Consider the following 72,089-nt stretch of genomic DNA (forward strand, 5'->3'; position numbering starts at 1 on the left):
GATGCAGCCCTGACCCACTGCTGTGGTGTTCCAAGATCCTGGGTGGTGAACTCTAGAGGCAGCCTCAGGCATTGTTCAGATGAATCCATCTACACGCCACATTATTGCAAACCTGTTTCATGCCCGCTGGTTTTCTCACCAGCATCACGAAGAATCTGGCGTGGGGGGCAGCAGACTCCCCGATTCGCCATGGCAGACACCAACAGAAGATACCACAGGAAATTCATGCTGCCATGACTTTTGCTCTCCTGCGAAATTCTCCTCCGCGAACCGCCATTCAATCCATCGACAGAGCCAAGGGAGAATTCTGCCCAATGACCAGGATTTTACGACCTCGCTCGGGCGGGGCTCATAAAATCCTGTCCGAGGGCAATGGAGAATTCCGCTCTGCAAGCCTTGCCCGCCCCGATTCCTGTAAAATTCCGGCCAATGTGTCTAATGGTAAGACAAGAACGGGATTTCCAGATTATTGGAAGATTGGTATATGATGCCGTTTGCAAAGTGCCAACAAGGGGAGAAAACATCTTGAATTTGATTATGAGTAGAGTGGGGACAATCAAATCCCCTAAACAAATAGAAGGGTCATTCAGACTCAAAACGTTAACCCTGTTTCTTTCCACAGATGCTGCTAGACCTGCTGGGGGCGATTCTCCCAAAAAAGTTCTAAGTGGTGAATTTGTAGGAAAACTATTGTTTTTTCTGTGGGAGTTCAGACTCGTATCTCCCACACTCTGCAATGCAGAGGTCACAATCGTGAACATAATTAAAAGCTCGGGGGGACGCCAGAGTCTGATATTTCTGATATTCACGCCAGAGTCTGATATTTCCGGGCCTCTGCACATGCGCAGTGGCCCCGAACTGTCAGCCTGCACTTTGCTGGCCAGCTCAATTGCTGGCCTGCCCGGGACCCTCACAGGGCTGCGCCCCCCAGACCCCCCACGTGCCACTTTAGGCTCCCAGGAGCATTCCAAGGCCAGACCCAACCTCCCCCTCTCCCGGAGCACCCAATCTCCAGCTTCCCCAACAAAAGTGGGCATGGGCACTTTACTCCTTGGGCAGTGCCAAGAGGCACAGACTAGCACTGCCAGGATTTTCCTCCCTGGGGCACCATTCCCCTGCTGCCCGACTGCCTGGGGTGTCCTGATTGCCCTCCCTTCACTCCAGTGGAGTTTCCCACTAGTTCCCCAAAAGTGGGGAGTTACTCTAAACCCCGCTGGAGTGATATTGTACTGGTGGGGTGGGAGATGCTATGGGACCCGGAGACTTCAATCCCGGGCCCGATAATGACATTTAAATGACATTAAAATAAGATTAAAATAATTTACCTGCTGATCCTGCTGGTTTCCAACATGGTCCTGACCACGCCAGATATACACCGCTGGGAGATGCACGCGCATCAGGAATGCATGCGCAAATCCCGCAAATCGGCCCACACGGGATTCTCCCGGCCCCGCTTAGTTTATCCGGCATTTTTGTTTTTATCCCTAATCAATGATGGAAGTTTAAGTACCAGTGATTATAACGTGATCATATTTAGCATTGCAAGAATTGAAGGATTGAAACAAAATTGTCAAATTTTAAGAGGATCAACTTTATGTGCATGAACTTTCTAGTCAGGGTGGTCCGCTCAGATTTGAGTATGACTAAGGGAGTGAAAGGGCTATTGAGTTACTTCAAGGAGGTGATTCTGAAAGCAATGGAGTGTAGCCATGTTAAGGTAGCAAGCTTAAAAGCATTCCTGTCTGGCTGCAATATGGCAAGCGTGTTGTGTTAAGGAGGCACAACTGACTTTGGACCCAAAGGTTTTCCCGAATGGGATTTACTTGCCAGGACCCGTTGCAGATTAATTTATTGAGGTTGATTTTCATGGTTCATCAATGGGTCCCATCATTGTGCATCATACAATCAGCAGGAACTTGATTATTTTCATCGAGAGGTTCCTATGCAGGAATGCCAACATTTGCAGGATGAATTTATTAATGTTGGGTCAAGGTTGCTGGAAGCGCTGCACCTCAATCTTTTCATTTACCACGGTAGCACAGTGGTTAGCACTGCTGCCTCATAGCGCCAGGGACCCGGGTTCAATTCCAGCCTTGGATCACTGTCTGTGCAGAGTCTGCATGTTCTCCCCGTGTCTGTGTGGCTTTCCTCCGGGTGCTCTGGCTTTCTCCCACACTCCGAAAGACGTGCTGGTTAGGTGCATTAGCCATGCTAACTTCTCCCTCAGTGTACCCGAACAGACGCCGGAGTGTGGCAACTAGAAGATTTTCACAGTAACTTCATTGCAGTGTTAATGTAAGCCTACTTGTGACACGAATAAATAATACCTTATAGACTTCCTATTTTATTTCTATCTTTTTTTTGCTCCTCTTTAATCCTTGCCCCCCCCTGCCCCCCCTCCCCCCGTCCACCGCTGTCCACCGCTGTCTCCAGACTTCCTCTTTCTCTTTTTCTTCACTTTTCTGTCATGTTACCTTTCATCTGTCATCTTTCTTTCTTCTATTTTTTGTTCCTTGTTCTCTCTGAGCTTCCTCGCTTTCTTTCTTTCTGTTCATTTGTCAAAGATATTCTCATTTAAACAGCGAGTGCTGATGGCCTGATCAGAGCAACTAGCTTGGATGAAATCCCAAGCCTGACAGCGTAAGTGCAGGAGCTGAATGAGTGCATACAGTTGGAATGATGAGATCAGCTTGGCTAATGACTACGATCAACTCCACCGATATTCAGCTTAGTAAATCTTCCTTGCCAGGTGTCAGGAACAGTCACTGTTTAGATGGTATTCAGAAAAGATCACCAGAAATAGACACAAAGATAAATGTCAGGTTATTAGTAATCAGTCTAATTTTAAAAATTGGCACTAGTGACAAAGTGGCTTTTCCTTCATTAGCTGAGGAGTGCTAAGGCCAGCAGTAGTATATCACTTAGCATCACGACTAGAAACAGTCAATTCAATATACAGCAAAAGAAAGAACTTGCATTAATTAGAACATCTTTCACAACATCCAAAGCTCTTTGCAGCCAATTAACTATTTTTGAGATGTAGTCATTTTGCAATGCAAGAAGTGTCGCAGCCAATTTGAGCACTGCAAGCTCCCACAAACAGCAATAAGATAATGATCAGAAAATGCATTTTGTGAGTTGAGGACTGGCACCAGAGAGATCTCTGCTGCTTATGTTTTTGGTAATGTAGTACAATGTTGCATTCACAGGGGAGGCGATGACCAAGTGGTATTTTCACTAGACTATTAATCCAGAAACTCCGTTAATGTTCTGGAGACCAGGATTCAAATCCCACCATGACAGATGATGGAATTTGAATTCAATTTTTAAAAATATGGAATTAAGAATCTATTGATGACCATGAAAACCCATCGGGTTCACTAATGTCCTTCAGGGAAGGAAATTTGCCGTCCTTACCTGGTCTGGCCTACATGTGATTCCAGAGCCAAAGCAATGTGGTTGATTCTCAGCTGCCCTCTGAAGAAGGGCAACTAGGGATGGGCAATAAATGCTGTGGAGATGCTGGCGTTGGACTCGGGTAAACACAGGTGACTGAAGAAGGAGCTTAAGGCTCCGAAAGCTTCTGGCTTTTGCTACCAAATAAACCTGTTGGACTTTAACCTGGTGTTGTTAAACTTCTTACAATAAATGCTGGCCAGCCAACAACGCCCATGTCCCAGAAATGAATTTAAAAAACACCTGAGGGGCAGACTGTGCCTCGGTTTAATATCACCTTAAACACAGCCACTTCAACAGTGTAGCTTTCCTGAGAGTGTCCACAGGTATCATACATCCTCAGGCTTCTGCTAGAGGATTTGAGCTCACAACCGACTAACTCAAAAGACTAGAATCTAGCCACAAACTAGAAGCTGTCACTTCTGTAAGCAGTCTATCTGATCTCTCAACTCCCAGGGTAATAACAATTAGCTTTATTGTGTCTCCCCTATTAGCACGGCTGAAACTTGTCGAGTTGCTTTTATACACAGTCGTTAGCAGTGCTGCCTCACAGCACCAGGGAGCCGAATCGATTCCTGGCTTGGATCACTGTCTGTGCGGAGTTTGCATGTTCTCCCCGTGTCTGCATGGGTTTCCTTCAGGTGCTCCAGTTTCCTCCCACTTTCTGAAGGACATGCATTGGCCATGCTAAATTCTCCCTCAGTGTGCCCGAACAGGCGCAGGAGTGTGGCGACTAGGGGATTTTCACAGTAACGTCACTGCAGTGTTAACGTAAGCCTACTTGTGACAGTAATAAATAAACTAAACTAAACTATATCGGCCTTGTTTTAATCTGGATTCTGAGCATTGTCACCAAGTATTTATACTCATGAATCCTTATGCTGATGTCTACATCATACACCCCGTTTTTATGTGGGCCTAAGATCAGGATATGGCAGCTTGATTTTGTAGAATAAGCATCTGCAACCCAGATTAAAGCAGTGCTAAAATAAAAGCAGATTTGATTAAATCTGACACCTTCTTGCTCTGCATGGACTCTGTTCCTTTAATAAAGCACCACTCAAGTCAGCAACCAGAGCTTTCACTTGTGCTGCTTTTGCAGATTCATTAAAGAAAACTTCAGTTCACTCGAAGCCTTCCTGGAGTCATGCTGGCATTTAAAAACCCAATTAGATGAATTATTTGTTCATGCACTGCAAGTTAAAGCAGCATGAAGAAAAGGGCTTTATCGAGAGAAAAAGGGCCAGTTTGCAGAAGTGATCAAACTCTAAAGAGCCACATATGTCAGTTCCTCCCAGCAATTTAAGGCAGTGTTGTCCAATACATTGACCGCTAGCCCCATATGGCTAATTGGGCATCCAGATATGGCTAATTGCATTTCTGATTGGTAAATAAAAAAATGAGTAATAAACACTGTCACTGGGCATGTGGTCTTAATAATCATTCACATCTTGTATGGATCTGAACTTCACCATTTTGTTCTTTTGTTGGTAAATGGTAATATGAGTATGCGAATGTTTTTTTGTGAATTCTTTACTTAGTTACTGAAGGCTGGTAGGTGTTTGTTAAGTAAGCAAGTGCACACTTTTTACATACATTTAACTGTTTAGTGTGTACGTGGAAGGTGTTTTCAACTAAAGTTAGTGCGTGTGGCTAAAGTGGCCACACCTATGTCTAGACAATGATTTCTTGTGGACAATGTAGTTTAAGAACGTTACATAGAACTATCAGGTATTGCTGCTGAGGTAATATTTTTTTAATTTTAAGTAGCACTTCATACACTGCATGGTGCAGAACTGACCAAGAAGGTTCCAGTTTGATTCCTGGTCTAGGTTGAGTTACCTGCTGAAGGCAGCATCTTTCGGAAGGGAAGAAGGACAGAGTATAGTCGCTTTTGTGACGTAGACAGTCAAACTGCACACAGCAAGGTTCCACAAACAGAAATGAAATAAATGGCCAGATCATTTATCACCTCTTGACACTTTGGCTAAGATCAGGCATAAGATGGGGTGCAATGCCTTATCTTGTCAACTTGGATCTTGTTTGTCTCTCTTGTGAGGATCATGAATTGGATTCAATTGGATTTTGAATTTGGTTTTTGGAGCAAGCAAGGAATGGATTCGGGTTTGCCCGGTCCATACTGACCATTGGCTTTGTAACTTTAAGGATGGAGTAAAAAAATTATTTTAAAAATGGCCAGATCGTTTGTTTTAGGTGGTGGTCAAGGGATAAATGTTGGTCAAGACCTTGGGGAAAATGCACTTTACCTTTCCCAAAATGTTCTCCTAAGGTTAACATCTTAACTTCAAATTTTCCTCTGAAAGGTGACACCTCCAAATGCAAGAGCACTGTAGTGACAGTCTGGAATATGCACTTAAATCTTTGGAGTAGGGACTGGAATCCATGAACTGCACGGTAGCACAGTGGTTAGCACTGCTGCTTCACAGCTCCAGGGACCTGGGTTCGATTCCCGGCTTGGGTCACTGTCTGTGTGGAGTTTGCACATTCTCCTCGTGTCTGCGTGGGTTTCCTCCGGGTGCTCCGGTTTCCTCCCGCAGTCCAAAGATGTGCGGGTTAGGTTGATTGGCCATGCTAAAAATTGCCCCTTAGTGTCCTGAGATGTGTAGGTTAGAGGGATTAGTGGGTAAAATATGTAGGGATATGGGGGTAGGGCCTGGGTGGGATTGTGGTCGGTGCAGACGTGATGGGCCGAATGGCCTCTTTCTGTAATGTAGGGATTCTATCAACTTCTGAGAGCAAGATGAGAGTGCTACCACTGAGTCAAGACTGACATCTTGAAAGTTAAGAATACAGCTGGAAAGATGCAGTCAGTCAGGAAACGGGTGTTTTACTTGGGAATTTCCCCCTGCTGTGACGTTGTGAAGTTCCATTTCAATGACTTCATGAAACAGGAGTGCCGGTGCCACCCACCTTTAGAGGAAGCACTTCCCTTTTCCAATGAAACCTGCTTAGGCAATGTCAAAGATCCAAAAAACAATCAGGTTTCTAGGAACAACCCAAAGGGAGAAACGGGTATCAAACCCAGCTACATTGTAAAACATGTAGAAATTTGCTGGGATGATTTTTTTCTGGTTCCAATGTGTTAGTAGCATCAGAAACATAAGGGGAGATTCCCAGAAGATTTTTGTTGTTTGTTATTTCTAATGAAGTTGCAATGGCAATCTTAAAAATAAATTCCTAAATGAGAATGCTGCACGGTAGCACAGTGGTTAGCACTGCTGCTTCACAGCTCCAGGGTCCCGGGTTCGATTCCCGGCTCGGGTCACTGTCTGTGTGGAGTTTGCACATTCTTCTCGTGTCTGCGTGGGTTTCCTCCGGGTGCTCCGATTTCCTCCCACAGTCCAAAGATGTGTGGGTTAGGTTGATTGGCCAGGTTAAAAATTGCCCCTTAGAGTCCTGGGATGCGTAGGTTAGAGGGATTAGCGGGTAAATATGTGGGGTGGGATTGTGGTCGGTGCAGACTCGATGGGCCGAATGGCCTCCTTCTGCACTGTAGGGTTTCTATGATTCTTCTATGAATTCTGGGATTGGATGCATCCCACGTATGCAGTTGCCTTTCGCTACCTAAGCATAACGCAAACATCAGTGAAGTAGTCACTGTTGTAATCATAAAATCCCTACAGTGCAGAAGGAGGCCATTTGGCCCATCAAGCCTGCACCAACAACAATCCCACCCAGGCCCTATCCCTGTAAACCTCTGTATTTACCCCGCTAATTGCCCCTGACACTAAGGGGCAATATACCATAGCCAATCAACCTAACCTGCACATCTTTGGACTGTGGGAGGAAACCAGAGCACCTGGAGGAAACGCATGCAGTCAAGGGGAGAACATGCAGACTTCACACAGACAGTGACCCAAACTGGGAATTGAACCCCAGGTTCCTGCTGCTGTAAGGCAGCAGGGCTCAACACTGTGCCACCGTGCCGCCCGGTATTGTTATAATCAAATGCAGTAATTAAGTTACACACAGCAACATCTCACAAACAGCAATGAGGTGATGACCATATAATCTGTTCTGGTGAATGTTGATTGAATGATTAAATATTGGCTAGGTCACCCGACAGCTCCGCTGCTATTCTTCAAAATAGTGCCTTTTGTGCATCTAGATGAAGCTTTGGTTTTAATGTCTCATCAGAAAACATGATGGAAGAATTTGGAGAAAACATCTGAAGCATAATTAAAAAGATCGATTTTGAGGAGGTTTTTAAAAGTGGGAGAGGTAGATACGAGACATGGTGTGACTTAGGGAGTTCCAGGATGTTCCATAATGGGCTGTATTTTCATCACAGGTAAAAGTTAACCAAAATATAGCCAGAGATAAAGATGTTTGAATGTTCCTTTACTCACTATGTATGGCAACATTTTATATTGCCCTGACGCTTTTGTAGGATTGCAGTAGACGCTGTGATACTACCTCTCCTGGAGTTTCATTCTCCCAGAGTTAAAGCTAAATCTCTCAGATAGTCCTATGATTAGGATGTCCTGTCAAATGCGTGCTCTGACAAAACCACGTGATATGTCAAGCGGTTTCTAGAGCTCAAAGGACTGTGGGTATTGCAGCCGCCATTATTAATTGACTGCCAGGCAGTGATGACAGGAGAATGAAGCCAGGGAGTTTGGAGGCAATGATGCCTCCAAAAATGCAATCCAACTAGTGTTGATAATCCGAAGAAGAAGACCTGTATAATATGTTGTGATCTGGGTTTGCTGGATCCCGGTTGTGTTAGTAGTTTCCAGAGGTTCTTACCTAGGTCACAACCTCCTTCTGTGGCAATCATGGCAACATCAGTCAGATGTAGCAGAGCCTGAAATGAAGATTTCCTCAGCCTTGGTGATATCTTGCATAAGATTCCAGCTAATCGGTCCAGAGAAATGAGTTGTGCGAGATACCTGAAAGGGAATAACAGAATCCGGACCAGCAAAAAGCATTTTCATTTAATATATATTGTCACCATGACTTCAGTCCTCCCTTAACTCACTCTTTATGGCGGCACAGTGGTTAGCAATGCTGGCTCACAGTGCCAGGGACCCGGATTCAGTTTCAATCTTGGGTCACTGTCTGTGTGGAGTTTGCAAGTTCTTCCCGTGTCTGCGTGGATTGTCTCTGAGTACTCCAGTTTCCTCCCACAGCCCAATGATATGCTGGTTAGTTTGATTGGCTATTCTAAATTGCGCCTTAGTGTCCCAAGATGTGTAGTTTAGGGGGATTAGTGGGGTAAATACATGGGCTTACGGGGATAGGGTCTTGGCAAGGTGCTCTGTCGGAGAGTCAGTGGAGATTCAATGGGCTGAATGGCCTGTTTCTGCACTGTAGGGATTCTATGATCCACTGACCAGTGCCTGTTGCCATATCAGTGAATATAAAAAAAATTATTGTGTTTATACAACACTTTTCACAACCTCAGTGCATTCAAAAACATATTATAACCAATGTATACTCAATGAACAGTACACACAGCAAGGTCCCAACAAACAGCAATTAAATATAGTCAGTTTTAAGTGTTTTTGAAGAAAATATATTGAGGAACTTCCATACTCTTCTTCAAACAGTTCTATGGGATGTTTTATGTTCACCTGAGAGGGTAGACAGGGGGCTTTAAAAAATTATTTCATGGAATGTGCGCATCACTGGCCAGGACAGCATTTATCACCCTTGGAGAGAACATGCAAACTCAACACAGACAGTCACCCAAGGCTGGAGTCAAACCCGGGTCCCTGGTGTTGTGAGGCAAAACTGCTAACCACTGTGCCATCTCCTGAAGGTATTTGTCGCCCATCCCTAATTGGCTTTAAAGTGAGTGGTTTGCTTGGCCAGTTCAGAGAACAATTAAGAGTCAACCACATTGTTGTGGATCTGGTGTCACGTGTAGGTCAGACCACGTAAGGCTGGCAGATTTCCCTTAGAAACCAGATGGATTTTACGATAATTAAAGTTTCACGGTCACCATTCCTCAATTCCAGATTTTATTAATTGAATTGAAGTTCCACAAGCTGGTGGGATTTGAACCCATGTTCCAGGTGCCCAGGACATTAGCCTGAGCCTGTGGAATACTAGTCTGTGTCACGGCATGGTGGCACAATGGTTAGCACTGCTGCCTCACAGTGCCAGGGACCTGAGTTCAATTCTTGGCTTGAGTCACTATCTGTGCAGAGTTTGCACATTCTCCCTGTATCTGCATGGGTTTCCTCTGGGTGCTCCGGTTTCCTCCCAGTCAGAAAGACATGCTGGTTAGGTGCATTGGCCACGTTAAATTTTCCCTCAGTGTACCTGAACAGGTGCTGGAGTATGGCGACTAGGGGATTTTCACAGTAACTTCATTGCAGTGTTAATGTAAGCCTACTTGTGACACTGATAAATAAGCTTTAAACTTAAGCTTTAAACATCTCCCCCTTTAATGTCTCACCTGAAAGCTAGCACTTCCTCAGTACTGCATCAAAGCATCAGCCTGGATCATGTAACAACCATTTTGGAGTGGGTCACTTTATTTAAAAGTATGTAACTGACTTTAAAGCACCTTGATCCTGTAGCTGCGAAAGATGCTATATAAATACAAGGCTTTGGGCTGGATTTTCCAGCCACACTTGCCCCAAGACTGGAAAATTCCACATGAGGTCAACGGACCTTTGAATGATCCTGTCCCACCTGCTATGATTCCTGTGGTGGGCAGGACACGAAAATTCTGCCCTTTATCTTTTGAAACAACAGACCTATTAAGCACAATTTCAAAGAAGATCTTCATTGACTGTAAAATGTTTTGGGACATCCTGAGGTTGTGAAAGGTGCAATATAAATGCAAGTTCTCTCTTTCAGTGTTTACCATCAAAGTTCACACCAAGCCACTTGAATGGGGCATTGGGCGGCTGTTGGTACTCACGGAAGTTTATCCCAGCATGAGTCAGTGTCTTCAGGAGATGGCACAGTGGTTAGCACTGCTGCCTCACAGCACCAGGCACCTGGCTTCAATTCCAGCCTTGGGTGACTGCCTGTGTTGAGTTTGCACGTTCTCCCCCTGTCTGCATGAGTTTCCTCCGGATGCTCTGGTTTCTTCCCACAGTCCAAAAATATGCAAGTTAGGTGGATTGGCCATGCTAAATTGCCTCTTAATGTCTTAAGATGTGTACGTTAGGGAGATTAGTGGGGTAAATACAGGGGGTTACAGGGATAAGGCCTGGGTAAGATGCTCTGTTGGAGAGTCGGCGCAGACTCGATGGGCCGAATGGCCTCCTTCTGCACTGTAGGGATTCTATGATTCTATTTTTTTTCAAATTAGAGCCCGGGACAGAAATCATGGGTCTGAAATTTCCTCAGTGCTGATCCCACCATGCTATTCAGGCTTTGCCAAAGAAGCCATGATGTGGAGTTGCTGGCGTTGGACTGGGGTAGGCAAAGTAAGTAGTCTCACAACACCAGGTTAAAGTCCAACAGGTTTATTTGGTAGCATGAGCTTTCGGAGCACTGCCCCTTCACCAGGTGAGTGCAGGATTTGTTTCACAAACAGGGCATAAATAGACACAAATTCAATTACAAGATAATGGTGGGAATGCGATTCTTAACAGGTAATCAAGTCTTTACAGGTGCAGACAATGCGAGTGGAGAGAGGGTTAAGCACAGGTTAAAGAGATGTGAATTGTCTCCAGCCAGGACAGTTAGTGAGATTTTGCAAGCCCGGGCAAGTCGTGGGGGTTACAGATAGTGTGACGTGAACCCAAGATCCCGGTTGAGGCCGTCCTCATGTGTGCGGAACGTGGCTATCAGTTTCTGCTCAGCGATTCTGCGTTGTCGCTTAAGATTTGGCAAAATCGCAGGCCATTCATTCGGTATAACAGAGGCTTGAGAGACCAGAAACAAATACAGAAAATGTAAAGATCCTAATCAGGAAGACATTTTTCTTGTTAACTAGCACACAATGTAGATAAATGTCATGTGATATTCAGGAAACAAGACTGATGGGATGTGTCACTCTGCTTCAGTTTTCCACTCTATCTGACGAAGGAGCTGTGCTCCGAAAGCTTATGGTATTTGCTACCAAATAAACCTGTTGGACTTTAACCTGGTGTTGTGAGACTTCTTACTCAGTTTTCTCTGACAGGGGTTGGGAAAGTTGCGCTCAACATTATAGTCTCCTGTTTTCGCTGTTATAGTGAGTTAGTGCAGTCAGACCTGACTCTGCCTTCACCTGACATCCACATACAACACCATTGAGAAGTCCTGCAACGTCCCCACAGTGTAATAGCCTACCAACAGTGATTATCTGGGCTCAGATATGACTGAAGACGAGTTGTGCAAGAAGGGCTGGCAAGGCCCATGAATCGTATCTCAGCATGGATCGGTGTCCTGAGGAAAGATAATTGGTGGGTGAGGGGGGGAAAGTCTTTTAAACCTGTATGATAGAAGGTAGGAGAGGCAAGAATGTGGATCGCTTGTTACATATTAAGTGGCCAGAGATAACAGTGCAGGGAAGAGGTCAGGGGGTTTAAAACCACCAGTTCAGTGTTCACAAACAATTTAAAAAGCCACGAGCAGAGCAGTAATCAGAAGGCATTGCTGCAATTTTTCAAGGTGTAAATTGGGCATAATGCTGATAAGTTCAGTAATGGAACGGCCGAAGCCTAATCTGCACCTGTGTCCAGTACGCTGCTAAATTTGTCATTAATTTTTTAGGAATCCCCACAGCTACCTAGAAAAGACATAAGGGACATTGTATGTGTTAATCAGAAAATTTAACACTGTTCAGAGTATTTTACACCTTCATCGTGGAGCAGATTTACATCAATTTGTGATTACCCCTTGGGACAATCCCGTCTAATTCCATGGATCTGAAATTCCGCAGGCTTTCCCCCTTAATTTCAGCCGGGGCTCTGTGGAATGACCAGGCTGACATTCTCTGGGAGCTTCCTGGTTTCTGTGTAAGTCCACAGTAAGAAGTCTCACAACACCAGGTTAAAGTCCAACAGGTTTATTTGGTAGCAAATACCATAAGCTTTCGGAGCGCTGCTCCTTCGTCAGATGGAGTAGAAATGTGCTCTCAAACAGTGCACAGAGACACAAAATCAAGTTACAGAATACTGATTAGAATGCGAATCCCTACAGCCAGCCAGGTCTTAAAGGTACAGACTGTAAAGGTTTGTCTGTATCCAATAACCGCTTGAAAGTTCCTAAAGTGTCCGACTCCACTATCAAAGCAGGCAGTCTATTCCACACCCCAACCACTCTCTGAGTAAAGAACCTTCCTCGGACATCCCTCCTATATCTCCCACCATGAACCTTATAGTTATGCCCCCTAGTAACAGCTACGTCCACCCAAGGAAATAGTCTCTGAACGATCATTCTATTTATCCCCCTCATCATCTTATAAACCTCTATTAAGTACAGGATGATAAAAGGTATGGATAAGGTAGACGTGGAGCGGGTGCTTCCTCTTGTGGGGCATTCTAGGACAAGAGACCATAGTCTTAGGATAAGGGGTAGCAAATTTAAAACAGAGTTGAGGAGAAACTACTTCTCCCAAAGGGTTGTGAATCTGTGGAATTCGCTATCCCAAAGTGTGGTGGATGCTGGGACAGTGAGTAAATTTAAGGAGGAGTTAGACAGATTCTTAATTGGTAATGGGTTGAAGGGTTATGGGAAGAAGGCAGGAAAATGAGGATGAGAAGCATATAAGCCACGATCAAATTGAGCAGATTCGATGGGCCAAATGGCCTAATTCTGCTCCTATATCTTATCCTATATCTATATCTTATGAACTTATGAACTAGTGTTGCCAACCCTGGTTGAGCATTTTCCAGGCGGTTTCTTCACTTGACTTTCCACCGTTAACTACCCCACCCCCAAACTCCTGGTATTGGTCACATGACATATCCATTCTATCAATGTAATACCTTAACATGGTAGTTGAAAAGTTACCATAGACAATTCTTGACTATCAGTTAAACAGCCTTCTTTCGTAGCTCCAAACTTTTAAAATGTCACTTTAATTTTTGTCCCTAGCCACTCACAGAGTTGTTCAGGAGGTTAATCTTTAACTTCTGGAGACTCCCGGACAACACTGGAGTGTGATAACCCGACATGGACCCTGAAGAGCATTTGAAAAGCCAGGTATGTGCCTCGGCAATCAATTCAACTCGTCAACGGCCATCTGAACAGCCAATTTCCCCCACTGGCCCCATAATCTCCAGGAGGCATTGTCAAGGGATATGATTCTAACATCCTCTTGGAACAAAACCTGTGGGGAATTCAGGGCAGGGATATTCTTCATTGCTGTATTCACATTTAGTGTTGAAAAGGGAACAGTCATTTTCATTGTATTTGTAAGGAAAAAGCAGAGCTATAGCTACAGGGAGCCTCATGTCATGGTAGAACCAACAAAACTGAACAAACCACATTTGAAGATGAGTCTTCCTTTTACATACTCTTTTTTGACATGCTAATATGATTCTGTATTGTGTTTTGGATCAGAGCGGACATAGATAACTAAAATGAGGTTTATTTTGTGCTTTGGGATTTATTTCATTTTAAAAGAGACACAGATAAAACACCTTTACAAGTATGTAAGTGATTTTATTTTATAGTATTCATTCTCAGCGTTGCTGGTAAGGTCAGAATTTATTGCCCATCTGTAGTTTTCTGTGGCGAGTCTTCTTCAAATACTGGTTTCCTACATCTGAGTGATTTGGTTAGCCGCTGCAGAGGGCAGTTAAGAGTCAACCATGTTAGTATAGGACTTGAGTTCAGAATAAAACCAGGAATCATTCCACAGGTGTTAGTTGTCCAGTAACCTATTATTCTTCTCCATGCCTATCTCTGAAGTCATGATGTGGAGATGCCGGCGTTAGACTGGGGTAAACACTAAGAGTTTTAACAACACCAGGTTAAAGTCCAACAGGCTTATTTGGTAGCAAATGCCATTAGCTTTCGGAGCGCTGCTCCTTCGTCAGATGGAGTGGATATCTGCTCTCAAACAGGGCATACAGAGACCAAAATCAAGTTACAGAATACTGATTAGAATGCAAATCTCTACAGCCAACCAGACCGAAAGCTAATGGCATTTGCTACCAAATAAACCTGTTGGACTTTAACCTGGTGTTGTTAAAACTCTTACTGTAACTCTGAAGTGCCTTGGGACATTCTTGACATTAAAAGTGCCGTACAAATGTAAGTTGATGTTCTTTGTGGTTGTCATTGCTTGTTGATGTTAGCTTTGATAATGCATGTCAACACTCTGACTGAAGAGGAGGCATTTTAGCTGAGCTCAACTCTGTCCTTAGCCAATGTTCAAATCCAGTGCAAGCATCATTAGTTGACGATCAAGTGCAAAACATTTTGACTGATGTTCTGCTCCTTAACCCAGGCTAAATGAAGCACCATCTCTGTCATCTCAACTATTCACTCAGCAAGGACCAAGGAATGACAAGGACACAGCCTTACTCACTGCCTTTGCTCGATGTGGTAATGGCCCAAACAGTAGAAGTGAGACCTCAAGGGCTTTTATCCATACCCTATGACACAGTCAGAACTATGTGATTTGGTTAACACAGTGACTCACTACTTGGCTGCTGTTATCCTGTCTGCATATTGTGGAATGGAAAATATGCAAAAATGTGGTCATAAATTTCTTGTTTGGTAAGCTAGGAGTTTTATAGGTAGTATTTGGGAGATTTGTATCATTTGTACATGCTGTCCATTCCCTGCATTTAAATCCCTTCTTTTAAAATCTCATGCTGACTGTCTTTCCACACACGAACAACTATGGAAAAAAGAAAATAAAGACTCGCACATCAAGTACTTTTCACATCCACTGAACATATCAGTATGATTCACAACCAATAAATTACTTAAGTCATTGGAGTCATTGTTCTTTTGTAGGCAAACAATGCAAGATTCCACAAACAAATGAGTGCCTAGTTAGTCTGTTTTGGTTGATGGATAAATGTAGGATATTTTACAACCATCTGAACATTCTATCAGGGCCTCAGTTGACATCCGATCTGAGAGGCAACACCTCCACCAGTGCAGCACCCACTCAGTAATGAATCATAGAAACCCTACAGTGCAGAAGGAGGCCATTCGGCCCATCGAGTCTGCACCGACCACAATCCCACCCAGGCCCTACCCCCACATATTTTACCCGCTAATCCCTCTAACCTACGCATCCCAGGGCTCTAAGGGGCAATTTTTTTTTTTAACCTGGCCAATCAACCTAACCCGCACAATTTTGGACTGTGGGAGGAAACCGGAGCACCCAGAGGAAACCCACCCAGACACGAGGAGAATGTGCAAACTCCACACAGACAGTGACCCGAGCCGGGAATCGAACCCGGGACCCTGGAGCTGTGAAGCAGCAGTGCTAACCACTGTGCTACCGTGCTGAACATAATTGTCAGCCCAAATTATGTGTTGAAGTCCTAGAATGGGGCTTGAAACCATGACTTCAGGCTCTGATCTGCATCACAATAACTAAAGCCCGCCCAGCCATCACAACTGATCTCAATCTTGTCTTCACTCGCCTTCTGCACATCCACTATTCCTAGGAGGTATAAAGCTTGACTGTTTTTTATTCCTTCAGGTGCGTTAATTGCAGCTCTGACAAACTAATCCAGCTGAGATCATCTACCACAGGGAAATCTCAACACAGCTGGGATAAGGTCCTAGAAATCATAGAATCATAGAAACCCTACAGTGCAGAAGGAGGCCATTCGGCCCATCGAGTCTGCACCGACCACAATCCCACCCAGGCCCTATCCCCACATATTTACCCGCTAATCCCTCTAACCTACGCATCCCAGGACTCTAAGGGGCAATTTTTAACCTGGCCAATGAACCTAACCCGCACATCTTTGGACTGTGGGAGGAAACCGGAGCACCCGGAGGAAACCCACGCAGACACGATGAGAACGCGCAAACTCCACACAGACAGTGACCCGAGCCGGGAATCGAACCCGGGACCCTGGAGCTGTGAAGCAGCAGTCCTCAAACCTTCCCAGTCTTTAAGAATATAGAAACGTAGGAGTCAATCCTTAAGCCAGTTCTGAAATCCAGTCTGATCAGGGATGATCTGTACTTCAATCCCGTTTTTGGAACGGCACGGTGGCACACCGGTTAGCACTGCTGCCTCACAGTGCCAGGGAGCCGGGTTCGATTCCCGACCTGGGTCACTGTCTGTGTGGAGTTTGCACATTCTCCCCGTGTCTGTGTGGGTTTCCTCCGGGTGCTCCGGTTTCATCTCACAGTCCAAAGATGTATGGGTTAGGTGGATTGGCCATGCTAAATTGCCCTTTAATGTCAGGGGGACTAACTAGGGTAAATGCATGGGGTTATGGGGATAGGGCCTGGGTGGGATTGTGGTCGGTGCAGACTCGATGGGCTGAATGGCCTCCTTCTGCACCGTAGGATTCTATGGATCCACATTGGTTCTATCCTTTAGCTTACCGAATAAAATTCTGCCAATTTCAGTCCTGGAAATATTAATTGCCCCCCAGCATCCACAGCCTTTTGGAAGTGCAGGTTCCAGGTTGCCACGACCCCTTCTGTGAAAAGTAAACACTTCCTGATTTCAATCCAGAGTGGCCCAGATCTAATTTTAAATCTGTGCTCCTTTATTCTGGATTTAATAACTCAGTGACATTTCCAGCACATTTCCCACCACTCATCCAATGAGTGATGGAAAGCTGAAGGTGGGCAGGCGTATAGAAAACAGCTGCTTGGACAATGTAGCAGACACCTGGTGCTAATAAAACAGTGCCATCAGGAGGCTTGGGCAGAAATGGGGCATTGTCCAACAGGGCATGGCTGCCCAAGAGTGCCAGTCTGATAGGATCATACAATCTAATGGGACTGGAGGAGAGCATTTTTGACCCAAAGGGAAGACCTCACTAACCAACCTCATTCTCCTGCTTTGTTTGCCCATGTTTTCAAGTTACCATTGTAACTGCTTCCACCATCCTCAGTGCATTCGAGATCATAACAATTGCTATGTGCTCAGGCTCTGAGTTGTGGCCCCTTCATTTCAATGGGTAAAAATGGGGCCCACTGAACACTATATATGAAGCAGCTGGTTGAGATTCTCTATATATAGTGGGAAACTTCCCCTCCAGTTTGCAATTTGCTCAGACAGCAAATGACGTTGCCTCTTATCGCAAGACTCACAGTCATCATTTCCTGAGGTTGTTCTGTCTGCTGGCGACTCCGCTTACCGGCATCTCTGTAACCCATTGTTACACAATCCAGGGAGGACGTACTTCAGGGGAGTTAAGCATCAAAACCACCTCCCCGAGCAAGTGCTTTAGAAAACTGGGGTTGCCGATGGCCGAAAGCTCTGTGTCTATTTAAAATGTCCTCCCCAGTGAACGAGGTGAGAGAAAGTTGTCACTCATTGTCCTCTGAAGCAGAGCAAAACAAAGTCATTGGGACCCCGCACACTGATCCATTCTCTATGGAAGCAATCCTAACCTGGCAGTAAGAAGTGCAACTGTAACACCACCAGCCAGCCTCCCTCTCCACGCCGCCCCCCCCCCCCCCCCCCCACCCATCTCTCTCGACTGAAATCAGCTACCTCAAGCACAGAATGGGGATCAAAAGTTGGACTTCTCTGTTTTGTTAGTGTCATATCAGATAGGCTATCTGCCAAGTAAGACATTGACAGAGCTTTTGCTTTAATCTTGCCAATTGGTTCTAAGGCCATTTGGTTCCTTGCTTTCCAGAGCCACCGCGCCCCCACCCAACCCCCACATACCAATTGCTAATGTCACCCTTATAAAGAGTATATCAGCAGGCTGATGGACTGAGTCACAGCTTTGCCTGAGCCAATCCTTGTTTGACATTCACACCAAACATTCCATCAGGATTGTGATGGGGTCAGGAGCAGAGTGATGCTGAGATCACATCCACACACATACCCTCACTCCAGCCCTGGAGTAATTCAACACACTGGCCTGAATCAAATCTGAAATAAAACAGAACATGCTGGAAAAACTCAATCAATAAGTCTGGCAACATCTGTGGAGAGAGAAACAGAGATAATGTTTCAAGTACCTGTGACTAAGGGTGATGTGGACTCAAAACGTTAACTCTTTATCTCTCTCCACAGGTGCTGCCAAACTTGTTGAGTTTTTCCGGCATTTTCTGTTTTAAATTCAGATATGCAGCATCTGCAGTATTTTGCTTTTATTTTACTGGATTATATTAGGGCTGCCAACTTTAATTAAATGTATTTCTGGAGGTTTCATCACATGACTTGTCCAGCCATTAGTCGGCCAACACATCCATCCTTGTGAGGCACTGCCTTCCTATGCCAATTTAGAAAGCAAAAAGACTCATTATTTATTTGGATGATGCTTGACCGCCAACCAAACAGCTTTTATTTTCCAATTGGAATATTTTTGTATCTAGTAAAGAAAAATATTCAAAAGAAAATTACAAAATAAAACAATCTCTTTTTAATGTCCTAATGATTTTTCTCCAGGGTTGCACACAGCAGTGTCCCGGAGATTGATTTACATTTCTTTGAGACTTCGGGTGAACCCTGGAGGGTTGCCAACCCTGGATCAAATATTTCCTAGTTTATGCAGATCTGCTATTTATTCACTTCACTAAACCAGTGGGGATGACTATTGTATATTTCTAATGAAACACAGCCTCCCATCCATTGACTCCATCTATACTTCCCACTGCCTCGGAAAAGCAGCCGTGATCAAGGACCCCACGAACCCTGGACATACTTCCTTCCACCATCTTCTGCTGGGAAAAAGGTACAAAAGTCTGAGATCACGTGCCAACCTACTCCAAAACAGCTTCTTCCCTGCGGCCATCAGACTTTTGAATGGACCTACCTTATATTACGTTGATCTTTCTCTGCACCCTAGCTATGACTGTAACACTACACTCTGCACCCTCTCCTTTCCTTCTCCCCTATGTACTCTATGAATGGTGTGATTTGACTGTACAGCATGAAAGAAACAATACTTTTCACTGTATACCAATGCATGTGACAATAATAAATCAAATCACATCAAAAAGGATGTAGTCCCGAAGACAAGATGCAGTGGAATTTCTGCGCAGGAATGTCGATCTGAATCTATGGGACACAAATACTTTGGTTTTAGAAACAGTGACACATTCCAATGAAATTTATATTATCAACAGGAAAGAGGTCTGTCGAACAATGCTAACATTGCTTTGAACCACTTGGGGGGTTTTCTCCTTAACAACAGCATGCCTTCAATAATAAACAGAAGACACGCTTACTTGTGCTGTAGCTGACAATTCACAACTTTTAGTCATTAGAATCTTTCTAGTAACTTGGCTACCACACAAAGGAGACAAATTAGGCTGGTGGAAATTAAGGGTTTTTATATAAAAAACCCCATCCTTTCCAAACACTAATTTAAAAGCTTTGAAAGTAAAACTGCTCCCAAAATTATTGGATTGAATACACATTAGTATAAATAGTCTTCCCCAAATCTCTGTTGGCTCTTCTGCTGTCCCTAAAGCATTAGCAGATATGTCAGGCCGGTAATATGATACAAGCTGGCTGGTTAAATGCAGAGTGCTGTACATGTGCTGGGAGCTTAAATAAAAGGACTTGTGTCATTGGCATACAAAATCCAAATACAGCCAGAGGGTTCAATGGACCAGGCCAGTGGGAATGATGGAGCCAGGCCACAGGAGTAGGTCAGATTGAGAACGCGGGGGCATACCAGTTCAAACAGGATTGGAGCAGCTAGTGTGAGCAGGATAGTGGCAGGCAAGACTGAGCAGGATTGGGCAAGCTGAGGTGAGCTGAAAGGGTATATGCCAGCGTGCTTGGGATAGGAACAGATCAGAGCATGCAGAATAGGGGCAGTCCAGGGTAAGTAGGAGGTGAGGCGGCAAGAGTGAGTAGGATAGGGCAAGCTAGGATGAGCAGGATGCTCTATAAATGCAAGTTCTTTATTCTGGTATTTATTTGTGTTTGTCACATGTCTGCATAATTGTAGTATCTAGTCTTCAAAAGTCATTACCTTTGATATGTCCAGAGGGTTTCAAAGACACTACAATCATTCACTTGCTTTTTACCTTGTCACCATAATACACAGAATTATTTGATGAAAGATGCTGTGAGTTTTCACTATGTGGAATTTTGGCATCCATTCACATTATACAAATTTCTTACTCAAGCTGCATTTTCTAATTCAAGACAGTGATCACTGAACCATTAATATGCAAAATAAGCATTAAACATTCAGTCCCCACTGCTATTATATCATCCTAATTTATTCAAAGTTTCCTGTTTTTTTTTAACAGGCTTCAACTTCCTAACCGGGAAACACCTCTCACACAGAAAGTCTGAAACTTTCCTCTCCAGATCCCCCACCCTGTGTTTTAAAAAAGTTCCCTTCCGTTTCTCAAGTAACAGTTGACTGCAAAGGGAAGAAAGACGGAATTCTAATCTAAATAAGTGAAAAGTGGGGGGGGTGGGGGGGGGGGAAAGATCCCAGGTGGGATGTCCACAGTTCCTCCATTTGTGAATTTGCTGAATGTGCAAATTAGCTAATAAAACAGGAATTTCCTCAGTTTGTTCCCTGGCCATTGTTCAGTTAGTCCATCTCAGCTGGGCCAATGATAGGGACTGTGTTCTCAATGTGGAGGAAGCAATGGTTAACCGGGGGAACCCCCCCTTATGATCAGTGCTCAGTGACCCATGTTGAAAAGTGCATGGCTAAATAGTGACATTCATCCATGCAGCACAAACTTGAGCAAAACGCACTCCAAGATTTGAGGGCGGCATGGTAACACAGTGGTTAGCATTGCTGCCTCACAGTGCCAGGGACATGGGTTCGATTCCCAGCTGAGTTCACTGTCTGTGCAAAATCTGCACATTCTCCCTGTGTCTGCATTTCCTCCTTCAGTCTGAAAGACGTCCTGGTTAGGTGCATTAGCCATGCTAGATTTTCCCTCGGTGTACCCGACCAGGCGCCGGAGTGTGGCGACTAGGGAATTTTCACAGTAACTTCATTGCAGTGCTAATGTAACCCTACTTGTGACACTAATAAATAAACTTAAAACCCCAGTGTAATGTTGAAGAAGAGAAAAGGAGTTCTTAGATTGTTCTAGCCAAAATTGTTCCGTCAACCAATAATACTAAAGAACATTTTAATTTGTCACCCCTTATTGTGTACAAGTTGGCTGCTGCATTTTCTACGCCACAACAGTGACTATACCTCAAAAGTACTTTATTGGCTCTAGTTCATTTTATGGCTTCCTGAGGTCCAGGTAAGGTAATATAGAAATGCAAGTCATTTTTTTCTCTTGGACTGAATGGTATAGATTCCAGGAGGCTGAGTGACCAATGTGTATAAGCCTTTCATATCTACATAATTAACTGCTGATGGCCACTGTGTCAGTTAATTCCAAGAATGAACAACAGCTGTTCCTATGCATGTCCAATTCCCTTCTGCTATTACATTTTCTACAGGATATGCAAGGGATTCTGACACTGGTTAATAAAGAAAGATGAAGCATGGTGGCAAAAATAAAGGATCTTTCTCATTGGTGGATGTTCAATCTGAGTGTATACTACTACAGGTTATTCCATTGGAAAATATTTGCTTACTATTTTTATATACAGAAAACTGGTTCAACCAGTCAACAGACTTGCATTATTCTAAAAGAGGAAGGCTTGTGTTTATATAGTGCCTTCCGTGACCTCTTGGCACCCCAAAGTGCTTTACATCCAATGAAATGCCTCACAACCACTTTGCCTTTCAATAAGATCAATAAAATCTTTGACCTCAACTCTATAAAATCCTGTGTGATTCCCAATGCCCTTAATTCCCTTAGGTCCAAAAGTCTATCGACCTCAAATTTGAATACACTTAATTGAGCATTCACAGTCCTCTGGGATACGTAGAGAACTCTAAAGATTCCCAATCCTCTGAGAGAAGAAATTTCTCCTTGTCTCAGTCCTAAATGGCCAAGCCCATATCCTGAATTCTTTTTCTAGCCAGAGGAGACAACCTCTCAGCATCTACCCCGTCAAGCTCTCTCGGAATATTATCTGTTGCAATGTGATCACCTCGCGTTAGTCTAAACTCAAGAGAAGGTCAATTTCTATTCAACCCCTCCTCACAGAGAAATCCTCTCATCCCAGAAATCAATCTTAATTGTACCCTTTCTATGGCAAGTTTATCACTGGGTGCAAATATTAAAACTGTACACAGCATTCCAGGCGTGTTCTCACCAAGGCCCAGTAAAATTGCAGCCAGACTTTATCACTCTTGGCACTCCAACCTCCTTGCATAAAGACCTCCTTGCATAATGCTATTTTCCTTCCTAATTGTTATGTATCTGAATGTAGCTTTCCATAGTTCATGTGCACATAATTCATATCCCACATCCCTTTGAACAACAACATTTAATAGTTCCTACCACATTTCCCCACACTATTCTCCATCTGCTACCTATTTGCCAATCACCTAACCTATATCAGCCAGAACACCAGGAGAACCCCTTTACTTTCCTGTTACATCCATCTAAGAGGGAAGGCAGTTTAGCATTTATTCTTGAAGACTGAACCTTCAATAGTCCAGAACTGCCTCAGTACTGCACAGGAAATGTATCACGATGGTATGCTCAAGTCTCTGCAGTGAGGCTTGAATCCACACAATTTTGGCTCAAAGGCAATAGGACTACCAAATGATGTGCTGGACATCTGCATTGTGATCAAGGAAGAAGATAAGACCAGCAGCAAATCAGAATATGCAGCAGCTCAGCTCTCCTTTTCCATCAATTGTACAAAGCGCACTAAGTTTAAGTATTGCTGAAAAAAGAGACATACTGTCAAAGCTTTTCATCTTGCACTCATCAGGACAGATTTGCAAGAATACCAATTGTAAAGGGAACAACAATTTATACTGCATGAGAGTGCTGATTGGTTGGAAAGTGGACTCTGATTGGTAGAGCATTGCCACAGGAAATGCACCAGGGAACAATTAACTGCCAAGATTTTGTTTGAATTTAAACTAGGCAAGTTGACTCTGATTGGTCAAGGCATTGTCATGAGGAATGAAACAGGGTATGGCTGCCTCCCAAGCTTCTATCCTAATATTGTGCCTCGTTCAACTAAACAGAAGCTTAGGGTACAGCCATTCCATACCAAGTGCACTAATCCATCACGTTGTTTTCCAATCCCACAATGCCTCAAATTTAAAATTGGTATCCATGTATTTAAATCACACATGGCTGGACCCATTCCTTTCTATTTGACTCTCTGCCACCCTGCAAGAATATTGTATTCCTCCAACTCTGATCACTTGTCTATTCCCAGCTCTCTCACCATTTGAAGCCATGTCTTCAGCTATCTAAGCTCGATATACTTTGCTGATACTTTTGGCTCAACGTTGATTTATATGTTCTCTACATGAAATGCTCTACATAGGTGTAAGTTATTGTGGGTGATGCTCGTCCTCCGTGTGAATGTCGGTAGGTGTCAAGATTCAGAAGTCACAGTTCTCGCCAGTGAGTTCACAACTTAGGGTTTTCCCTGCCCCTTGCCAGTGACATCATCAGGTTCACGCCCATAACAGGCGTGAATCTGATTTACATGAATTTGAATGTATTTAAATGTTATTAATCCACCCCTCGTCAGATATTGACCCCCGCACCATATTTTGACACCGCACCCTTGTGACATCACATCGGCGCACAAATTCGAACCTGTCATGGGGGCCTCCCAGGGGTGCAAAGTTAAGTATAGCCCCTGGGGGAAAGGGTCATGGCCAGAGAATGACTTGGCAATGCAACCTGGCAGTGCCAACCTGTGCCAAGAGACGGGCTCCAGTGAGAGCCTCATGGTGGGTGGGGGGGGGGGGGGGGGGAGGTGGAATTGATTTAGATGTGGTGGTAGCTGGGAGCAGATGGAGAAGCTGGGGATACCGGTGAGATCATGGGGGTGGGGGCAGGGGGGTGGTGGAGGTGGGTGCCAGCTCAAACTTTGGGGTAAGTGGGAGGGGAGAAGGGGCCGATGGCCGAGAAAGGCGGCTGATGCTTGGGACAAGACGCCAATGCTCAGGGTGGGAAGGGGACTGATGGTCAGTTGGTTTACTCAGGTTATGATTGGGGTGCACTTTAAAGATGGTGCCCTAATCTTTGTTCAGCCGGATTGCCAGCATGTTGAGGCCCCGCTCCCCTCTATGACATGTTTTAGGCAGTATGTCGTAAGATCTGGAGAGAAAACTGGCATGCTCCTCTAGAGAGAAACACACTGGTTTTCTCTTTGGAAACATCACTGTCATTTTTTGGTAAGATTTAGCCCAGTGGTTTCTTTAGTTTTACGTTGTTGATCACAGCAGACAATAATAAGTGGAATTTTCATAGAAATCATAGAAACCCTACAATGCAGAAACAGGCCATTCGACCCATCAAGTCTGCACCGACAACAATCCCATCCAGGCCCTACTCCTATATCCCTACACGTTTACCCACTAATCCCTCTAACCTACGCATCTCAGGACAGTAAGGGGTAATTTTAGCATGGACAATCAACCTAACCCGCACATCTTTGGACTGTGGGAGGAAACTGGAGCACCCGGAGGAGACCCACGCAGACACGAGGAGAATGTGCAAACTCCACACAGACAGTGACCCAAGCCGGGAATCGAACCCAGGCCCCTGGAGCTGTGAAGCAGCAGTGCTAACCACTGTGCTACCGTGCCACCTTTTGTGCAAAGGTAAGTGTACACTGCTGCATCTTGGGAGGCTGCCTTTGAAAGAAGAAGACAAGAGAAAAGGTAAAATAAAAGACAGTTTCCTAGGATTGCAATTGGATTATAGTCATTAAGGTACAAGTTTATTAATGTTCTGAAAATAACATACTTTTTGACTGCTTCTGGGACTTCACATATAAAATTCCAATACTCAAGCAAATGCATCAAAGGGATGATGAGGAGAATTTATTGAGCTGTTATGGTCTGAAATGAACTATCCGAAAGGGTGATGGCCAGATATTCTATTGTAACTTTCAAAAGGAATATAAACATGAAAAAGGAGAATTTGGCTGGGCCTATAATCTGGAAACCCTTTGCCCAACAGCAATGATGGTACACCCACCCTACCACCCCCACCGCCCCACCCCCCCCACAACAACAGCAATGGGTTGAGATGAAATGCTAATACCAGCTTCCCTTGGGTACTTTGGGATGGCAATGAATACCTGGTTTACCAGCACTGCCCGGAGAGGTATGATGGGCTGAATGTCCCCCTTCCTTTCTGTAAAATTCAATAATTACAATCATAGAATTGCTACTGTGCAGAAGGAGACCATTCAGCTCATTGAGCCTGCACTGACAATAATCCCACCCAGGCCCTATCCCTGTAACCCCACATATTTACCCTGCTAATCTCCTGACACTAAGGGGTAATTTAGCATGGCCAATCCACCTAACCGCATATTTTTAGAGTGTGGGACAGAACCAGAGCACCCGGAGGAAACCCACACAGACACAGGGAAAACATGCAAACTTATCACAGAAAGCGACCCAAGGCTGGAATTGAACCCGGGTCCCTGGCACTGTGAGGCAGCAGTGCTAACCACTGTGCCACCAAACATATCTTTCCCTGTAGAAATTTCTGTGAAAATTCACAAGTACCCCAGTGACATTATTGGGGGGGGGGGGGGGCGGAAAGTGAGTAGATGAAAAACCTGAGCTGCAAACGTGCAAAAGCAACTCGCTGAGTTTGAGAAGACTGTACATGGGGAAAGCTGTCTCAGTTCTGTTACCTCAGCATTTTGTAATCTGACGTAAGATGTGGAGAGTCTGAAAATTCATCACATTTCCTCAGTGTGCGAACAAGTGGAGAGAGAAAACCTCCTGCTGATGTCAGAGGAGACACACACGAGAATCCGTGCCTCTTTAATCTTGGATTCTAGCCAAATTCTGACAAGCCATTGGTTGCATTAGTCTAATAAAGGCTGGGAGCGGGGGGGGGGGGGGGGGGACAGACAGGCTGCAGAGACTTTAATCTGACCTTTAGTGCCAACAGCCTGTTCTCATAATGGGGGTGGAGGGGGAGAGAGAGAGAAATAAAGGGGCTTTGCACAACCAGGGGAGACACATCTTGCTTCACAACTTTAAAGAGCAATCTGCAGCAGATCTTTTTGAATTTTAATTTGACAATTCATTTCACTTTATAATTTGGTTACCTGAAAAACCTTGACGGGGTATTGCATAATGATAAATGCAACATTAAAAGAAATGTATGACTTGGTTAGAGAGAGAGAGAGAAGGGGGGAGGTTTTCTGGAAACAGGAAGCAGTGGGCTGGAGCCTGTCAGAGCGTGCGTCAGCTTCACGGCGAGGCTTCTTTTTTTCCGCTGGGCGGGCGGAGAGAGAAAGGAGAGCGAGCCCGGGGAGGGAGGAGGGGAACTGAGTCACCTCACTGGGAGCCAGTCAGTGGCGAAGCTCAGGCTGCAGCTCCGTCCTTCTCCTCCCCTCCTCCTCCTTCTCCAGTCCGCTCGGAGCCAGAGGAGCAGCAGCAGCTCCAGCTTTGCCGCTCCCTGTCACTTGCTCCTGGGCACCAACTCCGCTAACCTTCCCCCTCCTCGTCCCTCTCCCTTTCGTAGAGCCACCAGCAACTGGAGCCGCCCGCTCCTCAGCAGCCCCCAGTGTCTTCCCCCCTCCCCAATTCTTGTGAAGATTCAGGGACCACTAACTCCCCAACAGCTCACTCCTCCAGTCACCCTTAACATGAGAACATAAAACCTACTATTTTTTTTTGTTTTTTTAAAAAAAAAAAGAGATTCGACTCTCAAATCTATTTTTATTTTAAATTATTTTTTCCGTCCTCAAATTTTCTTTCAAATTAATGGTGGTTATCAAACCTTGGGAATTCTCAAGAGGTAAGTTTTTTTTTCCCTCTCTCCTTATGTTATAAGATTTCATAGAATTTCTGGTATGCAGTCTGCCTGCCGGAGTTAGATAGTCAACTTGGATGGTATGTATGTAGCACTACTTGTCAGATAGGGTGTTACAGTGTCGCTTTAATGTGAAGTAGCTGTGGAATGAATGTATATTTATATCTTTAGTTTGGTAAATGGCTGTATATCTGCATGAAATATATATTTATTTGTGTCTGGACAGGGCTGAATGCAATTTTGTTCTTGTTCCAAAAAAGTGCTTATTCAGTAGGTTCAGACTGTTCCTGCGAGTTGCTAGACAGAAAAAATATGTTGCCTTAGTAACCTGGAGTAGTAGGATGTCTGAGTTTATGCTGAGTAGAATTACTGCATCGTGTAGTAGAGTCAAATACACATATTCCCATACTCAGAGCAGATTCATTTTACACACACTGAGCGAGATTTACGTTTTACACAGACAGTGAACAGATTTAATTATCCTTTTTATTGGAAAGATTTGTTACTTTAACTGAATACTTTGTGTCTCATACAGTATACATTTTCCAAAATCTGTGCTGCTTGATTTTAAAAAAGATAATTTTAACTTGCTGTATCTTTTTGGAGGAACAAACTGAAAGGAGGGGGTTAGGTCATACACTCAATATTGGTGCCAAAGTTGTAATTCTCAGGAGTCCTGCATGTAGTTCTTGTTAAATTCCAAATATGCCATAATGAGTCGTCTTGGCTCTTAAGATAATTTCCAGCAAACATTGGTGACCTTCTGGCCTTCAATAAAGTACTCCTGTACTCATCACTTTTTTTAAAGTAATATCTTTACAGACATGTTTCTGATTGTAAGTTTTTCTGTGTTTTATCCGCCTGTGTAATGTAGAGGTATTTGAAAGGTTGACTTCAAAGGAGCTTAATTAAGCCGCCTCAGTCAACAGTGATGGGAGATAATGATCAGTCTTGAAGAGGCTAAGATCCATGCTGTGTCTGCTCTTATAACTGAATCAGTTCCACTGTGCAAATTAACAAATCACTGTGAATTTTTTCCCTCTTGTGTTCTCTGTAGCAGGTTGGCTGGTCTGTTCTTTAGGAATGCTATGCACATTTTTTTAAAACATGGATTTGCCAACTCCTTTTAATCCACATCCTTTTCCCATTCTGTCTCAATTCCATTTTACTATCTACATTTCTTCTGTTGTGTTAAATTTACCTTTTTGTGGAAGAAGATTTAATTGTGAAGCATAATTTTCAACAAGAATCTGCTTCAATTCTTTTCCAACAAAGTCACATTTTAATATCCTTGCAAGGAGGAAGACTATTACTTTTGCCCCTAGTTTGGTGATTGAATTGATCAAAAGGTAAAATAGCAACAGCAGTTTGCTTTTAGTGCCAGTAATTTGAACAACAAGAGAAAAAAACAGCTCTAAGATGCCTTGCTGCTTTTGAAGAGGATTCATCAAGTCAGTAATTGGGAGAAATGAGGGAGAGGAGAGAGAGATTTTGACAATGGATGGTAAGGCTGTTTAGGAAGTGTATTCTAGAATATGGAATGTCAGGTTTCTTCCCACATTCCAAAGACGTCATAATGTGGAGATGCCAGTGACCCCTCATCTACCTAAAGATGTGCAGGCTAGGTTGATTGGCTGTGCAAAATTGCCCCTCGGTGTCAGGGGGACTAGCAGGGTAAACATGGGGCTAGGGGATAGGGCCTGGGTGGGATTGGTGCTGGTACCGGTTCGATGGGCCAAATGGCCTCGTTCTGCATAGTAGGGATTCTATATAGAGTAGGATTTTGTAGGCTGCGCCACTGATTGGGGAGAATGGGTCAAATCCAAAGTCAGCCAGAGTGAGAGTGCTGGACGTGGCCTAGTGACGTTTTTTAAAAAAAAATAGTTTTGGGAGTTTCTTCCACCCTATAATTTTAAAGCTGGGAATAATCCTTTCATTGTGAAAATAACAAGTCTTAAATGTGCAAGGGCCTTGCCAAAAAGTTACTAAATCTTTGTCTGGATTAAACTAAATTGCTGAAAGTTCAAATTTCTTGTGGTTCTGAGATTCTGGGGAATGTAAATTTAAAGGCTTCCAAGAATTTCAATTCTCCAAAATCTCCTTTCAGGGCATTTCTTGATCAGAATAAATATTTTAGCTGTGAATTTGGACTCAAATGTTTTTCTGCTGCACTACCCGGTAGATGTGCAACCAACCGATGGATGCTGCTTTCGTTTACATGTCCCATGTTCAGATAAAGACCTGTTGAAGGCCTAATGGAGATTCCCTTTGGCAGCAATTTCTGAGGCCCATGAAAATAACCTTTCTTTCAAGACTCCATCCCATCATTACCCACCAAAGTCTTAACTCTCCAGAATTCCCTCAGTAGTGATAAGGGGGTAGGGCCTGGGTGGGATTGTGGTCGGTGCAGACTCGATGGGCCGAATGGCCTCCTTCTGCACTGTAGGGTTTCTGTTTCTATGTTTCTAAACATTTTGATCTCTTCCCTCTTTCCTTTCAAGATCCTCCTTAAAACCCACTTCCTCCGCTAAGTTTTTAGTCATCCTTCTTTGTCTTGGGAACCTTTTTTTTTCCTTCGTGCCCTGTGAAGCACCCAGAGTTTTCCCATATCCAAGTTACAGGAGTTTGTGACCTTTTCTGTTGTGACATGCCATCAGTTGCATCTCACCAATTGTGGGAGACTGATGCACGTTCATCAAGATTGACTTCAGAAGCAGCTTGTTCTAAATATAGTAAAATAAGCAAGCTGGGAAAGTATTTGCCTTTAAATTTAGGGTGGTGTGAAGCTCAGGATAGCTTGTAAGATGTGTTTGTGGCACCTTGTGAGGAACAGCTGTAATTACAGTTTGGCCTGACTAAATAATTAATCAGCAGTAGAGCATGATAGTTATTAATCCCAAGAGTACTGTTCAATCTGTTTCACTAAAAATACTGTGCATTCTTCAACCATTCTCCCACCCATATTCTTTACTCTCCACCCAGGGCCTTTCTCACTTATTCATCCTCCCCTCCTATTTTCTACCCTTTTTCCATTTAGCAATTTTCTTGAGCAAATTGCTACTATATATTCTAAATTTGGCAATTTTTTCCCCCCTTCTGTTTGGCATGCACAGCTGGAGGGAGGAGGTGAGAAAGGAACTGAAGTCTCGTGCTGGTTGGTTCAGAGCCAGCTGCCTTAACAAGAGAATCATTTTGTTGTGCAGTAGAAACGAAAATGTGCAAGTTTTTTTGGCAGAGAAGGAGGGGAAGAAATGTGCTGACCGTAACAATAGGAGGTGCAACATAAAGTTTCCTTTAATTGGTTTTCACATTCTCTTCTGTTGCTAAGTGTGTCAGTTTTCTGAAAGGAACAGTGGCCTGGAAGATGAACTATTGGCAATTTATTGAGGATCTTTGCACATTTTCATTTTCAGAAGGTGGTTGTTGTGACATTGTAGCTTACCGATGTGTAACTTGTTGCCGTTTTACATATTCGCCACCTCTTTGTGACTTAGTACAGGGAGGAAATGGGAACATATGGAGGATTGTGGTGCAGTGGTTAAATTGCAGGGCGAGTAATCCAGAGAAAGTGATTTCAAATTCAATATATTTTTTAAGGAATAAAAAAAATCTGCTATCAGTAAAAGTGACCATGAAAAGCTTTCTCTCAAAACTCAACTGGTTTGCTCACGTTCTTTTAGGGAAAGCAACTTAATGTCCTTGCTCAGTTTTGTCTATATATGACTCTCTCACCCCATAATGTGACTGACTCCTAACTGTCTCTGAGATGGACAGTAAATGACAGACTTACCAGTGACACCAACATGCTGCGAATGAATGAAAATGATTTGCCTGTGTGAATGACGCTTTGTTTGTCAAATTTTGAGGGTATCTTTCTGAGACCCCAAAAAAAAGTGCAATGTGTAAGGCAAGTACTTCTGGTCATGCAAGTGCTTCCTTTCTTTGTGTTGGACCTCAATGCTGCAAGTTGCTTTTGGCAGGACTATTGCCCTCTGAAATGCCAAGATTCAACTAAAGCGTGCCATGAAGGTTGGAGTAAACCAGAAATGTGATTTATGTTTTCTTCGTTCTTGGGACGTGAGCATTCCTGGTAAGGCCAGGATTTGTTGTCCATCCTTACTTGTCCTTGAACTGAGTGGCATTGCAGGCCATTTCAGAGGACAGTTAAGAGTCAACTATGTTACTGAGAGTCTTGAGTCACATGTAGGCCAGGTTGGGTAAAGATGGCAGATTTCCTTTCCGAAAGGACATTAGTGAAGCAGATGGGTTTTTACGACAATTGATAGTTGTCATTACTGAGATGAGCTTTCCATTCCAGATTTACTAATTAAAGCTGAATTCTACCAGCTGTTGTGGTAGGATTTGAATCCATAGCCTGGGCCTCTTTTTGGACAGCTACGGATCACTACTAAAGTGGACTTCTCTGGCTTAAGTCCACGTGAATGTGCAGTAATTGGCTTTTTGATGCCTCGGACCTCCCAAGAATTGCTCCTAGGTTAGCGAACAGGAGCAGACATCCTGACTCCATCCCCTGCCCTCGAGTGCTGAGACCGACCTTGCAGAAGGCCTATCCTACTCCATTGTTGACCCAGTTGAGAGAAGCAGACTCAAAACAGACCACATCTAAGTCCTTCCTGCCCTGTATAGCTCTGTGCATTGAACCATTCAGAGAAATCTATAACATTTTTTAATTGTGACGAGGCACTTGTATTGTGCATCATTTGTAGTTTTATTAAAACCACAGTAAATTTCCCAACCACTTCAGGTTTATGGTTCTGTAAATGGGTTTACAGTAATAGAACGTATTGCCCTTGGCATGCTGTGTTTGCAGGCTGCTGTGCTCTTTCCATTGTTTTTTTAATGAAAAATGCATGCTAGGTGCTTTAACGGCAGATGATTTATGAAGCCATTTGAAGGTGGTAAACTATAAAATTAATCATTGGACATAAGGATTTTTTCAAGTGTTTCTTTTTCTACCATTTTTTAAAAACCTGATTGGCATTTGTTTTTAAATGCTATAATGCAGGTGCATGATGTATAAACTATCTTTTCTTTTGACCAACTTGAGAATTTCCAATTGGAGACCCAACAGTGAATGCATTGACAGCTGGGAATGAACTTCCCTGTGCAAATAGAAACAGGTTTAACTACTTGTACAGCCACACCTCTCAAAAGTGTTTTACCTTACTGCCGACAGTAACTTCACTTTCAAAGGAGTGGAGTTATAGGGAGTTCTGGGCATCCCATTTGCCGACCTCTTTTTCTTCACTCTCATTCAACTCTTGATTCCCAACCTGCCAATTGGGAATACTGAAACCCATTTTCTTGCGGGATGCTATTGCAGTTCTAGAACATAAAACAGTTCAGCACAGGAACAGGCCCATCACGTTGTGCCAAACATAACACCAAATTAAACTAGTCCCATCTGCCTGCACTTGGTCTATGTCCCTCTATTCCTTGCATATTCATGTGCTTATCTAAAAAGCCCTATTGTATCTGACTCCACCACCACTCCTGGCAGCGCATGCCAGACACCTACATCTTTGTGTTTAAAGAAAAACTTGCCCCTCACCTCCTTTGAACTTTCCCCTGCATGACCCCTAATATTATTCTGCATTTTAATTGGCTGACCATGATGCGGCAGCTTTGCATGATTAGCAGGTCACCCAGTGTAGATGTCAGCTCTCAAGTCTGTGATTGCGTCCTGATAGCATAAGTCAGGATGGTATGTGTTTGCATGCACGTTCGATGACCAGAAAGTGTGCTTTTTGTGTTATAAAGAAGTTTCTATCCTGCTACTTAGACATGACTCATGAAATGAGGATGGCTATGGATAACAACAGCTTGTATTTTATATAGTACTTCGACAAAGTAAAAGATCAATTATATGTACTGATATCTCCTCCTTCGGTTTAGTGTCATTTTTTGGCTAGCTACATATGTGAAGCACCTTATGATGTTTTACTACATTCAAGTTGTTGTCTTGTTACTCCCTATTCCACCACCAGGCTACCTGCCCCCCCTGGAAGATGTGTATATTGATTTATTAGGATCAGGTGCAATGTTGTATTCCACTGTTACAAGGGAGTGAAAGGTTATTGGGGGTAGACAGAAATGTGGGTTGAAGTTTATTGAATGGCAGAGCAGGCTCTAGGGCTAATTCACATGTATGTATTTTACAGTCAGCCACTGTTACTTCCATCCACCAGATTTCTTGAAATGGGGAGAAGAAAAGGTAAAATGTTCGGTGCATATAGATGTCACTATGATGAGAGCACAAAGCATTTCATCTCCAGGGAGAATGTTGAGGTGGAAAAGAAGCTTAAATTGGAAGAAGTCAATGGTTCTTGTATAGTTTGACTTTGTGGCCTGCTGATTCTGATCATTGGCAAAGGAGGGCACTGAGGAAAGTGCCAAGACAAGTAAGGACAGGAGGAAGAGGAAAGATTGCTGCACAAGTCAAATGACTTTGGGGTGTAGATGAGTGTATTGTTGTTAACTCTGAGCCTGATTTTAAAATACAAGATAAAACCACCTAATGTTTTGCTCTGGGGTTTATTTTAGATATTTTACTGAAACAGAAGTAATTTTGCTAGAGACATACTCTACTGCAAGTCAGGAAATTATTGTAAATCCATGTTTGAGGCTAAATGGGAGGGTGCTTCCTGGAGGCGAAAGGTGTCTCTTCAGTATTTGATGCAAGTACAGAGTATTTCACCCGAGGAGGAGTAAGGATACTATGATAATGAAAGGTGACTTTCTACTTTATGTTAATTTTAATAATCCTGTTAAAGACCCATTTTTTTCCCCTGGTGATGAGAGTGACAGCAGAGAACGATTCAAATCAGAGCTGTTACTAAATTGCTTTGACCACAGTGCTGCAAGGTTGATTGGATTTGTGTTTGGGAGGGTTCTCATTTTGCTCTTCTCCATACACAAGGCAAAGGGTTTCGAGAGTTGAGGCAGCCTCTTCACTCGATCATTTGTAATGCATTTGGTGTGTTGTCGGGTTCCACATGGTTTGGAATGTGTTCCAAGGCTGTAATGTATCTTTGAGTTCAGGTGACTGCAAGCATTGTATCAATGTCATCCAGAACCTGAGTGCATTACTGCACTGTAATGCACTGTTGAAGGCAGGAGGCTTTCCTTTATCTTCATTGGGTTGGGTGTCCTTTGTTCTTTTTTCTACCCTCAACCACTTTTTTTTCAGGTTACAGGAGTATGATCCGCGTGCATTCAGATGATATGTTGTGAGGCTGTTTGATATGTATGATTGGATAGTTTGGTCTTTGGGGGTACTTTTGATCCCTGATTCTTATGGAAGAATTATGATTCTTTTTGAGTTTCTTGCTGGGCCTTGTAGAGCCACAATATTGCATATTCTGGTGTGTTTTCCTGTAAAGATCATTGGAATGGGAGGGATCCTAAATTTTTATTTCTTTTTGAACTCTGTCACATCTCCCCCATCCCTCCTTCCCCAGGGTTGCTGAATTCAAGTCCCCCACTGCCAACTCTGCCTGAGAAAAACCAACTCTGCATACACCAGACACCATTGACTCTGTGGCTCAATTGTATGGTTCCTTTAACCACTAGAGGTGGTGAGATGAAAAGCCAATTTGACTTCCCTAACTAACAGTGGGCTCAGCATCTCCGTGCCAAGTTATGTATTGCCAATGCATGCTTCTCTCTGTCTAAATTAACTGACAATTTGGCTCAGTTGGTTGAAGCAGCCTTTTGGCTAAGATTAAGTCCAAGCTGGGGTATAATCATCTTGTCAGCTTGGGCCTTGTTTTATAGGGACCATGAATTGGGTTCAGTTGCAACTTAAATTTGGTTTTTGGAGTAAGCAAGGAATAGATTGGGGTTTGCCTGGTCCATTCTGAGCATTCGCTTTGTAACTTTAAGGATGGAGTTTAAAAAAAAATTTCCCCTCCAAGACTTGAGGCTTAATCTTAGGCTGCTGCTTCAGTGCAGTGCCAGGGGTGCGTTACATTAGCAGAGTCGTTTGGGTGGAACTTTAAACCGAAGCCGTGTCTGCCTGTTGCTGGTAAGGAGTTTTTCTGAATTCTCACCTTCACCACCACCCAGATTTGCAGGCTAATCATCGCATTTGCTGCTTGTGGGATCTTTTTATGCATGGTACAGTCACCTTGTTTGTTTACATAACAGTGGCTATGCTTCAGAAAGTTAATTGGCCATGGAGCACTGTGGGGATGTGATGCAGTTCTCCGTACTTTTCCCTTGTTAAAGTGAGCAAGGAAGTGATTGTAGCTGTGTATGCCCCTTTAAGCTGCACTCCCTTCCACTCTTCTTTCTCCCATGCCATGCTACTGCCCCCTTCATACAAAGGGAATATCAAACCCATCTGGGTGAAATACTTGTAACGCACTGTTCCAGGCTGAGAGGGAGTCATAGAGCCAGCAGAAAATTCCTGTGGCTTCTATCTGTTCCACTGTTTATTTTTACTAAAACAGACAGTTTAAATGGAATGAATGAGGGAGAGCTGGAGCCAAGGAACAGAATGTTCTTTGGCAGTAGAGGCAGGGTACAAAGCTTTTTTTTTCCTCCTCTGTGAATGTGAAAACTAGGTTGCAGATGTTGTTGTGCCACCAGAGGGCAGTGTCTATGGAACATTTTATTCTGCCCTTGTTACAACAACTCCTCAGAACTTGAGCTGATTGGGAACCCTACAATTTATTTTTTAAAAATCTCTAGTTTCTGTTTAATGGAACATTTCTGTACAGATCCGGCAGTAAATTGCCTATTTTCTCCAGTGAGCTACCTATTTTCCACAAGCCATAGGATGTGAACCAAGAGGCTCCATCTGTTTTGGATTAAAGCCAGGAAGGAAAGAACTGACTGCCAACATGACCAGAGGGAATTGCCCCCGTCCCAGTTGTCACTTAGTGTCGGATAAAACAGAAAATGTTAGCATTTCTTCTGGAAGGAAAAGTGATACTTTGGGAAGATTGGAAAGTTCACATTCTTTTTTTGAATACTGTCCTTCCTCTTGGCATGAGCTGTTTAGGGAATGAGAGAGATGGTTTGAGGTGCTTAATGGTAACGAGGATGTTCATCTGTAGCATGATGGCAGACATTGGAGATCTGTCAATACAACTGAAAAAGTGTGGAAAATCTAACCTGGCCAATTTCCCCCAGTGCTATCTTTCTCACAATCTTTAGCTTAGTAATGGAAAAAGTAGTAATGTCATCAAGCAACATCTAGCGGTAATACCACTAGGCCTTCGTCTCTCCATAAATATAGTATGATCAAATGCTCATAGGTGCAGGTGCAAGAGCATTCAAAACTGAACACTATAGATGTCAGAGCAGTCTGCAATATTGCTGCCTCATTATTGAATTCTACCCCCCACCATGAGCACTCTGACTGCAGTAGGTACATATTTGAGTCAACCTTGACTCTGGTGCCACTGCTGCTTCTGAATCAGAAGGCTCTAGGTTTAAGTCCCACTCCAGGGACTTGAGCACCCAAACTATACTGACGCTCTAGTGCAGTACAGAGGGAATGGCAGTGTTGGAGATGTGTATGAAGAGTTAAACAGAGGCTCAATCATCCATCTTGGATGGACATAAATGATTCCATGGGACATTTTAAAGAAGAAAAGAGGACTTTGACAGATCTGTCAGCAACATTGCCTTGGAGATTATCTGGTCATTACCTCATTGCATTTTGAATCTTCCTGATTTCAGATTGGCTGTTGCATTTCGTACATTGTAGTCAGGACTACACTTCAAAAAATATTTAATAGTTTATAAAGTAGGTTGGGACACCTGATTTCATGAAAGGTGCTATCTAAATGCAAACCATTTTTTCAGTATCACACCATATATGGTGCTCAGTGTAATATTTTCACTAAAGCAAATAAATATTAGCTTTATGTCAGCTCAACATTTCCCTGCCTATCACTACTTTACCCATTATAATATCAGTCCAGTTGATTCGAAGCAGTGTTGTTACTAACCACTGTAATCTTTGATGTGGTTCGATAACCTTTAACTCGCTCCAAATCCAATTGTCAGTTGTAAGAAATTAAAATGCTCTTGATAGCCAGTTAGTCCTGTAGAAGTGTCATTCTGAAATAATTGCAAAGAAAGATGTCTTTTCCATCTGGAAATATCCCTGTTAAAAGTATGGTTCTGCGCCATGTTCCTTGCATGTTGCATATATTCAAACCGCTTCAATCAAGACAGCATGAGACTGAATTAACACTGCAAGTAAACACAAGACAGGCAACAGTTTTAGTAGATGTTCACTGGTCAGCTTGAAAAGTTATTTTTCTCTCTCGTTTTCCTCGATCTTAAACTCTTACTGTATAGTCCAGTCACTGAGATTCAGTGAAACCTAATGTGTAAAACTTTTTAGTCTCCACTTGAACAGTAGCTGAAGCTGGCAGGAGAATCATTCTTTGCTAACTGAAGCTTGGCTTATATCTGTTGACTTGTGTTTATTTTGAGTACGAGAGTAAGTTGCATGTCACTTGTGGTGGCTGTTGAGAGAGTGATGTGAGAATATTCAAGAGCATCGCAAGAAACCAGTCCTGTCAGAGCTGTACTGTGGTCAATTTAGCACCCAACACTTGCACATTTCAGGGTATTGATATTGGCTTGCCTTCCTTTTGGATGGGGGGAGGGGGAGAGAGTGTGGTAAAACTGAAACGGTTGAAACTCTGGCCATGCCGACATATCTGGTTTGTAGCCATTGGATTCCGTGGGGGACGAGAGAATAAGATGTGCAGCAGGTTTTGAATTGCGAGAGGATGCTGATCTCTTGCGACAATGGTTTAAAAAAAAAATTAGTCAGCCCATCAGTTACAGAAGGATTTAATTCATTCATCTCCACCTTTGCTCTTTTAGATTGTGATGTGGCAATAGCACTGAGGTATTTACGGTGAGGGAGATCACACTGTTCAGTGTCGTCCTGGCTTTATGAGCCTGGAATCTGGCCAACTGTTTGAGTACAGTTAACTCCCAGATTCTATGGAAAAACACCGAAGCTGTCGTCCTGCTCAGCGAATGCTAACCGCACGCTCAGTGATGATGAATCACTGATAAAATGTTATATTTTCCCAGTTGTCCCAGCCCTTGTGTTGCCAGGCAATAGCAACGTCTGCTAGTAACTGCATCACAGCACTTACTGGAACTGTTTTGGATATTTGTCTAGGATTGATAAGCAGGACGTCTGATTTAGCCACTCAAACACTGACTTCAGATGTGTTTAACCATTCTCAACACCAAAGACAAATGAGTTACACCAGTGAAAAAAGATTAGCATTTATATAGTACCTTTCACAACCTCAGAAAATCGCCTAGTACTTTTGAGGTATAATCACTGTTGTTCTGTAGATCAATTTGTGCACATTGCAATTGTTTAGCAGTGTTGGCTGAGGAATATATTTTGCCTTGGACACTTGCTACTATTGGAATAATGCCCTGGTATCTTTTACATCGGACTGGGAAGATGGGGCCTCAGTTAATGTCTTATCCAAAAAACAGTGCAGCAGTCCTTCGATACTCTCCAGTGAAGTATTGCCCTAGATTATGTAGTCAAGTGTCTGGAGTGGGACTTGAACCCATAACCTTCTGACTTCAAGGAGAGAATGCTATCACTAAGCCGAGACCCAATCCTTCACTGTTGCAGTAAATGAATTAAAATTTATAAAACGTCTCATCCTGTCCAGTTGAACTGTACAAAATCCCTTCCCATCTTGGATTGTGAGTGAACTTTTGAACCATTGTCTGGAGTGTAATATCAATAATGTTGCTGATTGTAAGGATCCTAGGGTAATGAGTTAAGATTAAACACAAGTACAATAGGATAACATATTGGCTTTAGTGTAGTTTTTTTGCATTGGTATCAATACACTAAATATGCCATGGGACAATGCCAGTCTCAGAAGAGCAATTTACACCATCTTGAGTAGAACAACACAGGAGCCACAGCTGTGGAGGTGTTCCTGTCTGCCACTGTAGCTCTAGAGCTATATCCCGCAAGGATTTATGTTCCTCGATTTTACCCAGGATAATTCCAGGATGCTGAAGCCATTGTGGTTTAACACATCCCATGGTATCCTCTTAAGACTTGGAATTGCTGCCTGCTCTATAGAGGGGGGAAAATTCACTTGCCCAAGTCTCATCTGTACAAATACCTGTTTCATTACTCATTTGGTATAGATGACAAGCTTAGTATGCGCAGTGTATATGATACATCGGTGGATCATCATCTCTTGACATTCTCACTCAATGAGCCACTTTAAGTAGTTTATTGGAAAATCCAAGAATAACTTTCAAAGGACTATCCTATGTTTCAAGCTGAATGTCAACTTTTATCATATTCTCTCTGAACACTCCCACAACCCCCTCCTTGTTTTTTTTTGCTGTGTTATCACACAGTAGGCTTGTATTTAATTTTATTTCGGTAGAGGTTTATTCACATGCACATCGCATGAATCATTGTGAAATCTTGCAGGAATAGATCAGATGAGTCTTCCATAGAAAGTCACTTCCACCCATGTGCAGGCTGCAAAGGCTGCAGAATCATTCTTGTAAAGGGAGTGCAAGTCATCTGGTTACATTATTGAGCGTACTGTACTGAGTCATGTGTGGGAAGTTCTTGAGCCTGTACTGACACCAATGAGTAAGCTGTGTTTACGAGTATTTGTTGTGTTGTATCAAATTACTCGGTACATATCCAGCACCCTGCAAAGCCAGTCGTTTAGTTCAATGGCAAAACTCTAGTGCACTATTTAAACTTCACCGTTAAAGGGTCAAAGCCGTAACTCCCTACCTAAAAGTACTGCCAGTACCACTTTCACAGGGACTGCTGTTCGAGAAGACAGTTCACCATTATTTTACTGGGCAATTAGAGATGGATGATCAGTGCCATACCCCAAGAATGAAGTTTTAAAGTCATAATGCTATGAGGTGTCATATAATCTGTCTTGGGTGTTTACTGAGGGATAAATGTTTGTCACAATACTCATCTTTGATTAGAGCTTTAGGATTCTTACCTGATTGATGGCTCATCCAAAAAAATAATACATCCCCAACATTGTAGCATATTACTACACTGAAATGCCAACATGGGTTATGTGCGCAAGTTGAAGCATAACTTTTTGGTTCAAAAATACGCAATTGCATTTAACCCAGAAGAGTTTGAGTGTTACCAGCAATTACAGCTTTGTCATTGATCATTGCTGAATTCAACAGATCTGATCATTTGTAGGCTGGCATCAGGAAGAAAAGATGACCAAAACTGTGTTAACTAATTTTTTGGGGATGAGGAAAGCTATGCCCCTGAACAGTCTGGTTTACTTGTTGTACTAGTCCATGTTCCATGGTTAACTGTAAATCATTTACTTATAGGGAAATTAAGGAGGGAGATGAAATGCCCAATCATCTATATTTCCAGAACAAATAGATATTTTTAAAAATCACCTGCTTCAGGTTTGCTTTCCATCATTCTGAAACAGAGCAACAGAACCACCTAAGAGTAGCTGCCTTGTCTATACTCCACACAGATGTCAGTTGGCAACTCGAATGCAGTGACAGTTGGACTGATTTTTGCCAAGCACCCATAAACTGACTGGAGCAAGAACCTAAGCTGATTTTTCTCTTCACCCCAGCCAGGAAGGATGAGATCAATTGTTGCATGACCAAGTTGCTGCTGTCTTCCCTGCAATGTGATCAACTAGCTCAATACAGACCAGAATTTGACCCTCTAAGATTGTGATTAGTTTGATCTAGTCCAACGCTGGGTGATCTCCTTTCCTCACTAGGCAATTGGCAGGGACATCCAGATTGCAGTTCAGGCAGTAGTTTTGTTTCTATTCCCGAAAAGCAACCTCTTTTTAGAAATTCTTTTTATTAATTGGGGGTTTCAGGTGGACTGGGGGAACACTACCTGGGACTTTAGTTGGGGAAGGGGTGGGTGCGGCTGGCTGTTTTGTGTTCCGTGACCTCCTGCATGGCTACAATGTGTTGGCTGCAGCTTTGTGGTAGAATGCTCACCTCTGGTCAGTAAATCCTAATTTAGACGAACTATTCAATGCACTGCTATTGGCGTTCTACACCTCTAGATATGTGGTTAAACCATCTACACACTCAGGTAGACATAAATTATCCCAGTGCAGTACTCCATTGCCCTGGTCAATACTTATCCCTCAACCAGTATCACCAGTACAGATAATCACTTACCTCATTGCTCTTTGTTAGGCCTTGGATGTGCACAAATTGCTTGTCCCTTGTTTTATAAGAGTGACTGCACTTCAAAAGAAGTATTTTGACTCTAAAGCAATTTGAGATATCCTGGGGTTGTGAAAGGTGCTGCAAAAATGCAAGCTTCGTTGCTGCTTTGCCCATAAATGTGCTGCCTGATGGTGTAAATCACAGTTCTTATCCATTAGTTATCTCAGCCATGGTTCGATAACTTGAGTTGGGCTCAACATCTCTTAACTGGAGAAAACGTTTGAGCGAGCAGCCGATATATCCAATCCTCTCTCTAAACTAGAACCATGCACTATTTGTACTTCACTGCTGCACTGATCTGAGGTTTGCTATTCGACCATGAATTGAACCTGATGCCTTCTAGCATTGTTTGTGTGGTACCAATGTTTCTCCACCACCCCCCTAATCTGCTTTTGGGGCATTTACTTTGTTTCATGCAGGTGAATGCAAGTTCTTAGCCAGAAAAACTAGGCAGTGTTTAAAATAAAATCACCATGAACAATGTTACTGCTGGCTTTTGGGCCTTTGTTAATCTTCAAGATAAATCTGCAGGCTGTGAAACTTTTTCATTCCACATTCTATCCATCGTGGAATACCCCACCCACCACCTGGCTCTATTTGCCCTGTGTCCTTTGATCCCAAGATTGCTACTGGCAAATAAACTATTTATTGCCCTTGTTTCCCCCAGAGGCCTTCTTGCATAATAGTGATTTGATACAACTAGGTGCCTTATTAGGGTTGTTAAGAGTTGATGTGGTACCAGAATCGCATGTAGGCCAGCCATGTAAGCATAAGAACTAGACGCCGGAGTGGGCAATTAAGCCCCTTATGCCTGCTCCACCATTAAATACATTCATAGCAGATCTCATCTCGGCCTCATCCCCCACCTTCCTGGCAACTCCCCATAACCCTTTAATCCCTCTACTAATTATATATCTACCTATCTCCTCCAAATGTTCTGACATCCACTGCATTCTGGGGTAAAGAATTCCACAGATTTACGACTTTTGATTGAAGGAATTCCTCCTTATTTCTGCTTTAAATCTGTCACTCCTTAGCCCAAATCTATGGTCTCTCATTCTACAATGCCCACCAAGGGGAAACATCTGCTCTACATCTATCCTGTCAGTTTCCTTAGCATCTTCTATACCACAATTAGAGCTTCTCTCATTCTTCTAAACTGAGTATAAATTGCTCAACCTCTGTGCAGTACTCCAGATATAGTCTCACCAATGCCCTATATAATTGCAACAGCATCTCCCTACTTTTATACTCTCTTCCATTAGCAATTAATGCCAAAGTTCCATTTGCCTTCCTTATTACCTGCTGTACCTGCATACTAAATTCCTGCAACTTGTGCATGAGGACACCCAGATCCCTCTGCACTGAAGCATTTTGAAGTTTCTCTCCATTTTGATAATTTGCCTCTTTATTCCTCTGTCCAAAATGGATAATCTCTCACTTATCTATATTAAATTCCAAATGCTAAACTTTGGCCCACTTGCCCCATATCCATTTGTAAATTTCTTATGTCCTCTCTGAAACTTGCTTTCCCACCTATTTTAGTATCGTTTGACAAAGGAAGCATGTTTTCTTCTCAAAAGGACATTAGTGTACAATTTAACAGCTTTATAGTCACTTGTACCAGTGTCAGCATTATATAGCCAGGTATTTTATAGAATTGAAAGTCTCAAACTACTGTGGCGGAATTTGAACTGATGTTCTTTGGGTTAAGTCCAGACCTTTGAATACTAATCCAGTAAACTAACCATTATGCTACCATCCCCACTCTTGAATGGAGAAGCCCATGTAACAGTGAGAGAGGACACAATGAGAACTTGTCTCTACTTGTATTCATTCTGTCTCCCTCCCTTTTCTGTTTTTTTTAATGGTCTTTGGTATGCATCAATGTAATTTCATTTCCTGTGATTTAAAAAAAAAAATCTCAAATGTTAAAGGCATTCCTCAAAGATCTGGTTTGTCAAGTTGGAACTAAATATTTACTTCAGAACCTGAGGGCTGCAATTCTATTGAAATACTTCGTCATGCACTGGAGTACAAGATAACAGCTTGGCGAGCATCATCCTTAAACTTGAGCTCAAATCTTACAAACTTTCAAGAGTGTGGCTATATGGTGAATGGCATGAGGTAGACAAACTCTTCATTGTCTTTCTTTTCTCTGTGCTGATTTTTAAACAGAACTGTGACCAAACCACATTTTGCCATGAGTGGAGTTCTGAAACGAAAGTTTGAAGAAGTGGAAGATGATCCCTGTTACTCATCTTCTCCATCATCATCCTCTTCCTCCTCTTCATCGTCCTCCGCCGCTTCATCTTGCTCCTTGTCCTCCAGCTGGGACTCTGATGACGACAGCTCTTGTGCTGAAACATGGGCAGCCAGAAGTAATGCAGCTTTCCCTTCAACACCATTTACCCGTAAGTACTCAACGCAACACACGTCCAATTCACAGTTAAGGAGCTTAATTAACATTGCAAGGTGTTGGTGTCCTCAACATAAATACATCCTCTGCGTAACACATTTGGGGGGAATTTAAGCCCAGAACCCCAACAGCAGGCAAGGATTGGATTTGAATCGAGTTGAATTCCAAGAATGGCCACAGCAAGTTATTGGTGAATGGATTTGCTGCCACGCCTATTAAATCCAATTAAAAGTCTTCAACTTTTACCTAGTTCTTTCCCAGAACTTTAAAACGTCCAAAACTGTTACCCTTCCTAATTACTATCTTCCTCCTTAATTAAGCTTGGCAATTCACTACTTAACTTTGTTCAACTTTCCTCCTACCCTTATCAATATTGGTGATATGAGGCATCATAGATTAAAAATGGAAGTGTCAACTTCAATACATTAAATAGTATAATCAACTCCGAAACAGACCATTCAGCCCAGAAGGTTCATGCTAGTTTTTGTTTTCTTATGAATCTCTTCCCTGTCTTTCTTCATCTGACCCAATCAATATGTCCTCCTTTCCCTTACCATCTCATGTTTATCTAGCTTTCGTTTAACTTTTAAATGAGAGTTGCCCCAACCTTTCTTGTGGTAATGCATTCCACCTTCTAAGCATTCCCTGGGTAAAGAAGTTTACCTTAAATTCTGTATTGCATTTATTAGTGACTTACATTAATGGCCCTGAGTTTTGATCTTTCTATTTTGTGGCAACAATTTCTCATTGCCCAATGAGCCAACCGACCAAGATTTAATTATCTCAGTCAGACAATAATTGGAGGGGAAAGAACTCCATGTTTGATATGCGACACTGAAGCTTCAAACAGATGTTTTCAATGAAAACTAGAACTTTCTGTAATAGTTTGTACTGAAAAATGGAAATGTGCATATTTGCTCATGTCTATGGCTCGTTCTCATGCTCACTCACACACTGTCCACTCCTTTTTAAGGCCTTATTGAAAGCCATCTCTTTCATCAAGCCAAGATAATTACTTATGGTTCCGTGTCAACTTTTGCCTGATTATACTTCTAGGCGCTGCTTTTGGATGTTTCCCTTTGTTAAAGGTGCTGTAGAAATGAAGTGATTGGTGAATTCCAGCAACTACAATGCTATTGTCCTGCTTCCTGAAAGAGGGGTTTATGTTAAAGTTATAAGTAGAAACTTGCCTTAAAAACTTGGTTGAGAGAGAAGATAACTTTTTCCCACAATTGCTTTTTTTTTTCTCTCCTGCCCCATTACACGCTATATTGTTTTCCTGAGGGGAAAGCATAAATCACTCTCATCACAAACCAGTAGACACCAACTTGAGAGTTTGCCCGTGTAACCTGTTAAGTTAGTACCTGATCGGTCTAATTGGGGTGACATGAAGATGCTTGCCAGCCCAACTGAGGTCAGAAACTCTCATGTACTTGGATAGCATGGGCAAATTCAGTCCACAATGACCATGGGTCACAGGAAATTCTGTGCCTAGTTAGCCACGGTAGGTAGGGTAACAATGGTAGTGCTGAGCCTTATTGGATTGAGGGCAAGGCTGGTCTGTGGTACCTTAATGATTGAAGTGCTTAGATTTGCATGTGGAAATATAGCCTCTCGGATGAAGAGACAGCTATAGTAGGGTGTGGTACTCATAGAAGGGATGTCTACCTCTTCTAGTGCTGTACTCCAGTGAGAACTGGGTAGAAATGGAGGGATGGTTTATGTTGTGTTACTGCTATATTTAAAAGAAAAACTCCTGCTAAAAGCATTTGTAATAAGCCTTCATCCTAAAACTCTGCTTAAAATAGGACTGAAATTAGCTTTCAGTAGACAGCAGAGCATCTGAGTTCCTTGGAACTAAAACGGTCAGGAAATCTAATTACAGTTAGGCATTTTCTCGGTATTCAGTCATGTGCTGAGGCTCCCGGTGTCTAGAATAGCTGCTTCCTCTATTTGCTTGTTTTAATTTTATGAAGAAAATGTTCGGTCTTCTGTTGAAATTTTTGTACTTTTTTTTTCTTGCTGTTGGTTTAAATAAGCGTGCGCACACTCGTGCAAACCCTCATGGAGAAGATCACAATGAAGCATGTAGCATGAAGACACAACCACTGCCATAGCCCCTCTCTCTCCCAAATTGGCAAACTTTGTCCATTTGGGTTGACTTAAATGAACATTTGGCACAATTAATTTGGCACAATTCAAAGAAGAGCATTTCTGTCTAACAATCTTCAAAACAAGAAGCAAAACCAGATCTGATCACTTACTTTAACACAATTTACTGTGTACCGATTGACTGCTGCAAGTCCTTGTGTCGCACAGGTGACTGCATTTCAAAAGTGTTGCGAGATGCTCTGACGTTGCTAAAGCACTTTTTTAAGGTCTAGTTTTTTTTTTAAAAGGCACACACAAAGTAAACCTAATGAAAGCATCCCCTTTGTAACTAAATCCATTTGCAGCTAAATGCTTATTAATGTTATTTTCTCTTTCCTCCTTGATTTTGAAGCTGCACCCATCCTGAAGCGATCTAAACGCATGAGAAAGAACAACGTCCAGTTTGACCGTGTTGTCGTGTTCTATTTTGCACGGTGTCAGGGGTTCACTAGTGTTCCAAGCCAGGGCGGCTGCACCCTGGGGATGGCCAATAAGCACAGCTCGTGCCGGCAGTACACGCTTGCAGAGTTTGCCAAAGAGCAGGAGCTCGTTCGCTGGGAGAAAATCAAGGAGCTTTTGAAAGAACAGAAGCTGGATTCTTTAAGGCTGCAGGTATGATGCCTGGGGATGGTAGTCGAGTAGTTGTGTTGCTAGATTTGTAATCCAGGAGTTGATAATCATTCCTAGATGAGAGAGTTGTCCTGTGAAGAGAGAGATAGAGTAGAATGGGCCTGTAGTCTCCTGAGTTTAGAAGAATGAGAGGAGATCTCCTTAAGTCCATTAGAACGCTGTGCTTTGATACGGAGATGCTCTTTTCCTGGCTACAGAGTTTACAACTAGAGATCAGGATGAGTGGTTGGTGACTTAAGACTGAGAGATAGAGAAATTTCTTCCAAGTGCTGTAAATCTTTGTAATTCTCCACTGCATGGGGCTATGGACCTCCAGCTGAGACTTGATAGATATTTGGACTCTCTGGGAACTGAAGGATCGAGAGACTCGGCAGAAAGTGGAGTTGCAGCTGAAGATCAGCTATAATCTTCTTGAATGATGAAGTGGGCTCCTGGGGTCTGTCGGCCTACTCTATTTGTTATGTTACATTCTTACATTCAGTTTACCTCCACGATAATTGGATAGTTTGGTTGGGGGGGGGGGGGGGGGGGGGGGGGGGAATAATGCCTCCTTGTGCTGCAAACTTAAATACCTGGAGACATTTCAGTGCTGCTGAAGAAAATTGTTCATCACTGGGTTTAATTTGGGAGAGAGAAATAATGCCTCTTTTTCTCCACCTCAAAATAGTTGACGAAAAACGGTACTGCTGACTCTGAACAAGCTGACCGGCTCACTGTGGATGACATCTCCGATGACGACATTGATGTCGGGGAGGTGGAGCTCGATAGCAACTTCTTCCCCCAGCCGTACCCAGCTAAGAAACGGCACATTCTGCTGAAAGCAGCTGGGGTGAAGAAAATCGACAGAGAGGAAAAACGGGAGCTGAATGCTATCAGAGTGTCGCGCGAGGACTGTGGCTGTGACTGCAAGGGGTTCTGTGAACCAGAGACTTGCAGTTGTAATCTGGCTGGAATTAAATGCCAAGTAAGTGAGCAGCTGATTAAATGCTTAATTTTATACAGAGACATCTGTACACTTTCCAGTGTGGCAAGAGACATTTTGATTTCCTTCATTAGAGATTGAACAGTTTAGGCCTGTGCTCTCTGGAATTTAGAAGAATGAGGGGAGATCAAATTGAGGTATATAAGATTAGAAAAAGGTATGGATAAAGTAGATGTGGAGCAGGTGGCTTCCTCTTGTGGGGCCTTCTAGGACGAGAGGTCATAGTCTTAGGATAAGGGGTAACAAATTTAAAACAGAGTTGAGGAGAAACTACTTCTCCCAAAGGGTTGCGAATCTGTGGAATTTGCTACCCCCAAAGTGTGGTGGACGCTGGGACAGTGAGTAAATTTTAAGGGGGAGTGAGACAGGTTTTTAATGGGTTATGGGGAGAAAGGCAGGGGGATGAGGAGCATATCAGCCATGATCGAATGGCAGAGCAGACTCAATGGTCCAAATGGCCTAATTCTGCCTCTTATATGAACTAATGAACTTATTACAATTTGATTTTTAATTATGTTTTGAAGCTCCAACTATTTTAAAATAAGATCTGCAAACCATTGACTTTGCCTGTGTTGTTAATTCAGCCTCTCAGCCTGCCCTTCTGGTGTCCGTGTCTCCAAAAAGCAGCTCGAGTATGAACATCCCGTATTTAATGGGGGAGAAGAGAGAGAGCAGGGGAGCACACATCCTGCTGAGTAAATCCCATCAATATTTCACCTTCAAGAAACGCACCAGTATGGCTTTTCCCACCCCTGCTTGCCTCACCGCTCTTTCCCAGCAGGCAATCTGCTGACGCAGAATTCGTAGCGCACCCAAGACTTGTAGCCATGCAACAACCAGGCCTAAGTACACTTTGCTGCTACTGCTGCTATTTTAATCCTGTGGTAGTTACGAGGAATCATTGCTTGTAAAAACGAGCACTGGTTTCATAAGTAGTAATCGGAATTTATATTAAAAAGAGGAAAAACCTGTATGACAAGGTAAGAGAGCAGCTCTGCTTCCAACCATTAAAATGTAGGTTAAGTAATTGGGTAGCCTGAGGGGCGAAAGCTTACAATGCAGTTTCGTGATTCCAGATTTGTCTACGTACGTGGCCTGTCTTGTCAACAGCTAACATATTTTATTGAGCTGTACGTTAATCCCTGTGTGTTCCAAATGCAAAATGTGTAATTATATAGAGATGTAAATGTAGACGATCGATCAGCTCTGGTGTTTGAGCACTATGTGGCATTAAAATAGCTGTTCTTTATTTGAATAAATTAAAAATAAAGCTTTTCATTATTAATGGCTCCTACAGTATTTTGAAACCCCTTTGATTTTCATAGAATCCCTACAGTGCAGGAGGAGGCCATTCGGCCCATCAAGTCTGCACCGATCACAGTCCCACCCAGCCTCTATCCTCGTAACCCCACATATTTACCCTGCTAGTCCCCCTGACACTAAGTGGCAATTTAGTATGGCCAATCAACCTGACCCGCACATCTTTGGACTGTGGGAGGAAACCAGAGCCCTCGGGAAACCCATGCAGACATGGGGAGAATGTGCAAACTCCATACAGACAGTGATCCAAGCCGGGATTCAAACCCGGGTCCCTGGTGCTGTGAGCCAGTGCTAACCACTGTGGCACCGTGCTGCTGGGGTCTGTAGGCCGAATCCTGCCCCTATTTGTTATGTTATTATGATGCATCACTCAGGCCAGTGTAGGATGGTCCATTAGTTTGGACATCCGTAAGCTAACAATTGAAACCCTGTAAAAGACGTATCTCTATATAATGCCCCATCAGTGTTATCCAAACCTTTGCACAATGATTTGAATATGGACTGCTTATGTTACACTGAAAGATCCCACAAGCTGCAATGAGGTACAGAAGGAAATAAGATACATGGTCTAAGTGAATAGGTGAAGTTGCTTGAGGGCCTGAATACCCTGCTACTGTTCTGATGAGATGAATGCCATGTTAATCTTGCATTCTGTGAAGATTAATCTCCAATGAACAGAGTTTCCTACTTGTTGTCAAGTTGTACTATGGGCTCTTTTAGTGGCTGCCAGTGGGTCAATTGAGGCCTTTAAGAAAGCAATTATTTCCCACTAAAGGTCTCATCGCAGTAGATTTCCCTGTGCAGATAGTCATGTGTGGGGTGGGGTCCCCCTGTGTCCTCTGCACCCATTTAGAGACCCCCATAACTCCCAGGTTACCCTTTCCCCCATGACCTTTAAAACCTCACCTCCCTTTTCTGTGGTCTGCAGCTAGTCACCTGGCTAAACCCCAATGCAATTATCCTAATCCAACACTGCTTTGAGCCGGGACTTCCTATACATAAGAGGCAAAAAGTCTTCTCTCTAGCCTATTAAAGTGGCTGCTGGGTGGTTTGGTGTTCCCTCTAAGTGAATTCCCCCCAACTCCCCACCCCTAACATTTGAGGAGGACAGGGATTACGTTCTTATGGAATTCAGCTCACTGTTTGGGAGAGGTGGGGTGGAATGGCAACACAGAAATCTATTTCAGCAGAGCATCCATAAAAACTAATTCAGCATCTTCACTGAAGACATGGGAAAATGAGGAACAAAGTCTACTTTTATATAATTAGATTACTATAGTGATAGTTGGTGGTTTAGGCTAAACAAGAGTATAAAGGGATATAAAGTCAAGGGGCATGGATGGTTAGATATAAACTGTAATTTTATTGATTTGCCGAACAAGCTTGGAGATTGAATGGCCTGCTCCTGTTCCTGTGCTAACGGATGTTCCTAAATGCTTACCTTGTGCATTTTTGTATTGTACAGATGGATCGCATGTCTTTTCCCTGTGGTTGTACAAAGGACGGTTGCGGCAACACAAAGGGGAGGATAGAGTTCAACTCTGCCCGAGTACAGACACACTTCATCCACACCATCATGAAGTTGGACTTGGAGAAAAGACAATCAAATGGTGAAAATAAGAATGGAGAGTCAGACGTGCCACGCTTGGAAAATTCCCAGCACTATGGCTACACAGCAGACAAGGCTGCATTCCAAGACAGAAGTGCCTCCTTAACACCAGCCTTTCACTTCAGCGAGGAGTCCGATGACAGCGAGGATAACAGCTGCAGCAGTGACATGACTGACTCCAGTTCATCAAATTACAGTGAGGAGGTAGATGAGGTAAGCAATGACCGTTTCCTAGATAATGCACCACAGTCTCGCCAAACAGCAGACATTGATGATGATGGACTGGCCCGAATACTCCATTTTAACGATTCTGATAACGAGTGTGGCAATGATACCGAGAACCAGGATGGCTTTCCTTACTTTAACCCCTCTGACTTTTTCTGTGAGACTGGTGACCAGCACTGTGGCATGGAAAGCTTCAAGTTCAACACTGAATACTACACTAATCACTTGCCCAGCTTGGATGAGAATGCCAATCAGGAAGGCAGCTTTCCCCTGGGTGACATAGCTCCAACCCAGGGCAGTAGCCACATTTACCCCACAGTTCATTGCCCGGAGCAGGCCACGAAAAGCTACACTGACCTCAGCCTGTCGACGGACTCCTTCGAGTTTTTCCAGTCATTCTCGGAGTTCAACTACGGATCGTTTCACAACTCACAGAAGGACTACGAGAACATGGACAATTGTCCGACGCTGCAGTTTCAGTTCCCTGGTTTTCCCAGTTTCTCCCAGGCTGCCGACCCAGGCAGCTGCTTCTTGGAGTCTCTGATTGGTTTGGCTGAGCCAATCACAGCAGATTCATTCCCAGAGCCCCCGACACCTTTCCCAGACAGTCAGCATCTTGAGGAAGCCATCAAAACATCCATAATGGAAACTGTGAAGGTTTGACACTCGATTATTGAAGTGACTGGTTCCAAATATCTTTTCAAAGATAATTGATATATATCTTTTATGAAATGACTGATGTATTGGGAGAAGTGATTGCAGAATTAATCGAAATTCCAAGTCAAGGAATCATTCTGTATTAGCCGTGGATCTAGTGAGGCTACAGATGGCAAAATGATTCTTCAACTTGGAGAAGTGGGAGCGATAGCTCCTGATCATCAAATGGTAATGATTTGTAAGAGAGAGCTATATATTGTTTAAAGCAGAAAGATAATGGATTGAGTGTATTGTAATAGTGACTCATCCGTGCTGAATATCAGTAGTACTTTAGTGATGAGCGAGACAGAAATGATAACTTACTGATGACACTTAAAGTGGAAATGGAAGAAGTCTTGACATGTTTGGCTTCTTATCAGTGGACATCTGGCAGCTAAAATTATTTGGAAAATAACTTGACGTCTTTGTGACCAATCCTATTCAAAGAATAATCTTTTTGTTTTCTTCAGCCCCGATCACCTATTTTTTTTGTACTACGCGCTGTACTTTGCTTTTGTTTCTCCTCCGCCCCAGTCTGAAACCTGAAAGCAACAACCCACTCAAGGCTACAATTACATGTTGCTGCTGGACCTTTATAACCTCATTCCAATGCCTGCACCACATGAACCTACATAGTGAGCTGTTTAAGCAGCCAGGTCTACCACCATGCTCTTGCGCCACTGTGTCCACGTGCCCTTACTGAGGGTGTCAAGATCTGTCAGAATGGGTACCCTGACCTACGTAGATTACAGCCACACAGATTGAAGCCCACAGGAGCGTCCCAGTTTTCACCCTCAGTCTGGCTGAGATCAACTAACTCGACCCTAATCAGCCATTGAACCTGGAATGCTCCTGGCATTTATGCTGTACATTGTGCACTAAGCCATTTTGGTAGCCCCTATAATACATTATTTCAAGTTTAAAAATTAGCCTTGTTCACACACCTGCATTGATTCACGTCTGCATTAAATCCAGTAATCATTGATAATTGGGTGAGAATTATTTTTAAGCTGTGAAACTTGTCGCTTCTTCTCTCTGTGAGAGTGGTGATTGAAATTGTCCAAGTGTGCTTGAGGTTGTCTCGACATAACTTGATTTTACATTGCACCTTTAATGAAGTAAAAGGTCCCAAAATAGAGCTTCAAAATAGAGTTATCAGACAAAATTTGACAGCCAATTAAGGACACGTACAACAGGTAATCTATAGCTTGGTGAAAGAAGTAAATTTTGAAGATCATGAGAGAGTGGTGTGGAGGTTTAAGGAGAAAATTCTGGAGTTTGGGGCTTAGATGGCTGACATTGGTAAAGTGAAGGAAATCCTCTTGCCATGAAAGACCAGAACTGGAGGAGTGCAGAGATCTCAAAGAAGATTGTAGTCTAGAGGAGCTAACACAGATAGGGAAAGATGAGGCAAATAGGACCAACAGGGTGAGAATTTTATCAGTCCATGTTTTGAACTGCCTCTGATGCTAAGATTCCAACTTGTGCGGCAGCGCAGTTGGCTGCCATAACTTGGTCTGGATTCTGATTGTTATTTGATTCCAAGCTTTATTTTTGGGTCATCTACCAAAAGTAGACGTGGCAGCATCTAAGGCAGTGGTATATATCCACTTGTGCTAATGGCAAGTGCATTGATGCTGTGTTAACCTTTTAGATCTATTGTATTAGTTGATTTCCCCAATAGGAACATCTTTGACCTCTTCTCCTGATCGTTGTCTGATGACTAGAACCTGGATATGTAGGAAATGTGCACATCTCTGGTATAAAGAAAACTCAGTAAGAAGTCTCACAACACCAGGTTAAAGTCCAACAGGTTTATTTGGTAGCAAGTACCATAAGCTTTCGGAGCACATCTGACGAAGGAGCAGCGCTCCGAAAGCTTATGGTATTTGCTACCAAATAAACCTGTTGGACTTTAACCTGGTGTTGTGAGACTTCTTACTGTGTTTACCCCAGTCCAACGCCGGCATCTTCACATCATAAAGAAAACTTGCAGGTTTCTATTCACATTTCTATATGATTAAGTGAGATTGAATCTCTGCATTCTTTGACAGGAAGGGGTTGCAGTCCAATTAATATTTATTTACTGAAGGCAGATTGCACAATTGGAATTAAAAAAACACACTGCTGGAAATGTACAAACAGATCTATCGGTATAGAAGTTTTAATGGTAACCAATACTGCGTTCCAGTGAAGCTTCTTCACTTGTAACATTAGCCTGACTTGCACTGATTGACCTGCTTTGCATTTCCAGCACTTTTTTTCCCCTAGATTTAACATTTGCAGTTTTTATATATATATATGTTCTATATATCCCTACAAGATAAAGATTCTTTGAATGGCAAATGGCTAATGCACAATTGACTGACTTACTATGCAAAGTCTTAACTACGGCCGAGCCTAGCAAATTTTAATTTGTTGGTGCAAAGTACATTGATAAAGCCAACTTGAGACAAGGTCTTAAATAACAGGAAGTTAATAAGTAACTTTTTGTAATACTGTACCTTAAGTATTACATGTGCAGTTTTTATTTATTTTGTACTGTATTTATTTATTTTTGTACATGCAGTACTGCAAGAAGCACTGTGGTTTAATAATGAAACAATGGAAGTGCAATACAGCCTTTTGGTAGCACTGGTCTTTCTGATCATTACACTGTTATGATAACTGTGTTTGCTTGAGCAGTATTGTCACTAGTCATCTTGGTACCAATATGCTACAGAAAATCAATATTGCAAAAAAAAACCAGCTGCATACTGCAGTTTTGGCCATGCACTTTTTAATCCCACACCTTTTTAATTTGTTACCTTAAAGATGCTCCTATGTTTACCCAGCACGAGACCTATGATCATCTGTACTTTATCCTCGTGTGTTTTCCACAGCCTAAAAATGCAATTCCCACGCACGAGCCAAGTTCGGAGGGATGACAGCTCTGGCTGTGTTGCCTGGGTGTTTTTCAACGCAAACTTTGCCCATCAAATGATCGCTTAAAAATCCTAGTGACAGCACTGCTTCAGTAAGGTGAAACACTTTATCGTGGATTCTTGGCTTTTCTCCAAGAACTCTGCAAAATATTTTAAGATTTGAAAAGTACCTTTTGGTAAGAAACCAGTTTTTTTAAAACAAAAATGAAATGCGTGAATTACATTCAGACTTTGTGTTTTAGGCTGTATTTTTGGCATGAAGGTTGTAGCTCTGTAAAGGTGGCTAGGGATTTGAAACCTTTAATTATTTAAAATTCCACAAAGCTAATTTTTTTTTAAGCTTTACCGTTTATAATTTATTGCAATTCTGTGAGGAAGTAGCATGCATGGTTCAGTACAGTGTCTAATATGCAGAGGAACTATAAACATTTGTGTAGCAAAAGGGACACTAGAATAATAGCAGTAAGATCTGAAAGATGGAGAACCTAAATTGGAAAGGAATCATAAAATTTAAACTAAAATATATCAATCTATTTTCCAAAGAGCCCTCGGTGCTTTTGTAAGCATTTATTGATCCACCTTTTCCTAATGTATAACCTTTTTTAGTCTGTCAAACTTTAGAAGTCTAGTCAATTTGAAAAATGACTGCTATTGTCTATGGTCTCTCTTCCCCCTTTCCCCCTTCCCTCACGTTTTTGATGGTGTAAAGAACTTTTCACTGTCATGTAGAAATTGTAATTAGTTCAATCCCAGTTTTTTGAGAATTTATGCAAAGTTCCCCTATATTTAAAGTGGGGTAGCACATGTTAAAATGGCAGTGAGGAGCCCTGTATGATTGTTTGTACTTGGCATTTCAGTTCAGTTGGAGGAGAGGTTTTTATGCAGGAGTCTGTCAATTTAATATATTTTCTTTTTAACCCCCTGAAGTTTCTCTGCATAAAACAATCTGAACCAAGTGATATGCAGCTGTACTGCCTTTAAAAAAAAAAATCATTAATTTATTTTTTGTTCCCTTTTCAGTTGTTTGTGGCAAAAATTGAATTCTGTTCCTTCTCAAAGGCACTAGAAATCTGTAAATAAGTTAAATCTCACTCCATTGTATGATTCATTTTTTTGCCTGTTTGTACATAAAAAATGAAAATTGGTATTTATTGCAAAACTGTTAAGATAATGTTATGTATTGAATTGATTTGTCTGTACATCTCCCATTTGCCTTCAATATGTAAATAATATATATTAGACTTCGATAATTTTGCAGAATGGTACTATGATTTTTTTAAAAACACATTTAGCTTAATCTGTAAAATATGTCAGTGGATTACATGCTATTCATTTCATTCAAGCCGTCTGAAACCATTTTCATCATACTTTTAAATAATAAAATTATATATGCAAGAAATCTAAGTGTGTGTTTCTTCCTTTACTTTTCCTCTCATCTGTTCCCAAAATACTGTTGAATGCCCAGGGTACATTCCCATGCTTGCCAGCCACGCCCCATACCTCACCCAAGTGGTTGATTCGTAACAATATTGGCCTTTTGACTGCTTGGGGAATTTCATGGCCCACCAGACTGAGGGAAGAGGGAGCGAGGGACGTTGTATCCTAATCCCATTGTATGGGACAAACCACCCTACTGACTGGTATAAGGATGATTACAGCCATTGTAGGAGGGTTCACATTGCAGACTGTTAATCCTCCAATGCAATGTGTGTGGTGTGTGTGGGTACCAGTGACAGAGACGGGGACCTGGGTTCGATTCCCAGCTTGTGTCACTGAGGAATCTGCACATTCTCCTTGTGTCTGTGTGTGTTTCTTCCGGGTGCTCCAGTTTCCTCCTACTGTCTGAAAGACATGCTGGTTATGTGCATTGGCCATGCTAAATTCTCCTGCCGTGTACCCGAATGTGTGGCGACTAGGGGATTTTCACAAAAAAAGGGGGTGGCACAAAGGTTAGCACTGCTGCCTCATAACGCCAGGGACCCGGCTTGGGTGACGGTCTGTGTGGAGTCTGCACGTTCCCCCCCCATGTCTGCATGGGTTTCCTCCGGGTGCTCTGGTTGATTGGCCATGCTAAATTGCCTCTGTCAGGGGATTAGGAGGATAAATATATGGTGTTGTGGGAATAGGACCTGGGTGGGATTGTTGGTGCGGGGTTGATGGGCCAAATGGCTGCCACTTGCACTGTAGATTCTATGATTCTATATCTTGAAGGAGCTGTATGAGCTGACATCCATTAAATTTCCACACACCAGTGATTAGGAAATTGATTTAATACATGTGCATGTTTATTGGAAAAAAGTACATATTTTCAAGAAGTGTTAAAACCCTGATAGCTACAAGAATATTGGTCTTAACTGGTAAGTTATAGAATTGATTCATCAGAAGCAACATGAATAAAAAGAGCAAGGAGCAGCAACAATCACAGCATGTGGCATTTTTCAATTCTCCACCGACTTTATTATGACCTGCAAATTCCTCGCCAACAGAACCACCACAAACCTAGCTGTGAAACCTGGGCTCAAACAACTGCTGTTGCACCAATTTGCCTCCATTTTCCTCATCTCAGTACTGAACCTCACCTCCCAACAAAATTACCCAGTTGTTGAGAGATCACCTACAGAACAGATGGGAAACTGTTTCACCTACACCACCCTCAATGTAAAACCTCTCTAATCTCTGTCATGGAGCTTCAGTGTGTAAATGACGTTGTGTGCACTCACTCAAACTGAGCTCTGGGTCATTGTCGACTCTGAAGCATACGAGGAAACGGGCCTTTCAATAAACATCCAAAAAAAACTGGTCTTAAAACCAGCTTCCCACAGCAATCCACCTTCATCAAATAAAATCCATAGCAGATTCTGGAACACGTGGGCCATTTCCTTTATATCTTGGGAGCCTCTTCTCAATGAACAGGAACACAAACATAGACAATGTAATTCTTCTTCACCTCTGCCTTCAGCCAACAGAAGGAAATAATATCTTGAATATCAGGATTTCAAACCCAAGGCGTTCGAATCATAGAATCCCTACAGTGCAGAAGGAGGCCCATTGAGTCGGCACTGTTTCTCTAACAGAACATCTTACCCAGGCCTGGCCTCCCCTCCCCCACACACCGGTCCTCCTCAATATTAAGGTCATGCAATTATGATCTCAGTGCTCCTATATGCTTTGGAATCTTAGAGCAGGCACCTCCAAAGCAGAAGTACCACCAGTTATGCCCTTGCAAGATCCTCCAATTCCAGTGGCAAGGAAGGCATTTCAGCAGCAGTATCCTCTCTCCCAAGCCAACTTGTCCAGCACTGAGACGCTAATCACTCTAATACAGCTCCATTGGAAAAGGCAAGTTGTCCGTATGCTAGACCCAGACTCCCAAAGCAACTGCTTTAATCAGCTGACGAAGGGTCATCCAGATTGAAACTCCGGTTTTCTCTCCACAGATGCTGTCAGAGCTACTGAGATTTTCCAGCATTTTCTGTTTTTGTTTCAGATTCCAGGTAGCTTGCTTTTTGCTTTAATCATCACTCAGTTGTGACAGGAGACTCCCAGGAGGACAGTGGAAACCCTTTAGGGATGTCCTCAATGCCTCCCTGAAGCAATCAAACATCCCCGTCGACTCAAGGGAGTCCCTGGCTTGTGACCAACCAAATTGGGGAAGGCTCATTGGGGAAGGCACTGAACAGACCGAGCGATGTTGGGAACAATCCGAGGCAAAGGTGTCAGAGGGAGGTGCACGAACCTCCAAATAATCAACCACCCACCCTTCAAGCATCATGGGGCAGAGTCTGCAGGTCGCCCACTGGACCTATCAGCCACCACTGAACCCATTGAATCGGAATGGAAACAAGTCATCCTCAATCCCAAGGGACTGCCCAAGAGAAAAAGAGATAAACTATAACAAAATTTGAGGTTCTGGATTTGATATGACTAACTGTGAATGTGGGCAAATGGTTTAGGGACTAGATAACTCACCTGGTTGAGTGGAGTTCTTCTGGAAGAGAGCCTATCACTACTTACTGCCCTGGTCTACAGGTAATTCCAATCCTACAATATATCGCTGTTCCTCAATGGCCTCTGGAATCGTGTGGAGATGCTGGGTGTTGGACTGGGGTGGACAAGATGAGAGGTCACACAACACCAGGTTATAGGCCCACAGTGTCTGTCCTCATCCTTTGACACTCTTGTTTACCTGCTAGTGTCGGGCTATTGTCACTCCACCTATATATTCTGTGCCTGCGCACCTCGCTCCACTTCACCTGACGAAGCAGCAGCGCTCCGAAAGCTTCTGATTTCAAATAAACCTGTTGGATGATAAGCTGGGGTCATGTGACCTCTGAATCCAATCAGTTGTTAATTCGAAGAGAAGCATTGATGTATTGGATCAAAGCAAGATTTGAGTAATCGAAACATCAACTCTGCAAAGTCATCCTCGCCACCTGGAGACTGGTGCCCATGATGGAGGTTCATATTTGGATTCTGTGAATCTCCTCTGATTTCTGTTGTTAAATCCATTTTTCTAACCCAGCAATAGACTCTTTGGCCGGGATTTTACGACTTCGCTCGGGTGAGGCTCTTAAAATCCTGCCCATGTCCAACAGAGAATCCTGTTCTGCGAGCCTCACCCGCCCCGGCCTTTGACTCTAACTTTGATAGCCTTTGAAAAAGGATTTAACAGGAACATGAGCATTTAACAGAGTAAGTGGCGGCAGCTTTGAATCCAACTATGTGTATATGACTCCAATCTCACATCAAAATGCTTTATTCCTTACTTGTTGGAGTATCCCAGTACTTGATTGTAACAAACCATTTGGGATCCATTTCTTAGACTGCTATCACCTGGTTAATTTCTTATCTATCTCACTATAGCCAGAGAATCACTTGCAAATGGCTTTGCTATCAGCTCCCACAACTTTACCTCAGTGTCCCCAAGGATCAATCCTTGGAGCCCTCCCATTTTTCATCCACACACTACCCTTGATGACATCAGCTGAAGGCATGGCGTTAGTTTTCACATGTAAGTTGACGACACCCAAGTCTACCTCACCATCACCTCTCTCAACCCCTCCACTGTTGCTAAACTATCAGACTGCTTATCCAACATCCAGTCCTGGATGAACAGAAATTCTCTCCAATTAAATATTGGGAAGGTTGAAGGCATTGTTTTGGCACCCGTTCCAATCTCTGTTCCCTAACTATATGACTTCATCCCTTTCCCTGGCAACAGTCTGAGATCCAGTCAATCTGTTCACAACTTTGATCACAATTAATCCCAAGATAAGCTTCCAAACTCATATTTGTGTCATCTCTGTTTCCACCTCCATAACATCACTTGACTTCACCCCTGTTTCAGCACATTTGCTGTTTATACCTGTTGTTCCCTTGTTACCTCTAGACTCGATGATCCCAACACATTCCTGGCTGATTTCCTACCTTTTACTCTCTATAAATTTGAGGTCATCCTAAACTTGTAGGAAGTCCCACTCTCCTATCACCCCTGTGCTTGCTGACCTTCATTAGCTCCCATTTGAGCAACATCTTGATTTTTAAACACTCATTCTTGCTTTCAACTCCCTTATCAACTGTCCTTCCTTATCTCTTGTCCCCTCCGATGACATAACCCTCCAAGCTCTCTGCACTCTAATTCTGGCCTCTTGTACGCTCTCAATCATTGCTCCAAATTGGTGGCCATGCTTTCAGTTGCCTTGGCTCCAAGGTCTGGAATTCCTGACCTACACCTTTCCACTGCCTCTCCACCTCAGTTGCCTCCTTTAAGACATTTCTTCAAACCACCTCTTTGACCAAGATTTTGGTCACCTGTCCTAATATCTCCTTAAGTCAGTCTCGTACTTTGTTTTATATAATGCTCCTGCAAAGCCCTTTGCGATGTTTCATTATCTTAAAGGTGCTACATGAATATAAGTTTGTTTAAAAAGATGTCCATCACCACTTCCACAGCGATGGATAATAAATTCCATCTTTTCCAGGGATGTGCACATTTCTAGAATACATTTATAAAACCTGAAATATTGTGTGAAGCAGTGGACTGACTTGCTATAAAAGGTGAAAAGTATTTTTTTAAAAAAGGTAATCAACAACAATGACTTTGTGTGAATAAAGGTAGCTAATTGAACCAAGAACTGAGAGGAAAACATCCCAAAAGCATTCTGTAACATTCCCCAATGATTATGTTGCTTTAAGAATGTTCTATCCTTCCAGTACGTGGTGTATAATCAACATTTTTAAAAATGTGGCAGCATGTATTTTTTATTCATTTGTGGAACATGGGCGTCGCTGGCTGGCCAGCATTCATTGTCCGTCCCCATGATGCCCTTACTGAATGGCTTGCTAGGCCATTCCAGAGGGCAGTTGAGAGTCAACCACGATGCTGTGGCTCTGGAGTCACATGTAGACCAGACCAGGTAAGGACGGCAGATTTCCTTCCCTAAAGGACATTAGTGAACCAGATGAGTTTTTCCCCTCAATCGACAATGGTTTCATGGTCATCTGTAGATTCTTAATTCCAGATAGTTTTGTTTTTAATTGAATTCAAATTCAACCATCTGCTGTGCTGGGATCTGAACCCAGGTCCCCAGAACATCAGCTGAGTTTCTGGATTAATAGTCTAGCGATAATACCACTAGGCCATCACTTCCCCTAAATTAGGTATTTATTGCCCTTCCCTAGTTGCCCTGATAGTAAGGCCATATAATGTGGGATTGGTGTCATACGTTACAGGCCAGACCAGGTAGGAGTGGTAGGTTTCTTTCCTTGAAGGAGGCCCATGATTGTTAACAATCTGAAAGCTTTCATCAAGTTTTCTGCTGCTAACCCATAAACCACCATATTATTTAATTCAACTTCACAACAATGATAGGATTTAAACTCTAAACCTAAGGGTAGTCTAGTCGCATAACAATCAGTTATTATACCCTAAAATGGAACAATTTCAACTTTTAACCTCTGTACTTTATACGAGGTCGCTATTAAACCCAGGCATTACAGCTAAATTCAAATTAGTTACAACAGGCAGTAACCAAGAAACAAATAGCATTTAACTAGACTTGTTGTAACATGAAATGAAATGATTTACCTGGGAACAGATAAAGATTCTTCTGGGATTTTAAAAAACGATGACTAAGTGAGACGGAGTAACAGCAAGAGTCAATAATTGCTAAGACAGAGGCAAAAGGAATAACAGCTAGAGTTGATCAGAGTGTTAAATAGCAGGAGAGAGCAACAGGAAATAAAGCAGGAGACGCTAAGAGAAATTGCTGAGAGTGGGAGGGAACAAAGCAGGAGACAAGAGGATAGCTTACTGCAAAGGCGAAAGGAAATGTCATCTGGCATTCTTCAATGTTTTATCAAAATCTTTCTTAATTTCTCAGCTGCTTCTTCAAATTTTGCATCATCTCTGTACCATTGAGTTCTTCAGACTCTCTCCATTTAAACAGTATACTGTTTCTCTACTCTTCCTGCCAAAGTGGACACGTTTACATTTTCCCACATTACACTCCCATCTGCCAAATTTGTGCCCACCCATTTAGCCTATTTATATCCCTCTATAGACTCTTTATCTCCTCTTGACAACTCACTTTCCTTGCTACCTTGGTGTCATAGGCAAACTTAGCTACCAAATATTTGGTTCCTTTGTCCAAGTCATTGATATAGATTGTAAATAGTTGAGGCCCCAGCATTGATTCCTGTGGTACTCCATTCGTTAAACCTTGCCAGCCTGCAAAAGACTCATTTATACATACTCTGTGTTACTGTTAGCTAACCAATCCTCGATCCATGCTAATATGTTACCCCCTACACCAGGAGATCTGGATTTTTACAATTTTCATTCTTATTTACAAATCCCTCCAAGGCCGTGCCCCTCCCATCTGTAATCTCCTCCAATCCCATGAGCATTGGAAATCTATGCGCTTCTCCAATTCTGACCTCTTGAACATTCCTGATTTTAATCTTTCCACCATTGGTAGCTGTGACTTTGCTCAGGCCCTCCTAAGCTCTGGAATTCCATCCTCTCCTTCCTTCTTCAAGACTCTCCTTAATATCTACATCTTTGGCTAAGTTTCTTGTCCTCTGCCCTAATATCTCCTGATATGGTTTAGTGTCTGCTTCTGTTTGATATCTTCCTATGAAGTAACTTGTGTTAAAGACACTATCTGCTTGCAAGTTGTTGTTGGAGAGTCATTTATGTTTATGACATGGAAGGATGCCATTCCGCCCATCAAGTGCCTGCCAACTCTACGTGAAACAATCCAGCCAGTCCCAAACCCCTGCTCAATCCCCACAGCCTTGCAGCATTATTTCCTTCAAATGCTCATCCTTTTGAAATCATTGATTGTTTCTGCTTCCACCATCCACACGGGCACGAAACCCAAGTCATTACCATTCGATGCAAAAAAAAAGCTTTTGCTAATGTGCCCCCATATCTCTCACCCGAAACCATCTAGTCCTTGTACTATCAGCTAATGGGAACATCTTTTCCTTGTACACCTTATCCAACCTATCTTAATCATGACTCTCACCAATTTTTACAGATGCACCATAGAAAGCATCCTTTACAGATGTGTCACAGCTTGGTATGGATCCTGCTCCGTCCAAGACCATAAGAAACTACAAAAGGTCATGAACGAAGCCCAGCACATCACTCAAGCCAGCCTCCCGTCCATTGACTCCATCTACACTTCCCATTGCAGCCGGCATTATCAAAGACCCCACGCAGCCTGGACATACTCTCTTCCACCTTCTTCCATCGAGGAAAAGATATAAAAGTCTGAAAACACATATCAACAGATGCAAGAACAGCTTCTTCACTGCTGCCATCAGGCTTTTGAATGGTCCTATCACATATTAAGCTGATCTTTCTCTTCACCCTATCGGTAACTGCAACACTGTATTGAATCATAGAATCCCTACAGTACAGAAAGAGGCCCTTCGGCCCATCAAGCGTGCACCGACCATAATCCCACCCAGGCCCTACCCCCATAACCCTACATATTTACCCACTAATCCCTCTAACCTACATATCTAAGGACACTAAGGGCAATTTTAGCATGGCCAATCAACCTAACCCGCACATCTTTGGACTGTGGGAGGAAACTGGAGCACCCGGAGGAAACCCACACAGACACGAGGAGAATGTGCAAACTCCACACAGACAGTGACCCAAGCCGGGAATCGAACCCAGGTTCCTGGAGCTGTGAAGCAGCAGTGCTAACCACTGTGCTACCGTGCTGCACCCTATCCTTTCCTTCTCCCCTATGTATGGTATGATGGTATGTTTTGTCCGTATAGCTCATAAGAAACAATACTTTTCACTGTATCCCAGTACGTGACAATAATAAATCAAATCAAAATCAATAAAAATGTTTCTGTCGTGTATTTCTATGCCTGTCTTTATGTGCATGTCTGTGGTTTAGGCCATGTGTATGAGTCTGTGTATATGTGCCTGTCGCTATATATCTGTGTACCAGTATTGATAAGAGCCATTTCAGTATTGTGGCGGAGATTGACCTGATTGAAGTGATTCAATCGTGCAGTTCCAAGAAAGCTGGGCATGAATTTACAAAGCAATAGCATGTTAGAGATCTGTGGAGAGGAAAGGGAGGTTCGAGATGGAGAAGTAGTTCATGAGGGCGCAGCGGCCAATGTTCTTTTTTGAAGAGGGGTGAGGGTGGCAGATTTTAAGGGGAGGGGGTAATACCTGAGGAGAGGTTACTGTTAACAATATCAACATGAACTGAGAGAGGAAAGAAACTAGACAAAGATATGAATTAAGGAGAGAAGCTGAGAGGACATTCGGCCAGGGAATACAACCATGCACACACACTCAAAATTATGCTGAAGTAGAAACAGTATCAGTATTAGATTATGTAGATGGATGAAGGCTGCGTGTGCATCTGTGTTTCCGTCTACCTCTGTGTATCTGCAAATGCTTTTGTAAACACAAAAGCAAAATACAGTGGATGCTGGAAATCTGAAATTAAAACAGAAAATGCTGGGAGTACACTTCTGTGAATGTGTGTAGCTGTGTATGTATCAGTAAATAAAGTTTACATTGACGCACCACAGTAGTAATGTCAGAGGCATATCTTTTGGATAATATGGTAAACTGAGGCATTTTCTACTGTGCCAATTGGATGTAATTTGATGACTTGAGTGAAAGACTAGCAGTGGACATTCCCCAACTTCCTGAACAATATTTATCCCTCAACCAACATCACAAAAACAGATTTTCTGGTCATTACTTCATTGCATTTTTGTGGGCTTGCTGTGTATAAATTGGCTGCCGCGTTTACTACATTACAATGACTACACTTCAAAAGCACCTCATTATCTGTAAGCCACCTTTGAAGTACTTTCAACATAGGGAAATGTGGCAGCCAAGTTGTGCACCGCAAGGTCCCATCAACTACAAAGGGATAATAATTCTTTAATGTATTCTAACGAAATTGGTTGGAGAGATAGACCTTATTCAGGATGTTGAGAGAATTTCTCTGCTCGTCTTAAAATTGTATTCTGATATTTTACATTTACCTGGGGTCTCAGTTTAATGTTATTAGTAAGGCAGTTCCCTCAGTACTCCATTGAAGTGTCTGAATAGATTACACGCTCAAGTCTGCAAAGTGAGACTTAAACCCACATCTCTGACTCTTAAGCACAAGTGCAACCACTCAGCTAAGGCTAAAATTCTCACTATATACATGATAATTACAAGATGATAGAGCTTTGGATATTGTGCTGAAGCATCATGGTGGGAATACCATTGTGCATGGACTGCAGTGGTTTATGGAGAAGCTCAATTATCATCTTCTCATGGCAATCAAGGGTAGGAAACCAAATGGGAGTCTTTATCTCCACTTCCTAATGCAGGACAGCAAAAAGGTAGGGAGGTGGAATGGAGGACAACAAAAGGGTAGGGAAGTGGAGGCAAAAGGTCCTGAAACGTTCAAGAGGCAGTGAGCCACTATGCTGAGGATTATCATAAATTTGAATATATTTGGGAATGGGCAGATAGATTGCAGACGAAGTTAAATACAAAGAAATGTAATGTGACTCACAAGTGAACAAAATGTCTCCATGAAGGAAGTATTATTTAAATGGAAACAAAGTAATACGCATGAAAAATGAGAGCAAAAATGGTGATCAACAATAAATTGAAGCTATCACATAAAACGCTCGATGGCACTGAGCAAAGCAAATCAAATGTTGGGACATTTTAAATGGTCAATATTGAGCCAAAATGGTGAGCTAATCCTTTATAAACATCATGTATATGTACTTTATAAATCATTTGTGCAACCACATTTACAATAGTGTGTACAGTTCTGGTTCTTACAGTACAAAAAGGACATTACAGCTAGTAAAAGGATACAGAAGAGAGAAACCAGCGTGATTGAGGAGATGGTTATAAAAATTGGGCATGTTCTAATTGGGAAAGAGGACATTGAGAATGATGTGATTCCCATTTTTATCTTTCTAAAGGGACTGGGTAATATATGCATGACAAGCTGTGCCACCTTGTTCACGACCACGGGAAACAACTTGCTGCTGAAGAGGGAAGTTCAAAACTAATCTATGGAAACAGCAGTGCAGCGAACATATAAATCTATAAAAATTTTCATTGATTTAGCAATTTTCACACCACCAGACATCTCAAAGCACTTTACAGCCAATGAAGAACTTTAGAAGTATAGTTACTATTGTATGGTAGGAATAATGTAGAGATATTGGGCTGTAACTTCGGAAATCCAGTGTATTGTTTTAGGGTATGATAAAATGCGTTGTGGAATTCCCTTCGGAGGTTCCCAGTTAAGGTTTGCAACGCAATTGCCCAAATGTACAAACTTCCACTGGGCAAATGCCCTGCACTGGGAACCATCGAGAAATGCAATTTAAATTGTAAACCTTGGACAGTTTCCACTGGGTTACAGCAGTATGTACTCAGGGAAAGTTGGAAGAATTAAAACTTTTTCTAACTTCCCGGTAACTATTGCACAGGCGCACAACAACTTCCCACAGGACTCCCTCCACACACACAAACCGCAGGGAACCCCCTCAGCACCCCCATGGGACTAGTCAACACCCCCCAATCCCCCCAGGGCCTTGCCCCCACACCCGTCACAGGACTTCCCCATCCCCCAATGCCCCAAGGTCTCCCTCCAATCGCCCAAGTATCGCCCCACAACAGTACTCCCCCTACCCAATATGGGAGTAAGCTCCCCCTGACTGGAAATTCCCAACCGCCCGCACACCTGCCACCCAGAGGCATGGCCTGACCCGACACTCACTGCCCCCCTCAACGCAGTGGCCCAACCCAATTGACAAAAGCCAACATGACATCCCCCCATAAGACCTGACACCCATCCTGCAAATGCCTGATCCTACCTCCCCCCATAAACCCCCCCCCACCCACCCCAAAGACCAATTCCCAAACCCCAGAGCCCAAATCCCTCCCCCAAGGCCTGGCCTCCTCCATCCAAGGACACCTCCCACCTACCAACCCCCTCCAAACTCCCAACTGAGGACCAAACCTAATCCCCCTGAGGCCTGGACTCCACCCCTCGAATAGCACCCCAATGACGTGAGTCCTCTGCACGCCCACCAACCCTTCCCTCAAGTCCTGAACATCCCAACCACCTAAATCACAACTCCTCACCCGAGCTCCAAGCCCAAACCCCATCCTCTGAGGCTCAAACACCCAGCCATCACTCCTCCCTGATACGCCCCCTCACCCAAGACACAACAGCCCCCTAGATACCTGACCAACCCTAGTCCTGAAGGACTGAAAGTACCACCTCGCCCAAGCATGTCTCACCACCCCCCAATGCCTGACCATGCCCCCTCCTCCCACTGTGCCCTGTTTCCCTCCCCCAACTCTCTAATGGCTGAAGGCATTAGATACTGCGAAGGCAATGGGCCCTGAGAATATTACTTGATGTACGTAAAGAACCTGAATATTGATTTGATTTGATTCGATTTATTATTGTCACATGTATTAACATACAGTGAAAAGTATTGTTTCTTGCATGCTATACAAAGCATAGCGTTCATAGAGAAGGAAATGAGAGGGTGCAGAATGTAGTGTTACAGCGATAGCCAGGGTGTAGAGAAAGATCAACTTAATGCAAGGTAAGTCCATTTAAAAGTCTGACAGCAGTGGGGATGAAGCTGTTCTTGAGCCGGTTGGTACGTGACCTCAGACTTTTGTATCTGACGGAAGAAGGTGGAAGAGAGAATGTCCGGGGTGCGTGGGGTCCTTAAATATGCTGGCTGCTTTGCCGAGGCAGCGGGAAGTGTAGACAGAGTCAATGGATGGGAGGCTGGTTTGCGTGATGGACTGGGCTACATTCACGACCTTTCATAGTTCCTTGTGGTCTTGGGCAGAGCAGGAGCCATACAAAGCTGTGATACAACCAAAAAGTTGGTGAGAATTGTAGCTGACATGCCACATTTCCTTAGTCTTCTGAGAAAGTAGAGGCATTGGTGGGCTTTCTTAACTATAGTGTCAGCATGGGGGGGACAGGACGGGTGGTTGGTGATCTGGACACCTAAAAACTTGAAGCTCTCGACACTTTCTACTTTGTCCCCATTGATGTAGACAGGGGCATGCTCTCCTTTACGCTTCCTGAAGTCGATGACAATCTCTTTCATTTTGTTGACATAGATGGAGAGATTATTGTTGCCACACCAGTTCACCAGGTTCTCTATCTCATTCCTGTACTCTGTCTTATCATTGTTTGAGATCCGACCCACTACGGTGGTGTCGTCAGCAAACTTGAAAATCGAATTGGAGGAGAATTTGGTCACACAGTCAAAGGTGTATAAAGAGTATAGTAGGGGACTGAGAACACAGCCTTGTGAGGCACCAATGTTGAGGATGATCGTGGAGGAGGTGTTGTTGCCTATCCTTACTGATTCTGGTCTGTAGTTAGGAAGTTCAGGATCCAGAGGAAGGCGCTGAGGCCCAGGCCACGGAGTTTGGAGATGAGTTTTGTGGGAATAATGGTGTTGAAGGCTGAGCTGTTATCAATATATAGGAGTCTGATATAGGGTGTCCTATGGTGTCCTATGGTCAGAGTGTTTGTAATGTTCTTGCAGATTTCTTATGAATAAACTATACTTTTGTGAATAAAAATGGCCGGCAAGACAAAATTTCAGGACAGAAAGTGGGAGGAGAGTTCCAATCCAACACTGATTTCTACTCGGACGAAGTTCAGTCCCTATGCAGTGTATTGTGTCTATTGCCACAGCATTTGTCTGAAGGAATATGTGCAATGTGCAGTAGAGAGAGTCAGAAAATAAACACTCAAATAAAAGTAAAATACTGTGGCAGTATCTGTGGAGAGAAAAACGGAGTCCATGTGACTCTTCTACAGAACTGAAGAGGGATAGAAATGCGATGAATTATATCATTGGCTGTGGGGCTGGGGTGGGGCAGAATAGAAGGTCAGGATTAGATTGGAGTTAAGGAGAGATTAACAAAAATGTCACGGACACAAGACAAAGGGAGTGTTAATGGTGGTTTTAAGGACTGAAGAATTACTGATAGCGGCGCAGAATGTGTTACGAGGAGAACAAAAGTCAGTGCTCAGTGGAAGCAGAACTTAAGAACAAGTGACAGATGGCCCTGTGGGGAGGGGTGGGTTTGTCCTGTGGCAAACCAAGGAAACCAAAAAAAACAAAAAGGGGGTCAAAATGGAGGAGAAAGTTCACAGTCTAAAGTTGATTAACTCAGTTTGTTGAGTCCCGAAGGCTGTATGCCTATCCAGAAGATAAGGTGTTGTTCTTCCAATTTCCAGTTGGTATCATTGGAGCATTGCAGCAGGCCAAGGACAGACATGTGGGCATGGGAGCAAAATGTTGAATTAAAATGGCAAGCGACCAGTAGATTGGGGTCATGCCAACACAGAGAGAAGGTGTTTCGTAATGTAGTCACCCAGTCTGCGTTTAGTCTCTCCACTATAGACCAGTGGATACAATAGAGTAACATCACATTACTATCCCTCTTCAGTTCTATGGAAGTGTCATACCGACTTGAAACATTAACCCTGCTTCTCTCTCCACAGATGCCACCAGACTTGCTGAACTTTTCCAACATTTCCTGCTTTTATTTCAGAAAATAAACAGCCTTTGTTTTAACAACACACGCAGTCCTTTGAGTCTTCCTTACCAAGAACTTTACAGTTAACCCCCGCGCTCTCCTTTAAAGTAACATTGTGGGATCCTTTGCAGCCACCCAGGTGGGGCTTCCTTGAACACTGCACTGGAGCATTAGCCTTGATTTCTGTGCTCAAGCCCTGGAGTGGGATTTGAACATGCAACTTAGTGACTCAGAGGCAAGAGTGCAACCAATTGAAGCACAGCTGGCATTCAAATGGGAAAAAGATGAGACATCTGGTGGAAGCAATTAATAATGATTCAAGCAAATGCAAAGCTAGCTGGATTTGTTTTTGAAAATAACACTTTGCATTACAGCATGTGATTAATTTGAAGCCTGACATGTGGGTAAATGGTTGGGAGGAACAGGTAACTTTGAACCTCTGACTCCTAAAGCTGTCCACCAGTGACTTTTACCTCATATCAGATCTAAGCCTGTTGTAGGGTAATTGATACAGATTGGTTGCTATGATTAGTCAATAAACTCCCTTACAGTTGTCTCACCAGCATGGTAGAAAGCAAACTTCAGGTAAGCGTTCTCCAAGGCGGCCTTCACAACACACGACAGCGCAGAGTCGCTGAGCAGAAACTGATAGCCAAGTTCCGCACACATGAGGACGGCCTAAACCGGGATGTTGGATTTATGTCACATTATCAGTAACCCCCACAGCTTGCCTCCTGGACTTGCGGGCTATCCTGTCTGGAGACAATACACATCTCTTTAACCTGTGCTTAATGCTCCCTCCACCCACGTTGTCTGTATCTTTAAGATCTGGTTGGTTGTAGGGATTCGCATTCTAATCAGTATTCTGTAACTTCATTTTGTGTCTCTGTGCCCTGTTTGAGAGCACATTTCCACTCCATCTGACGAAGGAGCAGCGCTCCGAAAGCTAATGGTATTTGCTACCAAATAAACCTGTTGGACTTTAACCTGGTGTTGTTAAAACTCTTACTGTGTTCACCCCAGTCCAACGCCGGCATCTCCACATCATGAAAGCAAACTAGACAGACCTTTTTTCATCTAGCAATTCTTACGTACCTCGAAAGAATGAGGCAGGTGGGATAAACCGCTCCCCTCATCTGCACTTAGACTTTCATTCTGTGCATACAATGTAGTGATTGTATCCAGATTACCCAAGAAAGTAGCCACACTGCACACAATTCAAAGAAACATTTGGACAAATGTGGATGCTTCAAGTCCACTAGTGCCATCAGCTGGTAAAAGATAAAACTGCAACCCTCTGCCATTCCTCTAATTTTGCCTCTAATTTCCCTGCTTCTCTCTCAGGTGCCAATAATGAAAACAACCAAATTCATGGCAGCCAATGCAACCTGCAGAATCCGTCCATATTGTAGCACCAATTCTACTATCTCCAGAAGCAAATATATACTGACATAATCAGCCCACATATTTCATCAGATCATCGCAGAATTGTTACAGCGCAGAAGGAGGCCATTCAGCTATTCGTGTCTACACCGGCTCTCCAAATGAGCATAGTGACTTAGTGCCATTCCCCTGCCTTTTCCCCATGCCCCTGCACATTATTTCTATTCCAATAATAGTCTAACGCCCTCTTGAATGCCTCAATTGAACCTGTCTCCGCCACATCCAGGCAGTGCATTCCAGACTTGAAGCACTCGTTGTGTGAAAAAGTTTTTTACTCACATCACATTTGCTTCTTTTCAGTTTTGATAAACGGTCATTGACCTGAAAACTTAATTCTGTTCATCTCTCTCCACAGATACTGCCTGACCTACCCACTGTTTCCAGGATTTTCTGTTTTATGTCCCAGATAACCTTTGCTCACTGATTCAGAAGGCCACAAAAAGTATGGGCACCTGTTAACCTAAACACAGTAAACTCAGACAGGGATCCTTCAACCATTGGAGGAACCATCCTTCAGCTTTGACAAAGGGTCGTCTGGACTTGAAACGTCAGCTCTTTCCTCTCCTTACAGGTGCTGCCAGACCTGCTGAGATTTTCCAGCATTTTCTCTTTTGGTTCCTTCAAACATTGAACTTTTATGCACTGTAAGTACCATATATAATTTTGAGGCAACCCACCCACCTGTATTAGGTGATGTAATTTTTTTTTAAAATGTGGCTTTCCTGTTATGCCTCTTTTTAAAAATTCATTTACAGGATGTGGGTGTCACTGCCTTGGCCAGCAAATTGCCCATCCCTAATTGCCCTTCAATGGAGTGGCTTGCTAGGCCATTTCAGAGGGCGTTTAAGAGTCAACTACATTGCTTTGGGTCTGGAGTCACAAATAGGCTAGACCAGAACAGGTAAGTACAGCAGATTTCCTTCCCTAAAGGACATCATTGGACCAGATGTGTT

At 43.0% G+C, this 72,089-nt stretch overlaps 1 protein-coding gene across 1 annotated transcript; it reads left to right on the top strand.

The window, feature by feature from the left end:
- Window positions 1-26,869: 26,869 nt before the first annotated feature.
- csrnp1b (cysteine-serine-rich nuclear protein 1b) lies at window positions 26,870-55,975 on the top strand. The gene is made up of 5 exons (XM_078215855.1): window positions 26,870-27,348; window positions 43,807-44,042; window positions 46,551-46,810; window positions 47,496-47,792; window positions 50,596-55,975. The coding sequence occupies exons 2-5, from the start codon at window positions 43,832-43,834 to the stop codon at window positions 51,625-51,627; spliced, it is 1,800 nt and encodes a 599-aa protein (XP_078071981.1). The 5' UTR covers window positions 26,870-27,348; window positions 43,807-43,831; the 3' UTR covers window positions 51,628-55,975.
- Window positions 55,976-72,089: the final 16,114 nt, after the last annotated feature.

Source organism: Mustelus asterias, chromosome 7 (assembly GCF_964213995.1).
Source record: "Mustelus asterias chromosome 7, sMusAst1.hap1.1, whole genome shotgun sequence".
In the NCBI taxonomy this organism is placed as follows: domain Eukaryota; kingdom Metazoa; phylum Chordata; class Chondrichthyes; order Carcharhiniformes; family Triakidae; genus Mustelus; species Mustelus asterias.

Coding starts and splice junctions, on each gene's coding strand:
- csrnp1b (XM_078215855.1), top strand. CDS start 43,832: ATGAGTGGAGTTCTGAAACGAAAGTTTGAAGAAGTGGAAGATGATCCC. Junction 46,811..47,495: donor TGGATTCTTTAAGGCTGCAG/GTATGATGCCTG, acceptor ACCTCAAAATAG/TTGACGAAAAACGGTACTGC. Junction 47,793..50,595: donor TGGCTGGAATTAAATGCCAA/GTAAGTGAGCAG, acceptor TGTATTGTACAG/ATGGATCGCATGTCTTTTCC.